The 72,089-nt window shown below is 40.9% G+C and overlaps 1 protein-coding gene and 2 non-coding genes across 3 annotated transcripts; 2 read left to right on the plus strand and 1 right to left on the minus strand.

The window, feature by feature from the left end:
* Nucleotides 1–15,509: 15,509 nt before the first annotated feature.
* On the minus strand, nt 15,510–51,093 carry SUCLA2 (succinate-CoA ligase ADP-forming subunit beta). The gene is made up of 11 exons (XM_049778800.1): nt 50,927–51,093; nt 46,904–47,084; nt 43,525–43,624; nt 43,011–43,173; nt 38,037–38,165; nt 28,208–28,346; nt 21,770–21,931; nt 21,520–21,662; nt 20,411–20,531; nt 17,896–17,984; nt 15,510–16,252 (listed from the first exon to the last, which is right to left on the minus strand). The coding sequence occupies exons 1-11, from the start codon at nt 51,014–51,016 to the stop codon at nt 16,178–16,180; spliced, it is 1,392 nt and encodes a 463-aa protein (XP_049634757.1). The 5' UTR covers nt 51,017–51,093; the 3' UTR covers nt 15,510–16,177.
* Nucleotides 16,490–16,596, plus strand: LOC126016885 (U6 spliceosomal RNA). Its single transcript, XR_007498570.1, has one exon. It is a non-coding gene; the product is annotated as a U6 spliceosomal RNA (small nuclear RNA).
* LOC126016492 (small nucleolar RNA SNORA51) lies at nt 19,787–19,919 on the plus strand. Its single transcript, XR_007498288.1, has one exon. It is a non-coding gene; the product is annotated as a small nucleolar RNA SNORA51 (small nucleolar RNA).
* Nucleotides 51,094–72,089: the final 20,996 nt, after the last annotated feature.

Consider the following 72,089-nt stretch of genomic DNA (forward strand, 5'->3'; position numbering starts at 1 on the left):
TATGGACAACTATGAAAGAGCCAGTATTATATTTAAAGCAGATAGGGTGAGATGAAGCTTAGGAGTCCTTACCAGTTAGTTTCATTATGAAACTAGATCATAGTCTAAAGCACCAGAAGGCTCTAATGATGCAATGACAGTAGAGGCAAAGTGGACTGCACTTTGGGTAACTGACAGGATCTTGTTCAAGTCAACCCTTCCAGTGTCATTGTTCGAGGAAGTCTACTTATTAAGCTTGCTGTAGACTGCCCTATTAGTGAAAATAGCTAGTGAAGGCAAGTAAAGGGAGGTGGTGTGGATGGAAAATGTTCCTTCCCCATGAAAAATTAAAGAAAAGCAATATTTAAAGTTGAAAAACTGAGGCCAGAACGATAGCACAGAGCAGGGCATTTGCCTTGCACAAGGCCAACTCAAGTTCTATGTCATAGAGCCCTTGGAGGAGTAATTTCTGAGCACAGAGCCAGGAGAGAAACCCTGAGTGCTGCCAAGTATGGCCCCAAAACAAAAAGAAAAACCACTACCAAGAAAAAAAAGTACTCCCAGATTCCAAGTCTTGAAAGCCAGAAAGAAATTTAATATTTGTAAAGCAACAATCTAATCTTAGCTCTTTGTGAATCAAAATCATGAATAATAAAAACTCACACTCGGCTGCGCTCAGAGGTTATTCACTCCTGGCAGGCTCGGGGGACCATATGGGATGCTGGAGATCGAACTGGATTCTGCCTGGGTTGGCCGCGTGCAAGGCAAACTCCCTACCGTGGTGCTATCTATCACTTCAACCCAAGTTTTTATCATTATATTAACCCTTCACTATCACCCATTCACTTTAAATTAAACTCTAAAAAACTGATTTGCGGGGCCAGATTCCTGGCATCCCTTATGGTCCCCTGTGTCTAGCAGGAGCGATTTCTAACTGCAGAGCCAAGAGTAACCCCTGATAACATCCGGGTGTGGCCCCCAAAACAAAAAAATTTAAAAAAATAAAAAATAAATTAAAAAAATAAAAATTGATTTGCTGGGGACAGATTTATAGCACAGTGGGTAGGGGTTTTTTGCTTTACACATGCCAATCAATCTGGGTTCAATCCCTGGCATCCCATATGGTCCTCAAGCCTGCTAGGAATAAGTCCTAAGTGCTGCTGGGTGTGGCCCCTTAAAAATTAATTTGCTGTGCTTGCTTTGGTACTACATATACTAAAAAAATTTGATTTGCCAACCTTTTACATTTCCTCACACTATATTGCAAATCTCTAAATCTTATTTCAGCTCTTTTACTACCACACATTAAAGTATGTAAATCTGAAGTGATTTTACCACAGGATTTCTCTTAATCTGTTTCAACAGAACAAAAAGACATAATTCTAATTATGGCCCTGATCCATTTATTAATATATATGCCCATGGTTTTTATATTTTACCTTTTGGTTTTCTGTGTGTGTGTGTGTGTGTGTGTGTGTGTGTGTGTGTGTGTGTGTGTGTGTGTGTGGTTTTTGGGTTACACCCGGCAGTGCTCAGGGGTTACTCCTGGCTCCATGCTCAGAAATTGCTCCTGGCAGGCATGGGGGACCATATGGGATGCCGGGATTCGAACCAATGACCTTCTGCATGAAAGGCAAATGCCTTACCTTCATGCTATCTCTCTGGCCCCAGGCCTTTTGGTTTTCTTTTGGAATCACACCGGCAGCACTTGGGGATAACTCCTGGCTCTGTGATCAGAAATCGCTCCTGGCAGGTTCAGGGGACCATATGGGAAGCCGGAATTTGAACCACCACCCGTCCTGGTTCAGCTGCATGCAAGGCAAACACCCTATTGCAGTGCTATCTCTGCAGCCCCTGCCCATGGTTTTTAAATTTTTTTAACAGAATTACCAGATTACGGGAGACAATTTGCCAACATATAAACAACTTCAGTGTCCTTCTGGGTTGTGTTGATTTCTCTTCTTTAGATTTGTCCCCAGCCCCACCTTGGCGTGTACAAATGGTCTAAATGTCACCTGCTACAAAGTACTATTGGGTTTGGTATCCATGAACCATTAATAAATTATTGGTAAAGTTGATGTAATTAATAGTCTCAATTGGTTATATTCTCTCTAGAACCAGGGTATGTTAAACTCTTGCAGGGTTCTCCGTACAACATTTTGTGGCCCTGCCCTAGAGGAACCTTTTATTGTTTTGTTTTGTTTTGTTTTAGTTGTTTGGGTCACACACCCCAATGTTCAAGGCTTACTACTGACTTTGCACTCAAGGATCACCCCGACTTTGCCTTCTGTGGCCCCTAGGTAAATTGATTTTGAGACCCCTGAAGGATTAAATGTTCCACATAATGACCAATATAATTTCTTTCCACATAATGCAGGAAGCTGGGTGGGGAAGCATCAAGTCTATATGAAGAATATCCAAGGTATACTGTGTATATTCAATGTGACTGAGGGATGAGATGGGAAGTTAAGCATATGTAGTAACAGGACAGTCATTAAACTTCCATCATCCACAATGATCTGACTTACTCTCATAACATACTATAATCATTCTTTTTCTTTTTCACTTCGCCACTATTTTTTTTTAAATTAGAATTCTAGATGCTGCCAGGGTTCAAAGGAGGGGTCAGATAAGAACCCCATCTTGATTGTGGAAGGGGCTCCCTATGTACTCCAGAACCTGGGATATAGTAGAATCCCACCAAAATTTCATGGAGACCTGGGGGAGCGGTGTCTGGCAGGCCGGGGGCTGGGTGTTTCCCTCCTTCGCTTGTGGCCTGGAGAGCGGCTGTCCCCACGCTGGCCTCTCCGGGAACCCCGCTCACTGCTATGCTGGTCCAGCGGGGAGGGCTGGGGTGAGGGCCGGTGGCGCTCTGCAGGTGAGTAGCTCAGGGACCTGGAATCTCGGAGGGAGTCTATTGGCTTCCGGGGGCTTCGGGACCTCCGCTCGCCTGGAGGTGGTTTCTTGGGGCTTGCAGGTTTGGGTAAGGCCTGAGGGCCAGCCTTTGCAGGGGAGGGGGAAGAAGTAGAAGAGGAGGAAGAGGAGGAGGAGGAGGAAGAGGAAGAGGAGGAAGAAGAGGAGGAGGAGGAAGAGGAGGAAGAGCTAGAACTGGAGCTGCTAGAGCGCCTCTTCCTTTTGGCTGGGGTTGGCTCCTGAGGATGCCCCTCCTGAACAGCTTCCTTTGGAGCTGGGACTGGGCTGGGGACCCTCTTCAGCACCGCCTCGGGCTGAGCAGGAAGGCTAGAGCCCTCCGAATCACTAGAACTGGAACCAGATGAGGACGAGGTTGATGAAGATGATGACGATGAAGAGGAAGAGCTGGAGGAGGAGGAGGAGAAGGAGGAGGAGGAACTCCGCCGCTCCTTTGATGGCTGCAAGGCAGCCAATGCAGAAGGCTGCTGGGCCCCAGTAGAGGCAAGTGGTTCCTCACCCTCAGGGTGGGATACCCCAGGGCCAGAGAGCATGCCATTGTGGTCACTGGAGGACATGGTCTTTGCCACCGTCCCAGAGGAGAGGGTCTGAGACCCTATTCCAGGGATGGTCTGGGTAAGTAAAGATCGGGACTGGTCAGAAAAAGCAGATGGCACAGGGAATCTAGATCGATCCTGAGCTGGAGATATGAGAACAGACTGTGAGGGGACCTGCCCCATTCTAGAAGCAGGAGGAGCCCGCTCAGATGCCATTCTCGACTGACTAGAGACAGATGGTGGGGTTCTGGACCTAGCTCGGTCAAGGAGTGGTGGTGAGGCTCTGCCACTAACTCGGTCATAGGCAGACAGGGAAACCCTGGGGCTAGTGAGGTTGGCACCAGATAGGGCTGGTGCTATTCTAGCACTGCTGAGGCTTGCAGGGGCCAAGGCCGATGGGGTTCTTGAGCTGGCGATGTTCACAGGAGCAGTAGCATGGGCAGATCTGGGGCCCACCAGGTTTGCAGGGGCTGGAGCCTGGGGTGTTCTGGAGCTAGACGGGTAGTTTGCAGTAGTTGGGGGGGGGGGTGCCAGACCCTGTGAGACTCAAAGCTGCCAAAGCAGCTGGGGTTCGGGCTCCTGGTAGATTCAGGAATTTTCGGGCATAGAAATGCTACACTAGGGCCAGAGAGATAGTACAGCAGTAGGCATTTGCCTTGCAAGCAGCAAACCCAGGACCAACAGTGGTTTGAATCCGGCATCTCATATGGTCCCCTGATCCTGCCAGGGGCAATTTCTGAGCACAGAACCAGGAGTAACCCCTGAGCACTGCTGGGTGTGATACCTCCCAAAAAAAGAAATGCTACACCACACCAATTACCAGAATGTCAGTCTCTTCATTACTATCTCTAGATCTCCTCTCCTCATCCACCCAAACTACACCTTAGTAAACTTGGTTCTGTAGGTTGACTCTCAGAGTTATCTCTGGCCATTATTCCCTTACCATGTTTCTTTATAATCCACATTTGAAAGATCATTCTGCATTTGTCTTTTTCCCTTTGAATCATTTCACTCAGCATAACTTCCAGTTTCATTATTTATTTTGTAGTAAACTGCATAATTTTTTATTTTCATAACTATTACAATATTTAATTACCATAGTTTACCTACTCATCTGTTCTTGGCCATTTGGATTATTATGTAAATAGTACTGCAATGAATATAAAATGACAAAGATCTTGTCTAATTAACTGTTTGAGGCTCTCGGTTCATATTCCAAGAAGTGGATCATATGAAAACTCAATTCTTGACTTTTTGATAAGTCTCCATATTGTTTCTTATAGAGGCCCCACCAGATGACATTTCCAACATTGGTCAGGGCTCCATTTTCCCTACACTCCACCAGAATGGCTTTTCTATTATTTTATGTTATGTCAATTTCAATGTTGCTTTGATACACATTTCCCTAGTAAATTGTCAAGAGCACTTTCTCATATATCTTTTGTTTTTGTTTTGTTTTGTTTTGGTTTGGTTTTTGGTTTTGGGGTCACACCCAGCTGCACTCAGGAGTTACTTCTGGCTCTGTGTGCAGACTCAGGGGACCATATGGGATGTCAACATTTGAACTGGGGTCCATCCTGTGTTGGCTGCGTGTAAGGCAAATGCCCCACAGCTGTGCTATTGCTCCGGCCCACCTTTTTTTTTTTTTAGTAATATCTTTAAGTACCATATTACAAACATGTTTGTAGTTGGGTTTCAGTTATAAACAAGAACACCCCAGGGGCTGGAACAATAGCAGAGAGGAGGGCATTTGCCTTGCACGCAGCAACCTGGGTTCAATTCCTGGCATTTCATATGGTCCCCCAAGCCTGCCAGGAGCGGTTTCTGAGCTCAGAGCCAGTAATGACCCTTGAGCACTGTTGGGTGTGGCCCCAAAACAAAACAAAAAGAACAGCCCACTTCACTAGTGCAACCTTCCCACCACTAATGCCTCTGATCTCCCTCCTTTCCCACCCTCTGCCTGTCTTTGAGACAGGCATTCTATTTCCTTCACTCATTACCATTATCATGACCATTGATAGTTTATTTCTCTAACTGAACTTACACTCTGTGGTAGGCTTCACATACCTCTTAACCTTGTACATTCAAGAACAGAAAAGGGGAGGCAAAGAGATAAAGAGGCCAAAGCACTTGGCTCACTTATCAACCCTAGTTCAAATTCCTGGCACCACATATGGCCGATTTACCAACCCATTCAAACAATGTCAAGGAGACACACCTAAGCAAACCCAGGGAAAACTTCAAAACAAAAACATAAAAATAAAGAATGGAGTTGTTGAGGTCTGAAAGATTGTATGAGGGTTAAGATAACATGCCTAACATGCAGCTGACACCAACTCTGGTCCTAACCCAGATACATGTAACATTTCAGCATCTCTAGGTACAGGTCTGGAGGTCCCAGAGCACCACTGGGATGGAGCAGGAAATACCCAGCACACCAGGACAGGAGCTGCATTATATTGACTGAGAATGCCTTAGTCAACTGAGGAATACTTGAAACACTACCCAAAAAAAGACTATAGACATTACTGTTGGATCCCTATTCTCCACACTTGTGAAGTTTTTGCTAATTTTTTCCCCAAAAAAATACTTCTGTCTTCCTACCCTCATCTACCAAATAAATACTGCTCTTCCTGAGGACTGGACTTTTTTTTTTTTAACAACTTGATTACATACATAATTGTGTTTGGGTTTCAGTCACGTAAAGAATAACACCCATCACCAGAGCAACATTCCCATCACCAATGTCCCAAATCTCCCTCCTCCCCACCCGACCCCCGCCTGTACTCTAAACACGCTCTCCATTTCCCTCATACATTCTCAATATTAGGACAGTTCAAAACGTAGTTATTTCTCTAACTAAACTCATCACTCTTTGTGGTGAGCTTCCTGAGGTGAGCTGAACTTCCAGGTCATTTCACTTTTGTGTCTGAAAATTATTATTGCAAGAATGTCTTTCATTTTTCTTAAAACCCATAGATGAGTGAGACCATTCCGTGTTTTTCTTTCTCTCTCTGACTTATTTCACTCAGCATAATAGATTCCATGTACATTCATGTATAGGAAAATTTCATGACTTCATCTCTCCTGACAGCTGTACAATATTCCATTGTGTATATGTACCACAGTTTCTTTAGCCATTCGTCTCTTGAAGGGCATCTGGGTTGTTTCCACAGTCTTGCTATGGTAAATAGTGCTGCAATGAATATAGGTGTAAGGAAGGGGTTTTTGTATTGTATTTTTGTGTTCCTAGGGTATATTCCTAGGAGTGGTATAGCTGGATTGTATGGGAGCTCGATTTCCAGTTTTTGGAGGACTCTTCATATTGCTTTCCATAAAGGTTGAACTAGACAGCATTCCCACCAGCAGTGGATAAGAGTTCCTTTCTCTCCACATCCCCGCCAACACAGTTTATTCTCATTCTTTGTGATGTGTGCCATTCTCTGTGATGTGAGGTGGTATCTCATCGTTGTTTTGATTTGCATCTCCCTGATCATAAGTGATGCAGAGCATTTTTTCAAGTGTCTTTTGGCCATTTGTATTTCTTCTTTGTCAAAGTGTCTGTTCATTTCTTCTCCCCATTTTTGATGGGATTAGATGATTTTTTCTTGTCAAGTTCTGTCAGTGCCTTGTATATTTTGGAGATTAGCCCCTTATCTGACAGGTATTGGGTGAATAGTTTCTCCCACACAGTGGGTGGCTCTTATATCCTGGGTACTATTTCCTTTGAGGTGCATAAGCTTCTCAGCTTAATATATTCCCATCTGTTAATCTCTGCTTTCACTTGCTTGGAGAGTGCAGTTTCATCCTTGAATATGCCTGTAGCCTCAATTTCCTGGAGTGTTTTTTTTCTATGTGTTATTCTATATATCTTATGGTTTTGAGTCTGATATCGAGGTCTTTAATACATTTGGATTTTACCTTCGTACATGATGTTAGCTGGGGGTCTAAGTTCAATTTTTTGCAAGTGGTTAGCCAGTTGTGCCAACACCACTTGTTGAAGAGGCTTTCCCTGCTGCATTAAGGATTTCCTGCTCCTTTATCAAATATTAGGTGATTGTATGTCTGGGGAACATTTTCTGAGTATTCAAATCTATTCCAATGATCTGAGGGCCTATCCTTATTCCAATACCATGCTGTTTTGATAACTATTGCTTTGTAGTACAGTTTGAAGTTGGGGAAAGTAATTCTCCCCATATTCTTTTTCCCAATGATTGCTTTAGCTATTCTAGGGTGTTTATTTTTCCAATCGAATTTCAAAAGTGCCTGATCCACTTCATTGAAGAATGTCATGGGTATCTTTAGAGGGACAGCATTAAATCTGTATAATACCTTGGGGTGTATTGCCATTTTGATGATGTTAATCCTGCCAATCCATGAGCAGGGTATGTGTTTCCATTTCCGCGTGTCCTCTGTTTTATTTCTTGGAGCAAAGTTTTATAGTTTTCTTTATATAGGTCCTTCACATTTTCAGTCAAGTTGATTCCAAGATATTTGAGTTTGTGTGGCACTATTGTTAATGGGGTTGTTTTCTTAATGTTCATTTCTTATTACTATTGATTTATAGAAAGGCCATTGATTTTTGTGTTAATTTTGTAGCCTGCCACCTTGCTTTATGAGTCTATTGTTTCTAGAAGCTTTTTGGTAGAGTCTAGGTTTTCTGAGTAGAGTATCATGTCATCTGCAAACAGTGAGAGCTTGACTTCTTCCTTTCCTATCTGGATTCCTTTGATATCTTTTTCTTGCCTAATCGCTATAGCAAGTACTTCCAGTGCTATGTTGAATAGGAGTGGTGAGAGAGGACAGCCTTGTCTTGTGCCAGAATTTAGAGAGAAGGCTTTTAGTTTTTCTCCATTGAGGATAATATTTCCCACTGGCTTGTGGTAGATGGCCTTAACTATATTGAGAAAGTTTCCTTTCATTCCCATCTTGCTGAGAGTTTTGATCAAGAATGGGTGTTGGGCCTTATCAAATGCTTTCTCTGCATCTATTGCTATGATCATGTGGTTTTTATTTTTCTTGTTGTTGATGTTGTGTATTATGTTGATAGATTTACGGATGTTAAAACATCCTTGCATTCCTGGGATGAAACCTACTTGATCATACTGGATGATCTTCTTAACGAGGCAATGAATACTATTTGCCACGATTTTGTTGAGGATCTTTGCATCTGCATTCATCAGCGATATTGGTATGTAATTTTCTTTTTTCGTAGCATCTCTTTCTGGTTTAGGTATCAGGGTGATGTTGGCTTCATAAAAGCTATTTGGAAGTGTTTCTGTTTGTTCAATTTCATGAAAGAGTCTTGCCAGGATTGGTAGTAGTTCCTCTTGGAAAGTTTGAAAGAATTCATTAGTGAATCCATCTGGGCCTGGGCTTTTGTTTTTGGGCAGACATTTGATTACCATTTTAATTTCATCAATGGTGATGGGTGTGTTTAGATATGCTACATCCTCTTCCTTCAACCGTGGAAGATTATAAGAGTCCAAGAATTTATCCATTTCTTCCAGGTTCTCATATTTAGTGGCGCAGAGTTTCTCAAAGTAGTTTCTGATTACCCTTTGAATCTCTGTCATATCAGTAATGATCTCTCCTTTTTCATTCCTAATACGAGTTATCAGGTTTCTCTCTCTCTCTCTCTCATTCTTTGTTCGGTTTGCCAGTGGTCTATCAATCTTTTTTATTTTTTCAACGAACCAACTTCTGCTTTCGTTGATCTTTCGGATTATTTTTTGGGTTTCCACTTCATTGATTTCTGCTCTCAGCTTTGTTATTTCTTTCTGTCTCCCTATTTTTGGGTCCTTTTGTTGAGCACTTTCTAGTTCTATTAGCTGTGTCATTAAGCTACTCAGGTAAGCTCCTTCTTCCTTCCTAATGTGTGCTTGCAAAGCTATAAATTTTCCTCTGAGTACTGCTTTTGCTGTGTCCCATAAGTTCTGATAGTTTGTGTCATTATTGTCATTTGTTTCCAGGAACCTTTTGATTTCCTCTTTGATTTCATCTCGCACCCACTGGATATTGAGTGTGAGGCTGTTTAACTTCCAGGTGTTAAAGTTGTTCTTCTGTGTGGCTTTGGAATTCAGAAATAATTTCAAAGCTTTGTGTTCAGCAAAGGTAGTCTGCAAAATTTCTATCCTCTTGATATTATGGAGGTATGTTTTATGTGCCAGCATGTAGTCTATCCTGGAGAATGTCCCATGTACATTGGAGAAGAATGTGTATCCAGGTTTCTGGGGTTGGAGTGTCCTATATAGATCTATCTACTAGGCCTCTTTCTTCTATTTCTCTTCTTAGGTCTAGTATATTCTTGTTGGGTTTCAGTCTGGTTGACTTATCCAGTGTTGACAAAGCCATGTTGAGCTCCCCCATAATTATTGTGTTGTTATTGATATTATTTTTCAGATTTGTCAACAGTTGTATTAAATATTTTGCTGGCCCCTCATTCGGTGCATATATGTTTAGGAGAGTTTCTTCCTGCTCTACATACCCCTTGATTAATATAAAATGTCCATCTTTGTCCCTTACAACCTTCCTGAGTATAAAGTTTGCATTATCTGATATTAGTATGGCCACTCCAGCTTTTTTATGGGTGTTGTTTGCTTGGATAATTTTTCTCCAGCCTTTTATTTTGAGTCTATGTTTGTTCTGACTATTCAGGTGCATTTCTTGTAGGCAGCAGAAGGTTGGATTGAGTTTTTTGATCCATTTAGCCACTCTGTGTCTTTTAAGTGGTGCATTTAGTACATTGACGTTGAGAAAGAATTGTCCTGGGATTTAATGCCATCTTTATATCGAAATTTGGTGTGTCTTTTGGGTAGTCTTGTCTTAAATTAGGTCTTTCAGTTTTTCTCTTAAGACTGGTTTTGAGTCTGTAAAGTTTCTGAGCCTTTTTTTGTCTGTGAAACCATGTATTCTTCCGTCAAACCGGAAAGTGATTTTTGATGGGTACAGTATTCTAGGTGAAGCATTCATTTCATTCAATCTTGTCACAATATCCCACCACTGCTTTCTGGCATTGAGTGTTTCTGGTGACAGGTCTGCTGTAAATCTCAAGGATGCTTGCTTGAATGTAATTTCCCCTTTTGATCTTGCTGTTTTCAGAATTCTGTCTCTATCTGTGGGATTTGTCATTGTGACTAGGATGTGTCTTGGGGTGGTTTTTCTGGGGTCTCTTTTGGTTGGTACTCTTTGAGCATGCAGGATTTGATCACATATATTCTTTAGCTCTGGAAGTTTCTCTTTAATGATGTTCTTGACCGTTGATTCTTCCTGGAAATTTTCTTCCTGGGTCTCTGGGACTCCAGTGATTCTTAAGTTGTTTCTGTTGAGCTTATCATAGACTTCTATTTTCATCTGTTCCCATTCTTGACTAATTTTTCCATTGTCTGTTCATTTGCTTTAAGTTTTTTTTTTCCAATCTCTCCTGCTGTATGGAATTGTTATGTATCTCATCTTTCACAGCACCAAGTCTATTCTCAGCTTCTGATACCTTGTCCCAGAGCTTATCCATTTTGTCATTCACTTTGTTTACTGAGTTTTTCAGGCCTGTTAGTTGACATGTTATTTCAGTTTGGAGTTTTGTGATTTCTGTCTTCATATTTTCTTGGTTCTTATTAGTGTTCTGTTCAACTCTATCCAATGTTTCTTTTAGTTCGTTGAGCATCTTCCATATTGCTAGTCTAAAGTCCTTATCTGAGAGGTTGATTAGTTGGTTAGTCATTATCTGGTCATCAGAATTGTCATCTTCATTCTCTATGTCTGATGCTGGCCTGCGTTGTTTCCCCATTGTCACACTTGTATTGTGGATTTTTCTATGTGTTGTGGTGGTATTCATTGGCTATATGATGCAGGCAGCACACTCCTCTGGCTCTGCCCTTTCTGGATGGTCCGACTTGCCCCCAAGGGAGGGGAGTCCTTCATGGATAAAGCCTCACACAGGATCAAATCTTAGGCCCGAGCACGCATCAGAGAAAACAGTCCGGAGAGAAATGCTTGCTTCTGTGATCCAGCAGAGTTCTTAGTGTTATTTTTTCTTCTTGTTACGATGGTGTTCTTTTCGTAGAAAGAGCGCACGGCCGTGTAGCGAAGCAGAGCCAAAGTGCTCTACTGGATCCTCTTTTCAGCCCACTCCCAAGAGGTTCACACAACAGGATAGTAGACAGACACACACGGGCAGCACTCACAGTTTTTCACAGTCAGGCCCCACCGGGCAGGTATAGTTTTCACTCACTCGCTGGGCAGTTTCAGAATGCAGTATTTTTGGGGTTCGCTTCCCATGACTCTGAGGAGAGCTTCAAGAATTCAGGAAAGACAGAGAAGCACAGGACAGGGCTTCCTTCAGGTCCTCAGTTTCCTCAGAAGAATCACAGCAGGGCGGAGACTCTGCAGGTAGAGCAATCAGCACTCTGCCTGGCAACCCCCACAGCCAGCCACATCTTACTCACTCGCTCACTGGGTAGCTTCAGAATGTAGTTTTTTGGGGGTTTGCTTCCCAGGGCTCTTAGGAGAGCTTCAAGAATTCAGGAAAGACAGAGAAGCACAGGACAGGGCTCCCTTCAGTTCCTCAGTTTCCTCAGAAGGAGACTGGACTTTTTAACCAAGAAGTGTTACAGAGTGAGTGGGCTAAGAACAGAAATGATCTGAGATTAGAAAAGGCTTCCTGATTCCTTTTGATAATGTTCCTTAGAAGATTAACTTGTCACAGGGACAAATTAGCAATCTGGTAGACAGTCCCACCTTAAAGGAAGCCAAGGTCTTTGACTGACAGCCATGTGTATGTGCCATGATGAAAGTTAGCCCTATCACTCCAAATGTCTGATTTTCAATTTTTATGCAAGAATAACTATTTATACAAGAATAAGTAAAACATTAGCATTATATAATAGCCATATGTTATTACTCAGAGACATTCCCAAAATATCAAACATTATTTTCGTGACTAGATTCCAATTAAATATGAATGCAAATATTTTCTACATTAATTACTGGCTGGAATTCCATGTGGTATTTTAAAACTGAAAACTAGAATTGTGTATTTTAATTGTAACTATCACAACTGGTGGGAGTTAGGGGGCCACACCCAGCAGCACTAAGGGGTTGCTCCTGGCTATGCCCAGAAATTGCTCCTGACAGACTCAGGGGACCATATTGGATGCCAGGGATTGAACCTGGGTCCAAGTCAGGTGGGCCACATGCAAGACAATTGCCCTACTGTCTATGCCACTGATAATAATTTCTATATCTCCATTAAAAGGAATTCAGTAGGCCCATCAAATGAATTTTCTGGGGCTCAGAGAGATAGCACAGCAGTGTTTGCCTTGCAAGCAGTTGATCCAGGACCAAAGGTGGTTGGTTTGAATCCCGGTGTCCCCCGTGCCTGCCAGGAGCTATTTCTGAGCAGACAGCCAGGAGTAACCCCTGAGCAATGCCGGGTGTGACTCAAAAAAAAAAAAAAAATGAATTTTCTGAATTTTCCTGACACGGATAACTTGATAACCCCACAGAATTTCATCAAAAGACCTGCTGTGGAAGTTTTATCCCTGTGTGGAGAGTTGAAAGATTCCAAAGAGATATTTCTGAAATCCATGTGATGGTACTGACTTTATATTCCCTTCATATTATTTAGCCTTAATATTAGTTCTCTCTTCTAATACTCTAAAATATAACCTTGATTAAAACTCCTCTACCTGGATAATTTTTTAGCACCAAATCAAAGACAGTATTTTTTTCTCTCTTCAAAGTGCCCTTGCAGCCTTGGCTTCTGGGATACAAGGGCATAGCCAAAATACAGATTCTGGGCTATTGGCTTTTCCCAGAATTAGAATTACATCTTAGTGAATTTAGTTCTTTCTTTCACTTGATATCTAAAATAATAGAGGCCATCCCAGTGAAGATGGAATTCCTAGATTTTTTTCTAATCCTCACTGATCCCTTATTTTGCATCTGAAGCTAGTTTGCAAGGAACTGCCTTGAGTTGTGACCTTCTCCTTTGTAACTCAAAACTCTGCTTATACCCATAGCCTGATGTATTGATTTTATTGTTAAACTCTGCTTTGTAATTCTAAACATCCTTCTCAATTGACTGGCTTTTACCCTTACATACTCCTAGCTTAGAGATTAAATTCATAACATGCTTGCCAGAATGTGTTTCCCCATACATTCACTGTGTGGTCTCATTTCTTCATATTATTTCATCGCCAGTCCATGTTTCCCAATCTTCTTAAGTGGATTCATTGAAATCCTGCTAGCACTGCAGGACAGAATAGCCTACAGCACCCTACCACTATGCTATCACTCTGGCCCCAATAATTATCACAACTTTAAATAAATTAATGACACCAATTCTTCTAATGTATAGGTAAAGAAAACCATAAATTTCCTTTGTCTCTTCTCTCTCCACTAAATAATGCTAATAAGGATGACAAAAAAAAAAAGTTAAGGAAATTGAGCCTGAGTGATAGTACAGCAATAGGGTGTTAGCCTTACATGCAGTAGACCAGGATGAACTGAAGTTCAATTCCTGGCATCCCACATGGTCCCCAGAGCCTGCCAGGGTCGATTTCAAAGAACAGAGATAGGAGTAACTCCTGAGCACTGGCAGGTGTGACCCAAAAAAACCAATAAAAGAAAAAGAGCTAAGGAAATTGAGGTACATTGAAATTTAGAAACCTGTCTAACAGTTTTCAGAGTGGATCAAGACTCAAACTTGACGATCTACTTTCAAATTTAGTCACCATGGGGCCAGAGAGATAGCATGGAGGTAGGGTGTTTGCTTTGCATGCAGAAGAATAGTGGTTCAAATTCTGGCATCCCATATGGTCCCCCGAGCCTGCCAGGAGTGATTTCTGAGCATAGAGCCAGGAGTAACCCCTGAGCACTGCCAGGTGTGATCCCCCCCCCCCCCAAAAAAAAAAATTTAGTCACCATGCTGTATTTCCTCATAGAATATATACCTGACCATATATATTTTTTTGTTTTTGTTTTTTTGGGTCACACCCGGCGGTGCTCAGGGTTTACTCCTGGCTGTCTGCTCAGAAATAGCTCCTGGCAGGCACGGGGGATCATATGGGACACCGGGATTCCAACCAACCACCTTTGGTCCTGGATGGCTGCTTGCAAGGCAAACGCCGCTGTGCTATCTCTCCGGGCCCGCCTGTCCATATTTTAAAAACATTAAAATAGGTAGAAGTCCTCAAATTCACATATGGTTACATAGTTTTAGTTTAAAATTATTTCCTTATTGGTATTTAAGCTATATATGGTATTGGTATATATATATATATATATATACACACACACACACACACCAATACCATATATTGGTATTTAAGTATATATGTTATGAACACTATTAATAGCTGATTACCAATGCTGGTCTATGAACAAAAAGTTTTTCTTTTGCATATAAGTATAAAATATGTGTAACCAGTGAAAGACATGTAACTCAGAATGGTCTCAAAAAAATATTTTAAATATATATGTGTAATTATACATACATGTACACATATATTCAAACAAAAAAGGACTTTTTTTAGACAATTATGGCACATAATTGGCTGGCACATACATAAACATAATTCAAGTGAAATACTTCAGTTTTTTTTTTAAGAAGGAAAAAAATGAATAACTTTACTAAAGAGGAATAGCTGGGCAATGACAATTATATTTAAAAAGACTACAGTCATGACAAGGTTTGGTTTACTTAGCTTTGCAGTTAAGTTCTTAATATTTAATGCCATGCCCCTAATCTATTAGTAACTTCTGTAGAGGTATCTAAAATAATGGTGAAAATATCACCTTCCCTGTATTTACTAGAAAATTTAAAAACAACTAATCCAGATCACATTGGGAGATTTTTATTAACTTAAAAATAACATTATTTTGGGCCCAAAGAGATAGCACAGCGGCGTTTGCCTTGCAAGCAGCCAATCCAGGACCAAAGGTGGTTGGTTCGAATCCGGTGTCCCATATGGTCCCCCGTGCCTGCCAGGAGCTATTTCTGAGCAGACAGCCAGGAGTAAACCCTGAGCACCGCCGGGTGTGGCCCCAAAACCAAAAAAAACAAACAAACAAAAAATAACATTATTTTGTCTGTTAAGTTACTGTAAATACAACTTTATTTGATACAAATCTACAGGTTCTTCTTAGTACCACAGGATCATGATATTTAAATTTATCAGTGTTTTGCCATAATTAAAACCATGTTCAAATAATTAACAAATAAATTCACTAGAATACTTAAAAGAATAATCTGGGGAGTGTTTGAAAGCTCTTTGTAAATAGTGATTAATATAATTAGATGTTTGATGTTTAGAATAAAACACTATTTATATAAAACACTAGTACATTGCTCTACTAATGAAGTTAGTTATTATTAAAACTAAAGAATAAAGCTTCATTTTATATTTTTTATTATTTTATTCATAGGACTCATAAATGAAGAATGCTGTATCCAACAATAACAAACTGCATATTGCAAGTGACATTCTGTGGAAGTGAAAAAAGAAAGCTGGAACAAAAGAAAATAGTTATCTACCATTCATATTTTTTTATATAAAGTCTGTTATGAACAGTAGAATTAAATGCAGATGAAATGCTTTAAAAAGGTTTTGTGCATACGAGCAATTACAGTCTCCACATATTAAGGGGAAAGGAACAATAATAATACAGAACACAGTATTTGAACAATTACAGCATACTTAACTCCTTGAACCATATATCAATTTCTCTAATCAGATTGGCAGCTGAAATTTCACATCCACCTGGGCTTGCTTGGCTAGGGTCACTATCTCAGAGAGCTTCACAACCTAAAAGAAAAGACAAAAATCTTTTTATTTTCACAAAAAAAACACAGAATTGTCAGCATAAAATTAATGCATGTCTAATCTCTTTTCATTTCAAATAAATAAACAGGGAGATAAATCCTTGAGAAGACTTGGTGGAAGAATCCTGGCACTTTGGGTAAGTAGGGATACACAGTTATAGTCATAATACAAGTAAAAATATTGTATTAATGTAAAAAAATTAATTTAAAAAGTTTTTAAGTGCTCGCTTCGGTAGCACATATACTAAAATTGGAACGATACAGAGAAGATTAGCATAGCCCCTGTGCAAGGATGACACGCAAATTCGTGAAGCATTCCATATTTTTAGACTTTTACCCCAGTTTATTACTTTTCTCTTCTTCAAACAAAACCATGCAACTTGAACTAGCTAGTCCTGCCTCCCAATTAGAGGGGGAAATAAGGGAGGCACCAAGACCAAACAGGTGCAAGACTACTATGTAGTAGGATAGGTACATAGGGGACCACATATTTTAGCAGCCCTGGGGGTGAGGGAAGAGGATATGGGAGATAGGACAAAAACGGAGGTGTAGGGAGGACAATTTGGTGATGGGAATCCCCCCTGATTTTATGTAAATATTTACCTAAAATATTATTGTCAACAATATGTAAGCCACTATGATCAAAATAAAAATTATATTAAAAAAAGTTTTTAAATAAATATATTTTGATTATGCTGGCATTATAAATCACTACACATCATAAGTATTTACTAAAGACTAATCAGTTCTGCCTCTCTCCATAATATAAGTCAATACTTTCTAATTATATATAAATTTAAAATATACTTACATAATTGTAACTTAAAAATAGTAACAGTATTCACTAAAATTGCTACTCGTGTGTGTGTGTGTGTGTGTGTGTGTGTGTATGTGTGTGTGTGTGTGTGTGTCTATGTATATAGATTTGGGGAACCCACACATATATCCAGAAGTGCTCTGGGCTTACTCCTGGTTCTGTGCTAAAGAGTGGGTTCCAGATACTATATGGGGTACTGGGGATTGAAGCCAAATTGGTTGTGTGCAAGGCAAGTGTTCTATCCACTGTACTATCTCTTACTGAAAAACACTTTGTACTATGGGGTATCTAATAAGACAGTACAAACATATATTCCATACCTTGATTATTTCTACATATGCATTCATATATAAATTTTAATATACATTTGATTTAAATATGATACTACATATATGCAACACTAACAAATGATAATATATATAAAATGATATCATTTGAGATTTACTTGAAAATAGTCTTAGATGAGACTAGGGAAATATCTCAATGTGATATAGCACTTGTGTATTCAAAGTCTTGAATTTGTTCATAATGCCATGTATAAGCCAAGTCGGCCCGAGCTCTCCCACAGGTGAACCCAGAGGATCCAAAGCACTGTCCCAGGCTAAACTCTGTTAGGAGTGACCACAGGCCCAAGTACTGCTGGGTATGGTCCCTACAAAATATATATCAAAACAATCATAGGTGATGTGACAAAAGAAATAATTTGGCTGAAACACTTATTAACAATATTAGTTGGCTTATTTTATAATCTATATATTTATAAATCTTTTAAAACTTCGCAAAGTTTTCCTTAGATTAAGTCTGTTTACCATTTTAGCAGCCTCATCCAAGTCATCACAAGCAAGAATTTTAAGTCCACTATCTGCTATCAGTGCCTTAGCATCATCAACTTGTGTACCTGGAGGTGGTTAATGAAAAAAGAAATATAAAGATTTATTAAATATTTGTACAAAGGCGGGGCCGGGTAAGTGGCGCTGGAGGTAAGGTGTCTGCCTTGCAAGCGCTAGCATAGGACGGACCGCGGTTCGATCCCCCGGCGTCCCATATGGTCCCCCCTAAGCCAGGAGCGATTTCTGAGCGCATAGCCAGGAGTAACCCCTGAGCGTCAAACGGGTGTGGCCCAAAAACCAAAAAAAAAAAAAAAAAAAAATTTGTACAAAGGCATTTAAAATGTTTCACAATCCATTACAAATATGAAATCCCAGCATTTAGTTTCACAGTTTAATGCACTAAATCAAAGAAAACTCTGAGCTTATACAAGTATATTTATGTATACATTAAATAACTTAATATAAGTATTATTATAAATATATAAATACAAGTATATTAAAGTATATAAATAACAACATAAGAATTTTGCCTTGCTGTCTGCCTGTGCTTCTGAATCCCTGAAGATTTCCTCAGAGGCCTAGGGAGCGCACCCCCAAAAAACTGTGTTTTGAAGCCGCCCAGTAAGTACATTCTGGCTGCAGGGGTCGCTGTCCAATAAACTAAGGTCTCTGGCCTGTGGAGGCTCCGCCCTGCTGTGCCTCTGTTCACTCTGAGGACTTCAAGCAGAGATCAACAGATGGGATTACATTAAACTGAGAAGCTTCTGCACCTCAAAAGAAATAGTGCCCAGGATACAAGAGTCACCCACCAAGTGGGAGAAACTATTCACCCAACACCCTTCAGATAAGGGGCTAATATCCAAAATATATAGGGCACTGACAGAACTTTACAAGAAAAAAACATCTAATCCCATCAAAAAAATGGGGAGAAGAAATGAACAGACACTTTGATAAAAAAGAAATACAAATGGCCAAAAGGCACATGAAAAAATGCTCCACATCACTAATCATCAGGGAGATGCAAATCAAAACAACGATGAGATACCACCTCACACCACAGAGATTGGTGCACATCACAAACAATGAGAACAGTAAGTGTTGGCGGGGATATGGAGAGAAAGGAACTCTTATCCACTGCTGGTGGATATGCCAACCTCTATGGAAAGTGATATGGAGATTCCTCCAAAATCTGGAAATTGAGCTCCCATTCGACCCAGCTATTCCACTCCTAAGGATATACCCTAAGAACACAAGAATACAATACAAAAACCCCTTCCTCACACCTATATTTATTGCAGCACTATTCACAATAGCCAGGCTCTGGAAACAACCAAGAGGCCCTTCAACAGACGAATGGCTAAAGAAACTATGGTACATATACACAATGGAATATTATGCAGCCGTCAGGAAAGATGAAGTCATGAAATTTTCCTATACCTGGATGTACATGGAATCTACCATGCTGAGTGAAATAAGTCAGAGGGAGAGAAAGATGCAGAATAGTCTCACTCATCTATGGGTTTTAAGAAAAATAAAAGTCATTTTTGTAACAATCCTCAGAGACAATGAAAGGAGGGCTGGAACACCAGCTCACTTCATGAAGCTCACCACAAAGAGTGGTGAATATGCTATAGAAATAACTACACAGAGAACTACCATAATCATGTGAATGAATGAGGGAATGGTAAAGCCTGTCTGGAGTACAGGTGGGGGTGGGGTGGGATGGAGGGAGATTTGGGACATAAGTGGTGGGAATGTTGCACTGGTGAAGGGGGGGGGTTCTTTACATGACTGAAACCTAATCACAATCATTTATGTAATCAAGCTGTTTAAATAAAGGAAAAAATGAAGAAGAAAAAAAAAAAGATAAGGCCTCCCATTGCTTACCACAGGCTGTGTTCTTTACACTGACTGTATAGAAAGAGGAGGTACAGTAAATGCTTCCCATATACACCTCAAACCAGGTCCTTTGCCTGGTCTGTATTGTGAATGGGGGGACAAAAAAAAAAAAAAAGAATTTTGCCTTATAATATCCATGATAATTCGGGCAAGGCAGAATTCAAGACAAATAACAAGTAAAAATAAGTATCAAAAAACACCAAGTGCACCTATGAACAATTTTAATCAGTGTTAGAAATACTTTTTAAAATCCACATTTTTAACATTTATCCTTTAATATACTTTCATTAACAAATACAGTTATGGGCGAGAAATATAGTACAAAGGCCATTACATATGGTCATTCCTGACTTGAATCCCCAGCACTATACTTGGTGCCATGACCACCAAAGGTTAATTCCATTGCACAAAGCCTGGAATTGTTTCTATGCACCTCTGATATGGCCCCAAAATTCTAAACTAAAGTAAAAAAAAAAAATTTTTAATGACAGTTATTTGAAAACTCTATTTTAAATGAAGTAAACTCCTAGAACTTATAAACTTATAAAGAACAAGAATTTATGAAATACTGATGCAAAATACCATTTACACTCACCTTGTAACCGTACCACAATAGGTATCTTAATGTCCAGATCCTTTACTGCCATAACTATACCCTGTGCAATAACATCACACCGCATGATTCCTCCAAAAATGTTGACCAAAATAGCCAGTACCTAATAAAATAAATGTTTTTGGTAGATTAAAATATTATGAGTATTTTGTCATCCCTCATGATGACATGATGAAATGATTTCCCCATATCAAGTTAAAGCATAACGTCAAGGATCTACCTTAAAGGTAGAATACATGTCTTTGGCATATTGAGATCTGAGTTTGATCCCGGGCATCAGGAAAGGAGAAAAAGAGTATATTACAAATGGTCAAGATTTAGATCTTTCTTTTTTGATTTTGTTTTTGGGGCACACCCGCTGGCACTCAGGGATTACTCCTGGCTATGCACTCAGAAATCGCTCCTGGTTGGCTCAGGGAACCATATGGGATGCCAGGATCCGAATCACTGTCAGTCCTGGATCAGCTGCTTGCAAGGCAAATGCCCTACCGCTGTGCTATCTCTCCAGCCCCATAAATCTTTCCTAAATTTAATTATTTCTTCACTTATTTCTATCATTTCAAACATCGTTTTTCATAAGCCAAGCTTCAAAATTATTCAGATTCAGAATCAGGAAGATTGCACAAAGTAAGAGTACATGCCTTACACATGCCCATCCCAGTAGCACATAATGCCAGAGCACAAAATAAAACAGAATATTGCCCTAGGAATCCCAAGCACCACTGGGTGAAGTCCAGTCCAGGCACCGTGGAACCCAAGCAAACCTGCACCCTCAGGTTTTGGAATCAACCAAACAGCCAGTTGGACAAGAAAAAAAATCTAATTAATTAGCAGACCAGGGGCTAGAGCTATAGCACATCAGATAGGGTGTTTGCCTTGCACAGGGTTTGATTGGGTTGTATCCCTGTTATCCCATAAGGTCCACCAAGCCTGCCAAGACTATTTCTGAGCACAGAGCCCAGAGTAACCCCTGAGCACTGTCAGGTGTAGCCCCAAAAACAAAAACAACAACAAAAGCAGCAGATCATATTTACTAATTAATCAAGTTACTTATTGCCATTCCAATTCTAAAACATAAGCCTTCAACTTACCTTTTTATCTGAAGTGATGAGTTTAAATGCTTCTGTTACCTGATGAACTGTGGCACCACCACCAACATCAAGAAAGTTGGCAGGAGTACCTCCATGAAGTTTTATTATATCCATTGTGGCCATAGCCAAACCAGCACCATTTACTATCAAGAAGGAAAAATTATTTTTATAAGCAACCAGCAAAAAGAATATAAATTAATCTTAGTCAATGCCATCTTAGCCAACTAGTCAAACATGAAACATGCAGTACCTAGACAACCTATATTTCCATCTAGGCCAATGTAATTGAGATCTGCCTTAGCTGCATCTTTGTCCCTTTCATCTTCCTGGGTCCAGTCCTGCAGATCAAAAATTTTCTTCTGGCGATAAGCTGAATTAGAATCAAAATTGATCTTTGCGTCCATACATAGCACTTTGAAAAAAAGGAAAAGTGATTTTAATTTCAAGAGACAAAATAAATCATCTTTAATCACATTCTTTAAGGGAGATATAGATTTTACTACTGATATTTCCATTTATGTTCACACTTCAATCTGTTTTTATAAAATACTATTTGGGGGGCCTGAGAGATAGCACAGTGGTAGGGCATTTGCCTCGTGCGCAGCTGACTGAAACGAATCCGGGTTCAATTCCTGGTATCCTATTTTGGTCCCCCGAGCCTGCCAGTGGTGATTTCCTTTTTTTTTTTTTTTTTTTTTTTTTTTTGGTGGGGGTGGGGGGCAGCACTCAGGGGCTACTCCTGGCTCTATGCTCAGAAATCGCTCCTGGCAGGCTAGGGGACCATATGGGATGCCAGGATTCGAACCATCAACCTTCTGCATGAAAGGTAAATGCTTTACCTCTATGCTATCTCTCCACCCCTGCCAGTGGCGATTTCTAAGCACAGAGCCAGGAATAACCTCTGAGAGTCACCGGTTATGAACCAAAAACCAAAAAAAAAAAAAAAATCCATTTCAGTATTACATCATCAAAGTCACTGGCTCTACATCCATCCTAAACAATATAAAAGAGACCTACCCTCAACCCCCATTCCAAAAAAAACCCTCCAAAACTTTTTCAGGTTTTCATTAACAAGAATTCCTGTCTATGTTCCTAACTAATTTCTTCTTAGGTCCTTGATTCCGTAATTTATTCTTACTAAAGCGTCTCACATATTCTAAAAATCAGTATGAGTGGCATAATCTGGTGACAGAAACAGAACACATTAGTCAGAGCTGAGACAAGCACCTTTATTTTGGGGGGAGAAGGGGCAGTGAGGGAAGAATCTAACAAGCAGTATTCAGGAGATAACAAGGGTTTCTCTGGCAATTCTCAGTCAACCAGGCCTGTTATTCAGTGTGAGGGTCTGAGGATGCAGTGCCAGGGATTCCTGGGCCCACCCCAGTAATGCTTAGGGAATGTGGTACTGAGGATATAACAGAGGTCTGCTGCACTTAAACCTGTTCTTTTATTTGGTAGAGGGGAACCCACACCCGGCAGTGCTCAGGATTTACTCCGGGCTCTGCACTCTTGGCTGGCTCGGAGGACCATATGGGATGCCGAAGATCATCAAACCTGGGTCGGCCACATGCAAGGCAAACTCCTTCCCCATTGTGCTACTGCTCCAGCCCCCAATGCCTGTTTTCTTTACCCCTGTACAATCTCTTAACTTACTTCCTGACAGATAATTAGCATATTGGGCAGTTAATGGGGTAAATCTCTGAACTAGACACAAATATTTACAAGATATTCAAAGGAACATGTGGAATTAGAATGACAGCCTCAAAAATCTGAGCACAATTACCCAAACAGAAAGCTAGTATCTCCTCCAAAACAGGCTTGATGGGTAAGTTCCATGGGTCAAGAAAATACTAAGGGCTGGAGCAATACAATTCAATGGATAGGGTGTTTGCCTTGCAATTGGCCAGCCTGGTTCAATCCCTGGGCTCCCATATGGTCCCCCAAAGCCCTTCAGGGGTCCCCCCAAGCCCTCCAGGAGTAATTTCAGAGTGCAGAACCAGGAATAACCAATGAGCACCACTAGGTGTAGCCCCAAAACTAAAAAAAAAAAAAAAAAAATACTTTGAAAAGTAAGGGAGATGAGAAACTTTTCCACTTACCTACTCTAGATGTTTTCTTTCCTATTCAAAAGATTCATTTAAAACATTCTGTAATCTCAGCCTCTTTACTCCTTCTCAGAGGAAAAACAGTACATTACATCTAATAAATCTAGATATTACTAAACTAGACATGTATGGTTCAGTTCAATCTTTTCCTCTCTTGGGAGACTTCCAGAGAGAGTAAGCATTTCCAACTGCTATTCCTGGGGTATATTCGAGCACTGAATGATCTGTCCTGTTAGAGTCTAGTGCGTTCACTGTGTACAGTAGTTTATTATCATCTTATGCCTAAAGTGCCATGGCAGCACCAGGCATAGGAGTGTCAATATCCTTCCAACATTATCCATAAGTCTTTCTCCTCCCTTCTTCCCCTACTTCTCAATTCTATTGTCATTATCGAGTATTTTCCATTGGGCACTGTCTAGCATCTGTATTGATACATTTGAAACTTAATACTCAATCTACTTAAGTTTGTAACTACATTGTCTATATCTGTCTAAAGCCTCTATTCAAAAGATAGAAAAGAGAATGTGAGGGGCCGGAGCAATAGTACACCCGTTGCCTTGCACACTGCTCATCCAGGACAGAACTGGGTTCAATTTCCGCATCTCTGAGCCTGCCAGGAGCTATTTCTGAGTGCAGAGACAGGAGTAAACCCTGAGCACTGCCAGATGTAGCCCAAAAACACACACACAAAAAAGAGAATTTGAGGGTGTGACATGCTCAATAAAGTATATGCCTCACATGTATAAAGCACTGGGCTCAATACCTAGCATGGTCCTCCACACACACATGCACACAACTTTTTAAAAATTGTATGAAAAATGAAGACATTTTGAGAACCCAAGCTTGAACTCACCATCAAATAAAATCTGTTTTTTTTTCTGGTCCCCGTTGTTTTCGTTACCTTGTCTTTGGACTACAGCTATAGCTTTCTATAGCTTTCAATCTCCTCTTACACTAATATTGACAATATTTCCTACCAAAAATACTATTATCACAACAGTGTCATATTTAACATGTTTTACAACTGATACTTGGACTCACAACCCTTCTTCATCACTATGTGTACCTGCAAAAGTCATTTAACCTCTTAATAACTCAAGTTTTCTCACCTACAACATAAGGAAAGTAGTTGTACCTACCTAACAGAATTGCTATAAATATTAAATAAATTAAAGGAGTCCATAAATGTAAAGTGCTTCCAACAGTGTCTGGAACATCTGCTGTTTTTGCTAGGTAAGCAGAAGAAGAAAAATAACACACATATTTTAGGTCCCGGATATATAATTACAGGACTTAATTTCTGGGTGTGCTCCTCAAAGCAAACAACAACAAAAAAAAACATTTTAATTTGGGGTGGAAGCTGAACCATATTCAGCAGTGCTCAGGGGTTATTCCCAGATCTGTACCCAGGAGTTTGTCCTGGTGGAGTCTGGAGAACTCTGTAGTGCCACAAACTGACCCAGGCTTCTTGCATGAGCTCCAGCCTAATGCATGTACTCTCTCTCCAACCTCAAAAATATATATACTCTGGAGAAAAAAATTACTCTAATAAACCAAAATATCAAGTATCTCTTCTGCATAGTCAAATTTTGAAATTATGAATACTGAAAGCTCTGAAAATAAACTAAAGCAAAGTGGAAATGCTGAAATGTTGAAATTTTTAAAGTGAGAAAAATTAATGGAATAGAAGTAAAACATATGAATGAGAAACAAAATCATTATCTATATACCAGCAATTAAAGATCCATATATAAACTAAATATGAAAATAGCAGAAAAGATCTCATACAAAATATATCACTATACATAAATGAAAAATATATAATACCTATATAAAGAAAGTAAATTTATACATATGCACTTCATTAACATACCAAAATTAATTCTGAAATATAGCAAAATAATTTAAAAGATTGCCTAGCAATAGAAGTCAGTAATCTGGGCTGGAGAGATAGCACAGCTGTAGGGCATTTTGCCTTGCATCAAGCCGATCCAGGACAGATGGTGGTTAGAATTCTGGCATCCCCACATGGTCCCCCATGCCTGCCAGAAGCGATTTCTGAGTAGAGCCAGGAGTAACCCCTGAATGCCATCGGGTGTGACCAAAAAAAAAAAAGGGGGGAAGAGAGGGGGCCAGAGAGATGGCACAGCAGTAGGGCATTTGCCTTGTATGATGAAGACCCAGGAGGTACCCGGTTTGATTCCTGGTACCCACATGGTCCCCCATGCCTGCCAGAAGCGATTTCTGAGTAGAGCCAGGAGTAACCCCTGAATGCCATCGGGTGTGACCAAAAAAAAAAAAGGGGGGAAGAGAGGGGGCCAGAGAGATGGCACAGCAGTAGGGCATTTGCCTTGTATGATGAAGACCCAGGAGGTACCCGGTTTGATTCCTGGTACCCATATGGTCCCCCAGCCTTCCAGGGGTGATTTCTTTTTTTTTTTTTTTTTTTTTTTTTTGGTTTTTGGGCCACACCCGGCAGTGCTCAGGGGTTACTCCTGGCTGTCTGCTCAGAAATAGCTCCTGGCAGGCACGGGGGACCATATGGGACACCAGGATTCGAACCAACCACCTTTGGTCCTAGATGGGCTGCTTGCAAGGCAAACGCCGCTGTGCTATCTCTCCGGGCCCCCAGGGGTGATTTCTGAGTGCAGAGCCAGGAATGGCTCCTGAGCATCACTGGGTATGGTCCAAAAATCAATCAAATAACTAATCACTCAATAAATAAATAAAGCTTAAAAAAAAAGAAGTAATCAGCCATCCAATTATCTATTGCAGAAACAAGGGCACAAGGAATGGATGACCTTCTCCACACATGAAAAAGAGCATGTGCACATTTGCATATAGAAATATCAAGTCTTCTAGGGTGAGGCTTAATTGCTTTTATGCAATTTTTCACTTCATTTCATAAAAAATCAAGTCATGGGCCACAGAGATAGCATGGAGGTAGGGCATTTGCCTTGCATGCAGAAGGATGGTGGTTCAAATCCTGGCATCTCATATGGTCCCCTGAGCCTGCCAGGAGTGATTTCTGAGTACAAAGCCAGAAGTAACCCCTGAGTGTTGCCGGGTGTGACCCAAAAAACCAAACAAACAAAATAAGATCAAGGCATGAAGAAACACAAGTCTAGAAGAGTAAATAGATAAGAACTGCCTCCCTAAAAAAGTAAATACTTCACCTATTGTCCAAGTTCAGAAGTATTAATGGCCCAAAAATGGAAAAAAATCATTCATAGAATTAGATGAAAAATAATGAGGGGATATAAAAAATTAATAAGGACAGGATCAATCAATAAAGACAATTGGGACACTTGCCTTACACATGGTCAAACCAGGTTCAGTCCCTACCATCTCTCATGATTCTTTGAGCCCATAAGGAGTAAACCCTAGACACAGAGCTAGGAAAAAGCCCTGTACTGTTGGGTGTGGTCCAAAAACAAAACAAAACAAAAATCAGTAGGAAAGGATGTTAAATTTAATGATTTAAAAATTGACTAGATAAAAATTAAAACTGAAATAAAATTTTGGTTACAGATGACAAAAAAGTAGAAACAAAAACTTATAATGCTGATGATTATCTACTATTTCCATAAACAAGTCCAAGAATAAATATAAGAAATAATATATAATAAGAAATATAATAAAGCCAAGATATAATAAATATGTAATAAGAAATAAAATGTGGGGCTGGAGAGATAGCATGGAGGTAAGGCGTTTGCCTTTCATGCAGGAGGTGATCGGTTCAAATCCCAGTGTCCCCCGTGCCTGCCAGGAGCAATTTCTGAGCATGGAGCCAGGAGTAACCCCTGAGCACTGCCGGGTGTGACCCAAAAACCACAAAAAAAAAAAAAAAAAAAAAAAAAAAGAAAATGTAATAAATCATCTAGGTATGAGAGACAGAGAAGTTTGTTTTGCATACAGGTGACTCGGGCCCAATCCCTAGTTCCCCATATGATTCTCAAGTCCCTTACGTGGTGCACAAGTGAGTATGGCCCAAACTACTCACCCCAAATGCAAAAGAAAAGCTGTCAAACAGATAAACCAGTTCTATGTCTCTAATGGCTAAAAATATTAGAAATAATGTCCCCATACTGGTACAATAAAGATTTGTTTTGTCTCGTAAGTCTGAAAGTGGTACAGACTAACAAAGCTAATTCTCTAAAACTACAGCTATTTTACATTTCACAATGGACTCTTAACACACAACAAATCTTTCTGCAGTAAAAAAAAATTCTACATATTGTCTAATATGACAACTACATGTTGCTAAGAGTGTCTGAGTCACTGAGAAATTAAAGACTTTAACCTTTTATCACTTTAATTAGTTTTAATTCCCATCACATGGCTGGTGGCCACCACACTAAACTTTAATCCCTCTTGTGGACACTTTATAGACAGATTTAAGGTTTCTGTTTTAATGGGCCTCTTATTTTTTCCATATTCATTTAATTATAAAATAAGCTTTTTTTAAATAAGCTTCTACAAGGAATTCACTTCCTTATGAATGTAACATTTTAAAATGACAATACATGGAAACAAACAATATACAAATACACCGTTGGTGTTTGAAAAATAAGATACATTACCAGTTCCATCTGAATCCTCTACCATTGGATTTATTTCTACCATGGTTGCATCATATTTTAGAAAGAGGTTGTACAGCTTGATCATGTTTTCTGCTGCAGAATCCACAGTGTTAGCTGGAAAGCCCATCTTCTCTGCAAGCTGAAAGCAATTTGTTTCTTTACTACAAGGTATGTTTCAGGTATCCAATTAATACTAAATTATGTTGAAACCCATGTAGTTTATTATATTCAAGTGTTAAGTGTGATTATTTATAGTCAAATAGTCACTGAAATAGCAACTACTATTACTAAATAGTAATACTATAACTATATAATTATTAAATTATTTTTTTTATTTTTTGTTTTGTTTTTGGGCACAGGGGTTACTCCTGGCCATGCACTCAGAAATCACTCCTGGCTTGGGGGACCACATGAGATGCTAGGGAATCAAACCAAGGTCCTTCCTAGGTCAGCTGCAAGCTGAAACCCTACCGCTGCACCACCACTCCGGCCCCTTAAATTACTATTAATTAAACAAAACTTTATTCAGAATCTTCACAGGCAGGTAATATGTTCATTTTAGAAATAAGAGACAGATGGCCCAGAGAGCTAGCATAACAGTAGGGCGTTTGCCTTGCAAGCGGCCAACCCAGGATGGATTCCCAGCCTCTCATATAATCTCCTGAGCCTGCAAGGGGCGATTTCTGAACACAGAGCCAGGAGTAACCCCGAAAGGCCTCCAGGTGTGACACAAAAACAAAAACAAACAAACAAAAAGGAAATAAGAAAGAGATATAGAAGTCAAGTGATTTCGCATCTATAAGATCAGCTCATAAAATACAGGTACTTAGACACCTGCCCAGTGGTTCCCGAGTGTGAGAAACTGTGAGTGTTGCCTGTACGTGTTTTTGCACTGTCCTGTCTCCTGAACCTCTTGGGAGTGGGCCAAAAGGGCCCAGAAAAATAGCTCGCCCAGAGGCTCATCCAAGGGCCAGAACGCCAAGAAACTATGTCCAACCATGAAAACCGGCTATCCGCAGTATTCTGCAGAAAGGCAGGTCCCCTGTTTGTGATGTCAGGCTGGGAAAATCTACGCCTGCCCAGTGGTTCCCGACTGTGAGAAACTGAGTGTTGCCTGTACGTGTTTTTTTCACTGTTCTGTCTCCTGAACCTCTTGGGAGTGGGCCAAAAAGGGCCCAGAAAAATAGCCCTCCCAGAGGCTCCAGAAGGGCACGGCCACTCCGCTTCGCGGCCTTGCACGCTTTCTAATGAAAGAACACCACTGCAACAAAAATAAAAAAAATCACACTAGGAACTGCACTGGATCTCTGAACCCCAGCATCTCTCTCCAGACTGTCTTCTCTGCTGCATGCTCAGGCCTAAGATTTGAACCTGTGTGAGGCTTCATCCAAGGAGGGCTCCCCTTCCTTGGAGTCAAGACGACCCACCCAGAAAGGGTGGAATCAGAAGAGCGTGGCTGCGCACATCATTTAACCAATGAATACCACCACAACACGTAGAAAAACCCACAATACAAGTGTGACAATGAAGAAACAACTCAGGCCAGCATCAGACATAAAGAATGAAGATGGCAATTCTGATGACCGGAAAACGGCCAACCAACTAGTCAATCTCTCAGATAAGAAGTTTAGAAAAGAAATATGGAAGATGCTCAAAGAATTCAAAAAACCCATATATCGAGTTGAACAGAACACTAATAAGAACAAAGAAAATATGAACACAAAAATCACAAAACTCCAAACTGAAATAACAGGTCAAATAACAGGCCTGAAAAACTCAGTAAACGAGTTGAATGACAAAATGGATGAGCTCTCCAACAGGGTAACAGAAGCTGAGGCTAGAATTAGTACTATGGAAGATGAGATAAATAACAACTCCATACAGTGGGAGAGATTGAAAAAAAAATTAAAGCAAACGAACAGACAATGGAAAAATTAGTCAAAGAATGGGAACAGATGAAAATAGAAGTCTCTGATAAGCTCAATAGGAACAATTTAAGAATCATTGGAGTCCCAGAGACCAGGAAGAAAATTTCCAGGAAAAATCAACGGTCAAGAGCATCATTAAAAAGAAACTTCCGGGGGCCGGGCGGTGGCGCTAAAGGTAAGGTGCCTGCCTTGCCTGCGCTAGCCTTGGACGGACCGTGGTTCAATCCCCCGGTGTCCCATATGGTCCCCCAAGCCAGGAGCAACTTCTGAGCACATAGCCAGGAGTAACCCCTGAGCGTTACCGGGTGTGGCCCAAAAACCAAAAACCAAAAAAAAAAAAAAAAAAAAAGAAACTTCCAGAGCTAAAGAATATATGCGATAAAATCCTGCATGCCCGAAAATTACCAACCAAGAGACCCCAGAAAAAAGAGACCCCAAGACACATCCTAGTCACAATGACGAATCCCACAGATAGAGACAGAATTCTGAAAGCAGCAAGATCAAAAAGGGAAATTATATGCAAGGGCACATCCTTGAGATTTACAGCAGACCTGTCACCAGAAACACTCAAGGCCAGAAAACAGTGATGGGACACAGTGACAAAACTCAATGAAATAAATGCTTCACCTAGAATAATGCACCCAGCAAAACTCACTTTCCGGTTTGATGGAAGAATACATGGTTTCACAGAAAAACAACAGCTCAGAAACTTCATAGACTCAAAACCAGTCTTAAGAGAAAAACTGCGGGGCCGGGCGGTGGCGCTAAAGGTAAGGTGTCTGCCTTGCCAGCGCTAGCCTAGGACGGACCGCGGTTCGATCCTCCGGTGTCCCATATGGTCCCCCAAGCCAGGAGCGACTTCTGAGCGCATAGCCAGGAGTAACCCCTGAGTATCAAACGGGTGTGGCCCAAAAACCAAAAAAAAAAAAAAAAAAAGAGAAAAACTGAAAGACCTACTTTAAGACAAGACTGACCAAATGATACACCAAACTTCGATATAAAGATGGCACTAAATCCTAGGACAATTCTTTCTCTCAATGTCAATGGACTAAATGCACCAGTTAAGATCAAAATGGATCAAAAAACTCGATCCAACCTTCTGCTGCCTACAAGAAACGCATCTGAATAGTCAGAACAAACATAGACTCAAAATAAAAGGCTGGAGGAAAAGTATTCAAGCAAACAACACCCATAAAAAAGCTGGAGTGGCCATACTAATATCAGATGATGCAAACTTTATACTCAGGAAAGTTGTAAGGGACGAAGATGGACATTTTGTATTAATCAAGGGATATGTACAGCAGGAAGAAATCACTCTCCTAAACATATATGCACCGAATGAGGGTCGAGCTAAATATTTAATATAACTGTTGACAAATCTGAAAAATATCAATAACAATACAATAACTGTGGGGGACCTCAACATGGCTTTGTCAACACTGGATAGGTCAACCAGACTGAAACCCAACAAGAATATACTAGACCTAAGAAGAGAAATAGAAGAAAGAGGCCTAGTAGATATATATAGGACACTCCAACCCCAGAAACCTGGATACACATTCTTCTCCAATGTACATGGGACATTCTCCAGGATAGACTACATGCTGGCACATAAAACATACCTCCATAATATCAAGAGGATAGAAATTTTTCACGCTACCTTCACTGACCACAAGGCTCTGAAATTATATGTGAATTTCAAAGGGACTCAGAAGAAAAACTTTAACACCTGGAAGTTAAACAGCCTCATACTGAATAACCAGTGGGTGCGAGATGAAATCAAAGAGGAAATCAAAACTTTCCTGGAAAGAAATGATAATAAAGACACAAACTATCAGGACCTATGGGACACAGCAAAAGCAGTACTCAGAGGAAAACTTATAGCTTTGCAAGCACACATCAGGAAGGAAGAAGGGGGCTACCTGAATAGCTTAATGATGCAACTGATAGAATTAGAAAACGCTCAACAAAAGAACCCAAAAATAGGGAGACAGAAGGAAATAACTGAGAGCAGAAATCAATGAAGTAGAAACACAAAAAACAATCCGAAAGATCAAAGAAAGCAGAAGTGGTTCTTCAAAAAAATAATCAAGATTGATAGACCATTAGCAAAACTAACAAAGAGAGAAAAACTTGATAACTCGTATTAGAAATGAAAAAGGGGAGATCACTACCGATATTGCAGAGATTCAAAGGGTAATCAGAAACTACTTTGAGAAACTCTATGCCACTAACAATGTGAACCTGGAAAAAATGGATAAATTCTTGGACTCTTATATCCTCCCATGGTTCAATAAAGAGGATGTAGCATATCTAAACAACCCCATCACTATTGATGAAATTAAATCAGTAATCAAATGTCTGCCCAAAAACAAAAGCCCAGGCCCATATGGATTCACTAATGAATTCTTTCAAACCTTCCAAGAGGAACTACTACCAATCCTGGCAAGACTCTTTCATGAAATCAAAAAAATGGGAACACTTCCAAATAGCTTTTATGAAGCCAACATCACCTTGATACCTAAATCAAACGGAGATGCTACCAAAAAAGAAAATTACAGACCAATATCACTGATGAATACAGATGCAAAGATCCTCAACAAAATCCTGGCAAATAGGATTAAATGCCTCATTAAGATCATTCATGGGGCCGGGAAGGTGGCGCTAGAGGTAAGGTGTCTGGCTTGCAAGCGCTAGCGTAGGACGACCACGGTTTGATCCCCCGGTGTCCATATGGTCCCCCCAAGCCAGGGGCGATTTCTGAGCACATAGCCAAGAGTAACCCCTGAGCGTCAAACGAGTGTGGCCCAAAAACCAAAAACCAAAAAAAAAAAAAAAAGAAGATCATTCATTATGATCAAGTAGGTTTCATCCAGGAATACAAGGACGGTTCAGCTTATGTGTGATGTCAACAAGAAAGCTAAGTCCATGAGCCATTTGTGATCACTCAACTCAGAAACAGCATTCCCATCCTTCTCCATGAAGACTTTCACTTCTTCTCTCAACTCGAAAAATCTTTTCAGGACATTTCCCCAGCTGAGCCAACGTACCTCGGTGAAATAGAGCACATTTCCATATTCTGACTCCATTTCCTCTTAAAAAGCACAGAACCTCCTGTGCTTTAAGCCCCTGGATCTGATTTGGTTGATGCATTTCACAACAACAGACATCACATTGTCACACGGCGGGCATTTATTCCAAAGGGCCTGCTGATGGATAATGCAGTGAAGAACAATGGCCTTCTCTACACCCTCCTCTTCAAGTTTTTTTTGAACAAGTGCCACCAGTTCATTTTTCTTCCCTGTCATTGATGGCGCTCCATCGGTTATTATTCCAACAAACCTCTTCAATGGCAAACCTGCATTCTCAATGGCATCATACAGATGTCGAAATATCTCATTAGCAGTGGTCTGGCCGTGCATTGGAATTATTGTGAGCAGCTCCTCTGTCAATTCAAAATTGCAATCAACACCACGGACATAAAATTGTGAGCTGCGCAGTGTCTGTTATATCTGTGCCCTCGTCAAGAGCAACTGAGTATGCATCAAAACATTTGGCTTTCTCACACAGTTGATGATGTCACTTGACATATCAGAAATGCACTCTGCCACAATGTTGGAAGAAAGGCTGATTTTGCTAACCTGACCTTTCTTTTCCAAACAGATAATACTTGCAGCCTATACCATGCATTTTTTAACAAACTCTCCTTCTGTGAATGGTTTCCCTGCCTTAGCAATCATCTCACTAGCCATGTAACTAGCTTCGACTGATGCAACATTCTCTTTGGTTGCTTTCTTGAAGAAATCTTGTTGCGGGCCCGGAGAGATAGCACAGCGGCGTTTGCCTTGCAAGCAGCCGTACCAGGACCAAAGGTGGTTGGTTCGAATCCCGGTGTGCCATATGTCCCCCGTGCCTGCCAGGAGCTATTTCTGAGCAGACAGCCAGGAGTAACCCCTGAGCACCGCTGGGTGTGGCCCAAAAACCAAAAAAAAAAAAAAAAGAAAAAAAAAGAAATCTTGTTGCCTCATTAGACGTGCTTTAAGACTGGCAACCCGCTTGGCTCTCTCATTTCCTTGATATTTTGCACATTCCTCAGCATGTTTCATTGAATAATGGTGTTTCAAGTTGTATTCCTTGTGCACTGCAACTTTCTCTGAGCCAATAAGACATGTGGGGATGCCCCTGTGCTCAACAAAGAAATACTGCGTCTCCCACTTTTCCTGAAATTGTCTGTGCTCGTCATCAATCTTTCTCTTCACTGCAGGCTTTGATGAAGTCATGATGAAGGTATGACAAAATCTAATTCTGTAATAAACTTCTCTCCCTTCTCTCCATTAGGCCTCCGATAATGCAAGGGACAGTGGGCAGGAGCAGCGGAAATGACGTATGTGCTAGGCACAAAGTATTCGCGATTATTCGCTTACCAAGTATTTGCAATAAAAAATCGCATTAGTAAGAAAAATATCGCAAAAAATTGCATTAAACATTTGCATACCCCAAAAGGAACTGCTCAAGTTATACGAATGTTTAATGCGATTTTTATTGCGATTATTCAGTAAGCGAATAATTGCGAATAATGCAATATTTGAAGGCTGGCTGCAGGCCACAAAATGTTGTACGGAGGGCCGCAAACGGCCCACGGGTCGCAAGTTTGAGACCCCTGCTCTAGAGGTACCCATGACATTCTTCAAAGAAGTGGATCAAGCACTTTTGAAATTCATTTGGAACCATCAACACCCTCAAATAGCCAAATCAATTATTGGGAAAAAGAATATGGGAGGCATTACTTTCTCAAACTTTAAACTGTATTACAAAGCAATAATTATCAAAACAACATGGTATTGGAATAAAGACAGACCCTCAGATCAGTGTAATAGACTTGAGTACTCAGAGAATGTTCCCCAGACATACAAGCATCTAATTTTTGATAAATGAGTAAGAAGTCCTAAATGGAGCAAAGAAAGCCTCTTCAACAAGTGGTGTTGACACAACTGGCTAGCCACTTGCAAAAAAGCAAACTTAGACCCCCAGCTAACATGTGCGAAGGTAAAATCCAAATGGATTAAAGACCTTGATATCAAAACTGAAACCATAAGGTATATAGAACAACACGTAGGTATAATACTCCATGACATTCAGACTAAAGGCATCTTCAAGGAGGAAACTGCACTCTCCAAGCAAGTGAAAGTAGGAATATATTAAGATGAGAAGCTTCTGCGCCTCAAAGGAAATAGTGCCTAGGATACAAGAGCCACCCACTGAGTGGGAGAAACTATTCACCCAATATCCATCAGATAAGGGGCTAATATCCAAAATATACAGAGCACTGACAGACCTCTACAAGAAAACATCTAATCCCATCAAAATATGAGAAGAAATGGACAGACACTTTGATAAAGAAGAAATACAAATGGCGGGGCCGGGCGGTGGCGCTGGAGGTAAGGTGCCTGCCTTACCTGCGCTAGCCTAGGACGGACCGCGGTTCGATCCCCCGGCGTCCCATATGGTCCCCCAAGAAGCCAGGAGCAACTTCTGAGCGCATAGCCAGGAGTAACCCCTGAGCATCACAGGGTGTGGCCCAAAAACCAAAAAAAAAAAAAAAAGAAATACAAATGGCCAAAAGACACATGAAAAAATGCTCCACATCACTAATCATCAGGGAGATGCAAATCAAAACAACTATGAGGTACCACCTCACATCACAGAGATTGGCACACATCACAAAGAATGAGAACAAGCAGTGTTGGCGGGGATGTGGTGAGACAGGAACTCTTTTTTTTTTTGTTTGTTTGTTTTATTTTATTTTTTTTGTTTTGTTTTGTTTTGTTTTTTGGGCCACACCCGTTTGACGCTCAGGGGTTACTCCTGGCTATGTGCTCAGAAATTGCCCCTGGCTTGGGGGGACCATATGGGATGCCAGGGATCGAACCGAGGTCTGTTCCTTGGCTAGCGCTTGTAAGGCAGACACCTTACCTCTAGCGCCACCTTCCCAGCCCCGAGACAGGAACTCTTATCCACTGCTGGTGGAAATGCCGACTAGTTCAACCTTTCTGGAGAGCGATATGGAAATTCCTCCAAAAACAGGAAATTGAGCTCCCATACCAGTGGTCCTCAAACTATGGCCCATGGGCCACATATTTTATTTGTATCTGTTTTGTTTCTTCATTGCAAAATAAGATATATGCAGTGTGCATAAGAATTCGTACATAAGTTTTGTTTTTACTATAGTCAGACCCTCCAATGGTCTGAGGGACAGTGAACTGGCCCCCTGTTTAAAAAGTTTGAGAACCAGGGGCTGGCGAGTTGGCGCTAGAGGTAAGGTGTCTGCCTTGCAAGCGCTAGCCAAGGAAGAACCGCGACTGCGGTTCGATCCCCCGGCGTCCCTTATGGTCCCCCCAAGCTAGGGGCAATTTCTGAGCATCAAGTGGGTGTGTCCGAAAAAAAAAAAATTGGGGGGTCCGTAAAGATGGCACAGCGGTGTTTGCCTTGCAAGCAGCCGATCCAGGACCAAAGGTGGTTGGTTCGAATCCCGGTGTCCCATATGGTCCCCAGTGCCTGCCAGGAGCTATTTCTGAGCAGACATCCAGGAATAACCCCTGAGCATCGCTGGGTGTGACCCAAAAACCAAAAAAAAAAAAAAAAAGTTTGAGAACCCCTGTCCCATATAATCCAGCTATACCACTCCTAGGAATATACCCTAGGAACACAAAAATAGAATACAAAAAACCCTTCCTTACACCTATATTTATTGCAGCACTATTTCCCATAGCAAGACTCTAGAAACAACCAAGATGCCCTTCAACAGATGAATGGCTAAAGAAACTGTGGTACATATACATAATGGAATATTATGCAGCCGTCAGGAGAGATGAAGTCATAAATTTTCCTATACATGGATGTACATGGAATCTATTATGTTGAGTGAAATAAGTCAGAGAAAGAGAAAGACGAAGAATGGTCTCACTCTTCTATGGGTTTTAAGAAAAATGAAAGACATTTCTCAACAATTTGCAGAGAAAAAAGAGGAGAGGGCTGGACGTTACAGCTGACCTCGTGAAACTCACCACAAGAGTGATGAGTTTAGTTAGAGAAACAACTACATTGCGAACTATCCTAATAATGAGAATATATGAGGGAAATAGAAAGCCTGTCTAGAGTACAGGTGGGGGCGAGGAGGGGAGGAATGATATTTGGGTCATTGGTGATAGGAATGTTACACTGGTGATGGGGGATGTCATCTTATATGACTGAAACTCAACCACAATCATGCTTGTAACCAAGGTGTTTAAATAAAAATATTTTTTTAAAAAAATACAGGTACTTAAACTTCTAACCTAGCAGAGGAGTTTAGAGCCTTAAGCAGATCCCTAACTAGATAAAACACTGAAGTTAGCGGCCAGAGCCATAGCACAACAGATAGGTCATTTGTAGGATGTAGAGAGTAAAAGAAAAACTACAGGGTAGGGGCCAAAGCAATAGCACAGCTATTTGGTTTGATCCCCCAACATCTGATATGGTCCACAAGGAGTGACTCTTAGTGCAGAGCTAGGAATAAGCCCGGAGCAACACATGCTTGAAGTTTCAAAGTCAAACAAGGTATTAACATCTTTTTTTTTTTTTTTTTTTTTTTGGTTTTTGGGTCACACCCGGCGGTGCTCAGGGGTTACTCCTGGCTGTCTGCTCAGAAATAGCTCCTGGCAGGCACGGGGGACCATATGGGACACCGGGATTCGAACCAACCACCTTTGGTCCTGGATCGGCTGCTTGCAAGGCAAACGCCGCTGTGCTATCTCTCCGGGCCCTGGTATTAACATCTTAAGACCAAAATAAAGCTTGTTCTGTCAATCATTTTATTTGTACAAGTCAATCAAAAGCTAAACATTTTTCAGAATACAACATACCCGAACAGCTTGCTCCTTTTTGATTCCTTCTACAATATCAATGGGTTCCTTAACTATAGCCTCTGGAGTCTCAGCAGCAACATCCTCAATGTTGACCCCACCTTGAGAACTTCCTATTAGTACAGGACCCTGTAAAGGAAGGAAAACAGTCAAAATATTTAAGTTATATTTGAGCTCACAATAAAATTCCAAAAATCTATTTGTAAATATAATAAAGCAGGTATACTAATCACTTTCCATGTCTATTTTAAAATTTCCTTGAAAATGTATCCTTGCTTTATCTGCATTGTGCCCCTTATAAATAATCAGTTGAAGTTAAAGGAAGAAAAAAGGAAAAGGGGGGCCCGGAGAGATAGCACAGCGGCATTTGCCTTGCAAGCAGCCCATCCAGGACCAAAGGTGGTTGGTTCGAATCCCGGTGTCCCATGTGGTCCCCATGCCTGCCAGGAGCTATTTCTGAGCAGACAGCCAGGATTAACCCCTGAGCACCGCCGGGTATGGCCCAAAAACCAAAAAAAAAAAAAAAAAAAAAAAAGGAAAAGGGGGGCCAGAGAGATAGCATGGAGGTAAGGCATTTATCTTTCATACAGAAAGACGGTGGTTCAAATCCCGGCATCCCATATGGTCCCCTGTGCCTACCAGGGGTGATTTCTGAGCATAGAGTCAGGAGTAACCCCTGAGCGCTGCCAGGTATGACCCAAAAATAAAAAATAAAATAAAATAAATTAAAAAAATAAAAAGGAAGGGGGTGTAGAGCAATAGTACAGAAGGTAAGACATTTGCCTTGCACACCAACTCAAGTTTGTTTCCCAGCACCCCATATGGTAACCTGAGCACTGCCAGGAGTGATTTATGAGTACAGAGACATGAGTAATTTCCTGAGCAGAGAGCTAAGAGTAAATCCTGAGCACCACCAGATGTGGGCCTCCCCCACCAATAAAAACCTTGAAAATCATCATGAATAACATAAGATAAAGCATATACTATATAGCATTATATATTATATACATATATAAAATATACTAAATAAATTTATTAAATTTGTTTTGTTTAAATCAACATCTGGATGTGTTCAGGGCTTACTACTGTCTCTGTTCTCAGGGATCACTCACTCCTGGTTAGCCTGGGGGGACCAAATGGGGTGCTGGGTGTTGAAAGAGTTGTTTGTATGCAAGATAAGCACCCTACCTGCTATACTAACCCTTCAATCTGTACAATCCTAAATTATTAACTTTTAGGACCTCAGTTAAAAAAAAAAAAACTTGAAGTAAAATAACAGATTTTTTAATTTATGCATTAAAATTATGCATAAAAATCTTAGCATGCAAAAACTATAATAGGAACTAAATAAAGAAACTGTGGTATATTCCACTCAAAACAGTGTTCAGGGTGCTTAATTGTCCAGAGTAGTAAAGCAGGTAGGGTGCTTGCCTTGCACAGGCTGACCCAAGTTCAGCCCCAGCACCCCATATAGTCCCCCCATGTCTGCCAGGAATGATCCCTGGGTGCAGAGCCAGAGGTAAACCCTTAGCATAACCAGGAATTGTCGCCCATCCCCAATTTAACAAAAGATAAGAGAAAGTCACTTGTGATAGAAGATCTTAAGAAATAGAAAAATTCTCCATGTCGGTGGTCAGAGTGATAGTACAGTAGTAGGGTGTTTGCCTTGCACGTGGCCAACCCGGGATGGACCTATGTTCTATCTCCGGCATTGACCCATGTTCTATCTCCGGCATCCCATATGGTCTCCCGAGCCTGCCAGGAGCGATTTCTGAGCACAGAGCCATGAGTAATCTCTGAGCACCACCAGGTGTGGCCCAAAAATTAAAAATAAATAAATAATAAATAAGTAAACCTCATATTAATGAACTGGAAGAATCACTATTGTCAAAATGACCATCTAAATCTTTTTTTCTTTTGGCTTTTGGGCCACACCAGTGACACTCAGGGGTTACTCCGGGATATGCGCTCAGAAATCACTCCTGGCTTGGGGGACCATATGGGATGCCAGGGGAATCGAATCAAGGTCTGTCCTAGGTGAGCACTCGCAAGGCAAATGCCCTACTGCTTGCACCACCGATCCAGCCCCGTACCTAAATTATTATACAGATTCACTGCAATCCAAAACCAATCACATTCTTCAAGGACTTAGAATAATTAATAATAAAGGTGTATAAAATCATAAAACATCCCAAATAGCTTAAGCCTGAGAAGTAAGAAATTGGGAGATATCTTATTACCAAAGAACACTGAAAAGATCAATAAAATCTGCATATCCTTCACTTAACTAACTAAAACAGGAAAAATCAGTTAGGGAACCTGTTAATTCAAAGAAAATGGGGTGCAGACAATCTTTTATTTTCTGAAAAAGGAATAGTAAGCAAAATACACTTGGAACTTCTGTTATATCAAAAAAAAATAAATGAAAATGTAATTTTCAAAATGTAAATTTTACCAATATATGTAGCATATAAAGATTATTGCCATACAATTTTTGAAGTAACAAGATTAAATTCCACCACATAAAAGCGTCCAAAAGAGGTAGACATCATCCACAAATAAAACAATGTGGGTTTTTTAGCTTAAATATTCTGAGTGGGGTTTACTACCATCTAGTGTTTTACAATAAGAAATACATTCTTGGGGCCGGGCGGTGGCGCTAATGGTAAGGTGCCTGCCTTGCCTGCTCTAGCCTCGGACGGACCGCGGTTCGATCCCCCGGCATCCCATATGGTCCCCCAAGCCAGGAGCGACTTCTGAGTGCATAGCCAGGAGTAACCCCTGAGCATCACCGGGTGTGGCCCAAAAACCAAAAAAAAAAAAAAAAAAAAAAAAAAGAAATACATTCTTGGGGCCGGGAAGGTGGCGCTAGAGGTAAGGTGTCTGCCTTGCAAGCGCTAGCGTAGGATGGACCGCAGTTCGATCCCCCTGGCGTCCCATATAGTCCCCCCAAGCCAGGAGTGATTTCTGAGCGCATAGCCAGGAGTAACCCCTGAGCGTCAAATGGGTGTGGCCCAAAAACCAAAAAAAAAAAAAAAAAAAAGAAATACATTCTTGGACTGGAGCTCAGCACTGTATGGTTCCTAAATTAGGCATAGTCATTACCTCCGACCTGGGTTCAATTCCCAGTATATGGACCCCACCAAATTAGAATCAACCAGGGGGACCTGGCACCATGGGGCCAAGCAGCCAGTAGTTCTGCCCTTACAGTGAGCCTCCATCCAGTCCCTTTGGCCAAGAATTGCTAGTGAGGCCTTTCTTTGCACCTCACTGAGCACTGTTTGGAAGGCCCCCTGAAAATAAAATTTAAAAAAATAATAATAATTTCTAATCAAAAAGTTTATAAAATTAGTTTAAAACATCACTTAAACATGACTGGAAGATTTATATAATGGTAGGAAAAGAAACCCAATATATATAAAATGGATTTTATTCTATTTTGTTTTTAATTTTAAGCTATTTTAAGTAAAATAAAAAACTATTTCATAAGCCTTAAAATTTGGCAACAGTACTAATTGCAAAATTATTAATGTTCTACATCAAATCCTTATCAGGGCTTACAAAAATATAATCTTATTAATACATATTCAGCTTATAAAATTTAACCAACCCACTGAAGCCAGGTAATTACAGTATAAAATGATCATCAATTCTAGGGAACCAGAGCAATAATACGGCGGGTAAGACATTTGCCTTGTACACAGTGGACCAGACTCGGCATCCCATATGGTCCCCCAAGCCTACCAGAGCAGGGATTTCTGTGCACAGAGTCAAAAGTCACACTGAGGCAGCCAATTGTGCCCCCCACCAAAAAAATTCATCAATTCTTTCTTCAAATACCAAATCTGTGAAAATTCTTTTCAACTATATCTATTTTCACTAATAAGAGTCAGATCCCTAAGAATCAAATTATTTTTAGTGAATCTATCACTTTTCACCTAAATAAATACAAATAAATCTAGTGAAATAAACCTAGAACTCTAAAAATACCAATAATTAAAAAAAAAAAACAGATGAGGCAAAAAATACACATTCCTTAGAAGTTTCCATCACTTTCTCTTTAATTAGAATATATTCTCTGCTGGAAATTATTGTTTCAGCCTATTTAATTACAGATAAATTAGAGTGGGCTTAAGTTGATCTTTGCAAATTAACAATTTGGAAATCCTATAGAATTGAGCCCGGAGAGATAGCACAGTGGCGTTTGCCTTGCAAGCAGCTGATCCAGGACCAAAGGTGGTTGGTTCAAATCCCGGTGTCCCATATGGTCCCCCGTGCCTGCCAAGAGCTATTTCTGAGCAGACAGCCAGGAGTAACCCCTGAGCACTGCCGGGTGTGACCCAAAAACCAAAAAAAAAAAAAAAATTTAATTAAGTAAGACTTAGCCAATTCCTTTTTTTACCATATCAAATATTGTGGGGAGGGTTGTTTGTTTTTTGGGGTCACGCCTGGTGATGCAATTTAGAATCGACCCAAAAATACTGTACTTCTGGATTATGCATTTTATGCTATCTTTCCCACAGTGGGCTGGAGAGATAGTACAGGGGTTAATTGCCAAGTTATATGAGCAAACCACAGGTTCATGCTCCCACACCCCAGATGGTCCTCCAAGCCCTGCCAGGAGTAAGATCCCGAGCCAGGAGTTAAGTCCTGAGCACAGCTGAGCATAGCCCCAAAACAAAAACAAAATAAATAAATCTATCCCGTAAAAGTTAAATTAAAAATAACCTTTGAGGGGCCGGCGAGGTGGCGCCAGAGGTAAGGTGTCTGCCTTGCAAGCGCTAGCCAAGGAAGGACCGAGGTTTGATACCCCGGCATCCCATATGGTCCCCCCAAGCCAGGGGCAATTTCTGAATGCTTAGCCAGGAGTAACCCCTAAGCACCAAACAGGTGTGGCCTGAACCCCCCCCAAAAAAAAAAAAAACCTTTGAAACTAAATTAATGAATTCAACTGAACTGTCTACAATAACTCACCTGAAACGTCCTTTCCATTGTTATTGCAAAGTAGTATTCTTTTCTGGGATATCTCCGCTCACAAACCAATACTTGATTGCATATTCTGCCTTTTTCTCCTGTTTGCTTGGTAAATAACTTTTTTCCGATCATTTGTGAGGAAACAGCCTTTGCTTCTTCTGGACTAAAGTAAGAAAAAGAGCTCAAATTCTTTTCTTCTCCAAGTTAGAAAAATAATAGGCAAAATCTTGTATCACATAATATTTAACCTGTTATTTTCCTCAATTCAACAAGTAATTTTGGAAGGATTCTTGGGGGACCACACCCAAATGTGCTCACAAGTTACTTCTGGCTCTGTGATCAAAGGTCACTCCTGGTGCGCTCAGGAATTTATAAGGGTGGAGGGAATGGAACCTGGGTCAACCTTGTGCAAGGCTAACATCCTATCTTTTTGTCTGTTTTGGACAAAAGGGACATTTCTCATAATGTATTTTTTTAATAATAAAATATTTTTCTTTTAAAGAATATGACTTACGAAAATACTATCTTCACTCCTCCTTTAAGGCCACTTTCAAATGTTCCTTTTCCTCTGCCACCAGCTAAAACCTGTGCCTTGATCACAACATCTTTAGTACCTAAATGAAAAATATTTGTATTAGACAAGATACATAGAGCAGAATGCAAGACAAATATTTTTTATTAAGCATGTATATTAAGCTGTGGTATTTTACATAATATTCTTTTTTATCCATAACATCAAAAAATAAAGCATTATGTGTATTTTCTAGATTTAAAACACCAAAACATTCACCATCTAAAGAAGTAATCCATACATCAAGCCATTCATTAAAATATACAAAAAATAATTTTACCTTTCCTTCCTTCACAAATTAAGCATCCAGTGCCTTTAGAACACTACTGGAAAGTTACTTTGGAAACATTTACTACCTTTTGAAGGTATGAGAAATACAAAATTGAAACTCAAATGCCTTTCTGTGGTTCCCTACTCTAGCTATCTACATATGAAATTGCTACCTGTGAAAATCTGAGTTATAAATGCTACTTTGAGAAGAAATGTACCATGACTTACAGCACTATACCAATTTACATTGTCCCATCACAGAAAATCCTATTAATTTATGTTCTTGAGCTGTTCTGTTGTGTAGACTGCTACCAGAAAGTGTGATGCTTTATGTAAACACAACATTCTCTCCATTTTAAACTCTGGCCCCAGACACTACTTTATTCCACCTAGATTATCCAAAATAATAGCCCCAAAGCAGCAAATTAAGCATCTTATTCCTCTACTTAAAACCTTATACTGAGGCTGGTCCAATGGCAGTGGTTTACCAGAACTTATTAACTTATTAACATTATTATCACAAAATTTGGTATATAACCACCCCACTGCTCAATCTGACTGGCTTAAAAAAAAAAAAAAAAAGAAAACCTTATACTGAATGACCACTTCAGAGTAAAAGCCAAAAATCTTACCATGTGTTCACCTTTTATATATCCTATGCCCTCCTTATTACTCACCATTCCATTTATTTGTCTCCACTGTCCCTGGTTATCTTTTAACCTCCAAGCTGTGGCTCTAATGCTCCCTCTGGATTGCTCTCATGCAGCCATCCACTTAAGTAAGTTTATACTTCATTAAACCTCCCAGCTTCAAGTTTATACTTAAATCTCACATTGTCCCTGAGGCTTACCCTAATCATTCTCTTAGTATAAACTGCCTTCCTCAGTCCAATTCCCATATCCTGCTCCATCTGTTTTTCTTTTCTTTCGTTGTTAGCTTCTCCATTAGAACACAGGCTCCAGGGGCCGGGCAGTGGCGCTAAAGGTAAGGTGCCTGCCTTGCCTGTGCTAGCCTTGGATGGACCGTGGTTCGATCCCCCGGTGTCCCATATGGTCCCCCAAGCCAGGAGCAACTTCTGAGCACATAGCCAGGAGTAACCCCTGAGCGTTACCGGGTGTGGCCCAAAAACCAAAAACCAAAAAAAAAAAAAAAAAAAAAAAAAAAGAACACAGGCTCCAGAAGGGTAAATAAAACCTTTATGTTAGATGATGTATGTTTTGATGGTTACCCAATGAGGGTTACATCCTGGGAGGTTCCTAGCATTTTTTTCTAACTGTTGAAAAAAACATTTTTAAAAATTGAACAATTCTTTTTTTGTTTTGTTTTGGGATCACACCCAGAAGTGCTCAGGGTTATTCCTGGCTCTGCACTCAGAAATCACTCCTGGCAGTGCGCAGGGGGCAATATGAATGCCAGAATTCAAACCCAAGTCTACTGAAAACAAGGCAGGTGCCTCACCCATTGTACTATCATTAGCCCTAAGACAATTCAGTATCTAATCCTCAAGCAGAACTGATTAGACACTATTAAATACAAGATCCATTTTAATTTGCCACAGTCCCCACCATTTCCAAATATAAAAACAAGTATTAGATTGGAGTCTTGCATGCAGCCAACCCAGTTTTGATCCTCAGCATCCCTATGGAGCCCATCACTCCTGGATCAGCTGCATGCAAGGCAAACACCCTACCACTGTGCTATCTCTCCAGCCCAAAAAAGCTTCTTATTAAGAAGACAACAGACAGCCCCAGGACTATGGCAAATAAGAAAGATCATGTCTAAACTAATAGGAGTAGCAACCAGTAGTTTTATTTATGTATGGCAGTGTGCTGTTAGTTTTCCAGTACTTTACAAACATTTTGTAAATTTAGCACAATTTATATCCAAATTGTGCCACATTAATATGAAAATGGCCAGCAATTAAAGCTGGTGGCTAACTTAAAACATCATATTCACTGGCATAGTTGCTTACTAAGGCAGTTCTACTCTTTCAAGAATATTTTACAGGGGCCGGAGAGATAGCATGGAGGTAAGGCGTTTGCCTCTCATGCAGGAGGTCATCGGTTCGAATCCCGGCGTCCCATATATGGTCCTCCCGTGCCTGCCAGGAGCAATTTCTGAGCCTGGAGCCAGGAATAACCCCTGAGCACTGCCGGGTGTGACCCAAAAACCACAAAAAAAAAAAAAAAAAAAAAAAAAGAATATTTTACAAAGCATCAGATTCTTCCTTCAACAATTAATATACTTTCTTTAGGAATATAAACTCTTCAAGGGTAGCAATCATTCTAGCCACTAATCTTACTCCCAAACTGTCATCATTACTTACAATTTTCTTTGACTAGCACATATCTTGTTAGCCTAAAGACACTGCTCACTGGTCAAGTGCAGGCCTCACATGTGAGACACTTCCCCTCTATTACATTCCAACTGAAAATAGCACTTCAGCTTTCTAAAACAAATACACAGGAGCAATTTCTGAGAGCACAGAGCCAGGAGTAACCCCTGAGTGCTGCTGGGTGTGACCCAAAAACAAACAGAAAAACAAACAAAATGTCAAGTCATAAAGATGTTTTCTCTTTATTTAAATAAAATCTATTAAAGAAATACAAGGGGCCAGAGAGACAGCATGGAGGTAAGGCATTTGCCTTTCATGCAGAAGGTCATCGGTTCGAATCCTGGCATCCCATATGGTCCCCCGAGCCTGCCAGGAGTGATTTCTGAGCATAGAGCCAGGAGTAACCACTAAGCGCTGCAGGGTGTGATCCAAAAACCAAAACAAAATACAAGGGACCCAAAGAGATAGAATTGAGGCAAGGCATTTGCCTTGCATGCAGAAGGTCGGTGGTTCGAATCCCGGCATATCATATGATCCCTCGAGCCTGACAGGGGCGATTTCTGAGCGTAGAGTAAGGAGAAACCCCTGAGCGCCGCCAGGTGTGACCCAAAAACCAAAAAAAAAAAAAAAATCAAGTTATTATAAAGCCAAAAGCAAATATCACATGTTATCAGAGTTCCCATGTCAAAGTGCCTTAAGTTTTTCTTAACTTAGTACCTAATTTTTTGGCAATTGCATAAGCTTCATCTGGTGATTTAGCCACCTGTCCTTTGGGAACAGAGACACCAGCTTCTTGCAACAATTCCATACTCATGTATTCATGTAGCGAGAGATTCCTTTGCTGTTGCTGCTGTATTTGGAATCCATGGTTGTTTAACAAGGCAGGGCTTCCCAGAACCTAAGAGAAATTGGAGATATATTTACACATGACAGTGATCTTGCAGCTATTCTTGTCTAAAACATCTCAAACTATTATTTCTATAGAATTCTTAGATCTTAAGAACATAATAAAGGACCAGAGCAATAGCAATTCGAATAGACCCAGGTTCAATCCCTGGCAACCCATATGGTCCCCCGAGTATGCCAGGAGAGATTTCTGAGCACAGAGCCAGGCGTTACCCCTGAGCACCACCAGGTGTGGCCCCAAAACAAAAAACAAATACAAAAAAAAAAAAAAAAAAAGCACAGAATATAACAAAATGCTAAATTAAAAGATCAAAATGCAAGGCTGGAGCAATAGTACAGTGAGTGTCATGGTCAAATTGTCATGGTCAGAATTGGGTAATTCTGCTCATTAAGATTCCATATGGTCCCCCATGCCAGCCAAGTGTGATCCCTAAGCAGAGAGCCAGGAGTAAGCCCTGAGCACTGTCAGGTATAGCCCAAATAAACAAAAAATGAACAAAACATAGTATCCAATAATACCTAAATACAACATAAAACTACAAGCTAATTATCAGCTAAGTAACAAATATGGCCCAATAGTTTTCATTATTTCCTCATCATCTCTAGTTCTTATCTTTCATTTTCGTTGTTTATTGTTTTGTTTAGGAGCTACTCTTGGCTTGATACTCAAGGACCAATCCTCAGAGTGCTCAGTGGCCATGTGATGCCAGAGATTAAACATAGCCTTCCTGCATGCAAAGGATGTGCTCCAGCCTTAGAGTCATCCCATCAACCCTAGGCCCTATCTTTCCATTGAACTTTTTACCACCATAACTCTAATAACCCATGAAGCATTTCTATCATGCTAAATTCTGAAACTCTAAAATTAGTCTCTTCTTTTCCAACAGGAAAACTCCTTTCAAACTTTCCTCTCTTCACCATTCTTCCAGCACCTAACAAATAGTCTAACATTACTGATGAGATAGCTGAACAATTTGGTACTTTATTTTAGTCATACACTCAAGACTAAACTCTGGCTTCTTCTATAGTGACCTTCTTCTATATGTGCTTTCCCAATAATCTACACCAGAATTAAGCCCCAGTTGCTGATAACATTAGCAGCTACCAACCCAAGTTCACACTCCTTCCCATTATCAGTTTCCAATGACTGGTCAATGGGGATGGGGAAAGATATAAAGATATGAAAATTCACCCCACGTTCAGATCCACACTAGATTCAATTCAAATCCCTTCTAGTTCCAGACCTCCCACTGGAGTGGCAGGAATCCCTAATGCAACACTACTACACTTGGACTTCTACTCAATTCTCATTTTTCTCAACTCTCCCACAAGTGAAACAGAGATCACCTGAACTTTAGATACCACCTGGAATGCATTCCTTCTAAACAGTTTCCTTAACCAGTATCTTCTTTACAGATTGGTTCAGGTGTTTGTTCTTCAAAACCAGACTGAAAAATCTTCCAAGAAATCGCTTGCAACTCAAACTAAGTAGAACAAAGGTTCCCAAACCTACTTAGCCTATCACCCACTTCTCAGAGAAACATTCAAACATTCACATACACCCTAGGGAATCTATTCACTTTAAGCATACAGTGTGTCCCCAGCTGTTCCTGATGTTACTTAACACTGCTCCTAAACTGTTCAGTACCACCTCAACCAGGGGTGGCATTGTCCATGCTGATAAACATTGATATAGAATATTCATTCAATTAAATATCTATCAATTAGTTTATCAATGAATATTTATTTATTTATTTTAATTAAAAATGTAGATATTGGGGGTGGGAGCGATAGCACAGTTGTAGGACATTTGCTTTGCACGTGGCCAATCTGGGACACACCCAGGTTCGATTCCCGAGCCTGCCAGGAGCGATTTCTGAGTGCAGAGCCAGGAGTAATCCTTGAGCACCACTGGGTGTGGCTGAAACCCCCCCCCCCAATGTAGATATTGGAAATAAAGCAACAAAATAAACCAACAAAATCCTTAAAGCTATCCTCAAATTCTAGAATGCAAAATGTGTGTGAATTTGAAGGGAACACAGTCAAAAGTAAAAATTTATGCCAGATGGTAAAAAGAAAACTAAGAAATAAAATGTTTCTTGGCAAAACTGAGTTAGAATTATTCTTTCAAAAACAAACAGAAAACAGAAATAAAAGTCATAAAAGTCCTTTTGCCAACTAATAAACCAGAAAGGGAAAGGAATATGAAGTTGGCCTTTAAGCTTCCTGTGGTAAAGTCATAAAAATAAAAATAAAAAAACTGATGATGTACATCAACAATATCGCATCTACCAGTTCCAAAGCACCACTAATTTACAGCCTTCTCTTAAAACCATCAAAATATATAAAGAAATACTGCCTTTCCTTTATCCAAATCTCTCAGTTCTGACAACTACAGATGGTAATATGTAGAACAAATCAAGCCAATGAAACAAGAACTACAGTAATTAATTTATGGCATGCATGAGTCATTCAGAACTTAACCCAAACTACAGAATTGACAGAGAAAAGGAGGCTCTTCCTTGGATGTCAACACTAAGAAGAAGCTAATCCCTATGTTCTGGAAAAAGTGGTAGAGCAATTTGAAGCACATACATGTTGGAGACAGTTGTGGAATATATTTAAGTTAGGGAATATGGCTACAACAGTGTTGGTAGGTAATATAGCTACGGAACTGACATAAACAATTACTGCAACTCATCACCACCAAAGCACCCAAGCCCCCTTCACCACTGCTTTGGGTCACTTCTGGTCTGGCCTCTTCATCTCCCCCCAAAATCCGCCCCAATGCTGAGTACTTTCTCAGTTTTGTAAACCAGGGCCAAAGATTTGTCACTGCTGATACTATCTATTCCCCTTTTTTGGTCTCTGTATATCACAGAAGAGTGGAACCATTCCCTATTCGTCCCCTCTTCCCAATATTCTTGGCTGAACATGATACACTCTGATCCCAGGGTGTGCGTGTCCTCCACTTTTCTTAAGCCGCATTGTGGTCCACAGGGACCACCACCACTTGATTCATACACCCTGACAATTTGTGCAATTCTGAACCTCAGCTTTGTGTTGTTTCACGAATGCTTTAATTCACAGGGGTTGGAGTAAAGCTAGAGAGCGGCCAATACGCAAAACTGATTCCTAGCATGCAGCACTCCCAACTGCACGACTCCTCCAGTCTCTGCAAGAAATGAAGCGATCCGACTGTCTCACTTTCCCCAGGCGGGAAACTGAGCACCATCGGTGTGTCACCATTAGGAACAAACAGCGTTACACAACTCCCGGGGGGGGAGGGGGGGGTAGTAGGTGGGAACCCGTCCCGTCCAGCAAGGCCTGTCTCAGCCAGCACCGCTGGTGCAGTGAACTCGCCCCAACAACCCGACAGCTCCCGAAGGACCCAAAGTACATCTGAAGGGCATTCCTCCCCACTCCCCAAAGGAGGCCAGAGGACGCTTCGGGACACCAGGCCCCACAGGCGGGCAAGGCACAGAAACGTCCTCGGGGTCCCCCCACATCTGTCCTCAGAGCCCCCAACCCCAGCCACACCTCGGAGATTCGGGAGCCTGGGCAGTCAGGTAGAGCCTGGACTCCAGGCCGAGCAGCCGGAACAAACAGCGGCCGATACTGGCTTGCTCACACACTTGCAAGGGACACTCCCGGTCCGCTGGCCGCCTGCAAGCCCATTGCACAGCCCCGGGTCTCCGGGGTCACGGGGTCACGCGAAGCAGCTCGCAGCTGTCTTCTCACGTCTCGACTCCCGAAGCCAAGTCTCCTCACCTGCCCTTTCTCCCGCCGACCTACCCACCTAGGCCAAAGAGGGCCGGGCCGCAGACAACCTACCTGCGCAGCTGCCCGTAAGGCTGCCTGGGGCCGATGGCTCCTCAAGGTGGTCCCGGCCAGCAGCCGGCTGTAGAATATGGAGGCCGCCATGTTTTCGCGTCCGACCCCGGTTTCCCCCCGAGCACCGCGCGCAGGCGCAGGAGAACTCACCGCGCCGGCCGGCCAGGCCTGGCCCCACCCGAAGGGGCGTGGCCTCGCGTTCACACTTGCTGACGCTCCAGTTCTCCTCGTCCCCTGCGGGGCAAAGGCTGGGATGGCCCAGCTGACTGGGAACTTGGGTTTGGCAGGTGCTGGCTGAGCAGCAGACTTTGACCTTTAAAACTGGGAACTGTGACCTCGCTACTCGATCTGTCTGCGCCCTGAAAGGAACCTGAGCCCCTATTAGCGACTGGCCCTGAGGAAGGAAGGAAGGAAGGAGTGAGATCTTCACCTAAGTCTCACTTTCCTCATCTGCATGGCCTTCCTTCAAAAAACGTGTTCTGGGTGTAGATATCTGATGCCAAAATTCTGCCTGAATCGCTTGAGGCAGCTATTTCACCTTCAAAGAAGATAAGGTCTGCCCAGAGCTATCAATCCAGATGGCTCACTAAAATCTCCTAGGGAGCCTTTAAATCCCCTAGGAAGCCTTTTAACTTGGGAGCCTTTGTCTATGACTATGACTATGTCTACGTCTGTGACTCCAGCCCCTCTGAGTTTCTTGTGCTATGCATTGTGTCCCATAAAAACTGCAATTTCTGGGCTGGAGAGATAGCTTTCATGCAGAAAGTCATTGGTTCAAATCCCGGCATCCCATATGGTCCCCCGTGCCTGCCAGGAGCGATTTCTGAGTGTGGAGCCAGGACTAATCCCTGAGCGTTGCCGGGTGTGACCCAAAAACAAAAAAAAAAAAAAAAAAAGTGCAATTTCACCACCAAAAATTTCTGGAGATCTAGAACAAAAACATTAGAGCGACACCCCAAATCCCTTGAGCAAGGACTGTCTGTCACAGAAAGTGTGGAAATCGGGCCGGAGAGATAGCATGAAGGTAAGGCGTTTGCCTTTCATGCAGAAGGTCATCGGTTCGAATCCCGACGTCCCATATGGTCCCCCGTGCCTGCCAGGAGCAATTTCTGAGCACGGAGCCAGGAGTAACCCCTGAGCACTGTCGGGTATGACCCAAAAACCACAAAAAAAGAAAAAAGGAAAAAAAAGGAAGTGTGGAAATCTCTGACAGGCTGGCACACATCTGCAGATGGATCTGAATCATATTTCCCGGCCTTGTATTCATCCCGGTAGAGATAAGGGAGCCTACACAGCTCCCAACATCCCTGGGAAAAGTAAAGACAAGAACCAAGCAGCAGGAACAAAGGACAACAGATATGTCATGAGCAATGACCTGAAGTGAGTGGGAAGAGGGAAAATTAGTAGATGAGATAAAGAGGATCTGAACTAACAGAATAAGTTTTTGAGATTTGATATTTAACAGGAGTTTATAGATTTCAGGCACAGAAATAGAAAGTCTTATTTTTTATGCTCATAACTATATGGAATGAACTTGGTATCACTGTACCTCTGTCTCTTAATCTTACTTAAGAGACACTTAGAATCACCTGGAGAGCTTTTACAGAGTGCTTTAGTAAGTCAACTAATATGACATACCACATCAATGAAAGAAGATAATTATATAAACATATCAATAAATGCACAAAAAATCATTTCACAAGATTCAATACCGGTTTAACAACAAAATAGGATTAGAAAGATCTTTTTTTTTTTTTTTGGTTTTAGGGTCACACCAGGCAGTGCTCAGGGGTTACTCCTGGCTCTATGCTCAGAAATCGCTCCTGGCAGGCTCGGGGGACCATATGGGATGCCGGGATTCGAACCACCTTCTGCATGCAAGACAAATGTCTTACCTCCATGCTATCTCTCCAGCCCCAAACATTTTTGTTTGTTTGTTTGGGGGGCCATACCCAATGATGCTCAGGAGCTACTCCTGGCTATGCACTCAGAAATTGCTCCTGTCTTGAGGGACCATATGGGACACCAGGAAATCGAACTATGGTCCATCCTAGGCTAGCACATGCAGGACAGATGCCTATGGTCTGTGCCACCACTCTGGCCCCCCATTAGAAAGATCTTACCTGTAAGAAAAAATTTCCCAGGGCCGGTGAGGTGGCACTAGAGGTAAGGTGTCTGCCTTGCAAGCCCTAGCCAAGGAAAGATCTCGACTTCTTTTCGATCCCCCAGTGTCCCATATGGTCCCCTCAAGCCAGGGGCAATTTCTGAGTGCTTAGCCAGGAGTAACCCCTGAGCATCAAACGGGTGTGGCCCGAAAAACCAAAAAAAAAAAAAAAAAAAAAAAAGACAAGATTTCCCAGAAATAAAAATTCTAAGGAATTAACAAAAAGTACAAAAAAAGAAAAAAGAAAGAAAGAAAAAAAAAGAAAAAGTAATTATGGGTGGTCTTAAAAGAGTCTCTAAGACAGGGGTGACAACACTCAGTTCTCGAGCTGTATGCAGCTCCCGGCCAAAATGAATGCGGCTCTTTGCCTCTTCTGTGTTTAATATATTATTGTTAAAATTATATGCTTTTGTGAGTGTGAGTGTTTGTCTGTTTTGGCAGGTCACTGCGTGGTGTGACTCTCTGACTCTCATAGTTTAAAATTTTGGCTCTTTGTGTCGAACTTGTTCGCCAACCCTGCTCTAAGATATCAGACCAGAGTGATAGCACAGCATTAGGGTGTTGACCTTGCACACTGCCAACCGGGACAGACCCAGGTGGTTCAATCCTCGGCATCCCATCTGATCCCCTGAGCCTGTCAGGAGCGATTTCTGAGCAAAGAGATAGGAGTAATCCGTGAGCACTGCTGAGTGTAGTCCAAAAACAAAAACAAAAACAAAAAAATTTTTTTCACACTTACTTCTATTTATTATAGATACAATTTAGAAACACTCAAGTATCCAACAACAGATGTGTAGATAAAGAAACTTATATAATACACGATGGAATACAACATTATGTATTTGGTGTAAGACACAAAGGAATAATAAGTTAAAATATTACAGGTCTTGGATGAAACTTGCCACTTGGATGAAACTAGAAGACGTCAACTGAACGGTGTAAGTCAAAAAATAAACAATCAGATGATCTCACTCATTTGTGGAGAATAATGAAACGGGAGCCAAAGTAGTTGTACATTGGGTGCAATTTGATCCCCAGTATTGAATATGGTTCCCCAATTGTGCTCACAAAATCAGGAATAAGTGCTGAGCATTGCTGGGTGTGGGAACAATAAAAAAAAACAAAATAGGGCCCAAGAGATAGCATGAAGGTAGGGCATTTGCCTTACATGCAGAAAGACGGTGGTTTGAATCCCTGCATCCCACATGGTCCCCTGAGCCTTCCAGGAGCAATTTCTGAGCATTGAGCCAGGAGTAACCCTGAGCAATGTCGGGTGTGTCCCAAAAAAAAAAAAAAAACAACAACAACAAAAAGAAAAAGTAAACAAAGGAAATTACTCCCAAAAAAGAAGGGGGTATGGAGAGACAGTACAGCAAGTTTTGGGGAGATAGTAGAATATGTTATGTCAGTTTTCCAGCAGAGGTAAAGTATATTGAGCATGGAACCCTTTCTAATTTGTATAAGGGAATTGTACTTGAGATGGTGCTAGAAGTTAATTTAAATTTAAATTTAAGAAAGCTATCAATTTAAAATAATGGGAATCAAGTTTTTTCTCTATCAAAGGAAAGTTAAAGGTTAGAAAGTAGAATTTTCTTTTATTTGGAGTTAACTATTGGTGCCTATTCATGGTCTTTAATATAGAGAGATAGATGTGAAAATAACTATAGATATCAATATAGGAGTCTACATGAAAGAAGACATATAGTATGTAGAGGATGGCTCATTTTAAACAATAATTCATCTAGTTATGGAGAAAGTCAAATCTATAGTCTGCAAGTCTCCTTTAAATGGGAACTTATTGGAAGAGCTGATGCCATTGATTTAAGAAAGTTAATTGGCCTTGGGGTCTGACCGGTGGCACAAGCAGTAAGGTGTCTGCCTTGCCCGAGCTAGCCTAGGTCTGACCAAGGTTTGATCCCCCAGCATCCCATATAGTCCCCCAAGCCAGGAGCGATTTCTGAGTGCATAGCCAGAAGTAACCCCTGAGCATCTCCAGGAGTGGCCCAAAGATCAAAAAAATAAAAAGTGAATTGGCCTGGGGCCAGAGAGTTAGCACAGTGGTAGGGCATTTGCCCTGCATGCAGAAGAAAGGTGGTTCGAATCCTGGCATCTCATATGGTCCCCCAAGCCTGCCAGGAGCGGAGATTTCTGAGCATAGAGCCAGGTGTAACCCCTGAGTGCTGCCAGGTGTGACCCAAAAACCAAAAAAAAAAAAAAAGTGAATTGGTCTGAGAGTTGAGGCTTGAAGGGTGTGGCAACTTCTCCCTGGGGGAAGCTACATTGTTACATTCTTTTGACTTAGATTGGGCTGAGATAAAAATCTTTAAAATATTGGGTCGAGGGGCCCGGAGAGATAGCACAGCAGCGTTTGCCTTGCAAGCAGCCGATCCAGGACCGAAGGTGGTTGGTTCGAATCCCGGTGTCCCGTATGGTCCCCCGTGCCTGCCAGGAGCTATTTCTGAGCAGACAGCCAGGAGTAACCCCTGAGCACCGCTGGGTGTGGCCCAAAAACCAAAAAAAAAAAAAAAAATATTGGGTCGAAAACCACCACACAGCAGGTAAGGCTAGGGTGTTTGCCTTGCACTTGGCCCACTCAGGTTCCATTCTTGGCATCAATACGATCCCCGGAACCTGCCAGTAGTAATTACTAAACTCAGAGCAAGGAGTGATGCCTGAGCACTGTTAAATGTGGCCAAAACAAGCAAACAATAAAAAAGAATATCCACAGGGGTCAGAGAGATAGTACTGGAGGTAAATTGCCTAAAGCAACTGACAAAGTTGCTACACATAATATATAACCTGACCAGGACCAGGAGCCATCCTGAGCACAGAGCCAAGAGTAATCCTTGTATACAGCCAAGTGTGAAAAGATATGGTACTGATATGGACCCCCCCTCATAGTCCTAGCTGGAGACTACTGGTCAGTGGATACTGTATAAGCTGGCCTGCTCAACCTCTAATCACTTTTCTCTTCATTACTATACTGAAAACATACACAATAAAGTTTCTTAGAGAAACCAATGTCAGTCTAAAATAATGCCAACATATAGTAAAAGCAAAGAATGATATAATATATACATAAAGTTATGGAGGGAGACTGGTGATGTTTTTTTGCTGACCAGATATGCTTTGACTCTGATGACTGCTGCAAAACAAATACTAGTAGTGTTTTATTCTTATTTTGCAGAAAAAGTAAAACTCCTTCTTGGATTTCTTTCACTTAGCAAAATAGGGTTACTCCTGACACATACATCCAATTCAATGCACCAACTGTGACAGTTATATTCCCAAGGATAAGGCTATGTTCTTTCAGAACATAGAAACCACAGCTGTGAGAGATATTTCCAAATTGAGAATCGTTGATATGTTAAGCACCTGTATGTGAAGTTGAACTGTGTAAGCTCTGCAGTTCACAGCAAAGTAGTAAAAAATCGTTCTTCTATTGCCCCCAAATACCAAACACCTCTATGTAGGTTCAGACTGAGAAGTTGCTCCAAGATCTCCAACAAAACTTGTGTGAATCATGGGCCAGAGAGATAGCATGGATTTAGGGCATTTGCCTTGCATGCAGAAGAATCCCGGCATCCCTTTTGGTCCCCCCAACCCTGCCAGTAGTGATTTCTGAGCATAGAGCCAGGAGTAACCATTAGAGCTGCTAGGTGTGAATCAAAATCCGGAAAATAAATAAACAAACTTGTGTGAATCAGCTGAGGACTAAGGATTGAAGAAAAACTCCTCTGGGGGAAATAAAATGAAAATTATACTACAAAGAAATCATAAGTTAAATATATAGTTGTTTTTTTTTTAATACACCACGTTTGGAGCTATTTGTTATGTATTATGTAGCAGGAGCTAATATTTAGGTTAATTATACAGAAAAGGAAGGAAGGAAAGGAAGGGAAACAAAATTGAAAGTATGCTAATTATCTCCAAAGCACTGTTTGTTTCTACGAGGTTAATACTTCTCTAAATGGATAGGAGATTTTGAAAAAAGCATATACAACATTGTTTATGTTCTTTGGGGAGGGACACACCAGGTGGCATCAGAAATTACTACCAACTTTGGGCTCAGATCTCTCCTGGCAGGCTCAGGGGACCACATGGGACACTGAGATTTGAGCCAGGATCCATCCCTGGTCAGTCACATGCAAGGCAAGTCCCCTACCACTGTGCTATCACACCAGCCCATGTACAACATTGTTGATTCATACAGCAAGCACTCAGCAAGTATTTACTAAGTGACTAGACTTGCACATATCAGATACTTTATTATGTTTAGATTCAGCGTATTGAACAAGAATAAAATATCCTCTGTCATCAAAGAGCTTTTAGCTGGGAGAAAGGAACACAAGGTAATAAACAAAAATGATGTTTTATTATTATGGTTATTGTAATGGCCCCAAACGCCATATTTCCGGAAACCCAGGGACAGCTGATCTAGAGCACGGATCGCTGCAGAAAATAATCCAAACAAAGCTGAGAGTGAAATATGAGTGGCAGAGTAGCAATCTGTCTCCTCAAGCTAAACGGGAGACCTGCTTGCCAGACTGCAGTTTTTTGTGTTTTTTTTTTTTTGTTTTGTTTTGTTTTGTTTTTGTTTTTGGGCCACACCCGATAACGCTCAGGGGTTACTCCTGGCTATGTGCTCAGAAGTTGCTCCTGGCTTGGGGGACCATATGGGACACAGGGGGATCGAACCTCGGTCCGTCCAAGGCTAGCGCAGGCAAGGCAGGCACCTTACCTTTAGCGCCACCGCCCGGCCCCCGGACTGCAGTTTTTATTACTCCCAACAGGGGAGTAAGGACAGAAGGCTTATCCTGAGCCAGTCCAGCCCAGGTTTGTTTGATGTGTGCTAAATAGGAAAGTCTCTGCTTTGGGTAAAACAAAGCTGTGAAAACCAGATAAAAAGAAACCAGGGATAATCTTCGTTTTAGGTGGAACAAAGTTGAAGTTGAAAACCAATAAATTATTATTATTTGGGAGGCTCCCCAAGCAATACTTAGGAGATCTGTCAGTCTTCCTGGTGTTGCTTGGCAAACAGGATTTAGAGGTTCAGTGGTCCAGGTTGGAGGAGCTCTGGACCTCCAGGACTATACCTAGAAGTGCTCAGGAGGTCATGCAGTACTGAAGATTGAACTCAGATTTCCACAAATACAAGTCATGAGTCTCTGACCACTGAACTCTCTCTCCTTCCCCAATCATTTTTTTAATTTATTTTGTTGTTGTTGTTGTTGGTTCTAGGTATCTTTTTTAAAAAATAATATCTTTATTTAAGCACCATGATTACAAACATGTTTGTAGTTGGGTTTCAGTTTTTAAAAAGGACACCCTTGGGGCCGGAGAGGTGGCGCATCGGTAAGGCATGCATCTGACCTTGGACGGACCTCAGTTCGATCCCCTAGCACCCCATATGGTCCCCCAAGCCAGGAGCGATTTCTGAGGATTACTCAGGAGTAACCCCTGAGTGCTACTGGGTGTGGCTCAAAATATATTTAAAAAAAAAAAAGCACCTCTCTCTCTTGACCAGTGCAATATTACCACCATCAATGTCTCCCACTTCCTCCTCCCCCACTCCCCCATCCCCTGTCTGTATTCGAGACAGACGACAGACATTCTATTTCTCTCACTCACTCCCATTGTCATGATGGTTGTCAGTGTAGTTATTTCTCTATCTGAACTCACCCCTCTTTGTGGTAAGCTTCATATCGTGGGCCGGTCCTTCCAGCCCTCATCTCTATTGTCTTTTGTATTATTACAATAATGTCTTTTTGTTTTTGCTTTGTTTTGTTTTGGGAGCACACTCGGTTGTCCGTCCTGTGTTGTTCAGGTGCAAGACAAATGCCCGACCTCAATGTACCGCTCTACCGATGTACTGCTCCTCAGTATACTGCCACTCAGTATATATATTTTAATCTCTCTCTCTCTCTCTCTCTCTCTCTCTCTCTCTCTCTCTCTCTCTCTCTCTCTCTCTCTCTCTCTCTCTCTCTCCCTCCCCATTTCTTTTTTTTTTGGGGGGGGTTGGGAGGAGGGCACATTCAGTAGTACTCAGAACTTATTCCTGGCTTTGTTCAGTGATCACTCCTGGCAGGCCTTGGAAACTTTAGGGGTGTTAGATTGAACACAGATTAGAGCAAGTGATTTACCCATCATACTAGGTCTCCAGCTCCCAACTTTTTGTTTGATTGGTTGTTTTTTGGGCCACATCCGGAAACGCTCAAGGGTTATCCCTGGTTCTGTGCTCAGAAATCGTTCCTGGCAGGCTGGGGAACCATATGGTATGCTGGAGGATCAAACCTGGGTCGGTCCATCCCAGGTTGCAGCATGCAAGGCAAACACCTGCCTCTGTGCTATCACTCCCATCACCCAACATATTTTCTGTATTAAATGCTAGTGCCCAACCACCATTCTTCTCTTCTCAAAAGCCAGAAAATCATTCTATTTTTTGTTTCTATGTACTTGATTATTGTTGATACTATATATACTATATGTACATACTAAAAGTAAGTGGATTTATTCCGTATTTGTTTTTTTCTCACTGACTTAATCTACTTAGAAACATGACAGTATGTATGCTCATCTATATTGTTTGTTGCATGTGTCAAATTTTCATTCCTTTTTAAGATTGGTATGCTATTGTATATATGTTCCATACTTTGTTTATTTACATCCACCTCATGGAGACTTAAATTGTTTCCACCTTTTGATTACTATGAATAATAGATGCTATAAATGTGGTCAACTCTATTCAATTTTCTGCTTTCTGTTCTTTATGTATTTATATCCAGAAGTGAAATTGCTATATCACATGAAAATTCTCTATTTAGGTTATTTTATTTGGTTTTTAAATTTTATTTTATTGAAACCACTGTGATCTACAAAATCCTTCATAGTTGAATTTCAGACATACAGTGAGTCAGGGCCATTCCCACCACTAGTGTCAACCTCCCTTCACTAATGAACCCAGAGTGTATCCTAAACCACTACCTTTTGCCCCCTGGCATGCTAGTATAACAGACCCATTTAAATTTAGAACATTAAAGTTTAGGTCTCTTAATTCTATTGTTATTAACTTTGGCTTGCATATTTAGTGGGTCCTTATTTTTTCTCCATCAATGCATCTGAGACTAGTTGGTCCCTGGCCCCCAGCCTTTCTTTTTTTGGGGGGTGTCACACCCAGCAGCATTCAGGGGTTACTCCTGGCTCTACGCTCAGAAATCGCTCCTGGCAGGCGCAGGGGATCATATGGGATGCCGGGATTCGAACCACCGACCTCCTGCATGAAAGGCAGACACCTTACCTCCATGCTATCTCTCCAGCCCCCAGCCTTTCTTTTTTCCTTTCTTCTTAGTTTTATAAAAAGTGCAGAAATATGTGATAAAAGAAAGTAATCCATGTCTCAACATTCTAGAAAAAAGGTAGGAGCCCCTAGTTAAAAGATAAGAAATTTTAAAAAGTTAAAGAAAAATAAAAGAGGGGCTGGAGAGACAGTACAGCGGAAGGGCATTTGCTTTGCATGCAGAAGAACAGTGGTTCAAATCCCGGCATCCCATATGGTTCCCCGAGCCTGCCAGGAGCAATTTCTGAGCGCAGAGCCAGGAGTAACCCCTGAGCGCTGCTGGGTGTGACCCAAAAACCAGAAAGAGAAAAAAATATTTTTAAATATTAAATATTAAATATATTAAATAATATAATATATAATATATAATAATATAATAATAAAATATTAAATGGGTGTGGCAGTGTGTGTGTATGGCAATGTGTGTGTGTGTTTTGCATAGGCACAGCAAAAGTTGGAGAAAATATAAAGGAAAACCCTGCACATGAAGCATCCTGCCATAAAACCAACTACATGCTCCGGGCATACTAAGTTGTCCAACACCAAAGTTTTTCTTTGTGGTCCTAGTAAAGTAAAAGGTCTTCTCTTGGGGCCAGAGAGATAGCATGGAGGCCTGGAGAGATAGCATGGAGGTAAGGTGTTTGCCTTGCATGCAGAAGGATGGTGGTTCGAATCCCGGTATCCCATATGGTCCCCTATGCCTGCCAGGAGCAATTTCTAAGCAGAGAGTAGGAGTAACCCCTGAGCACTGCCAGGTATGACCCAAAAACAACAACAACAACAAAAGTTCTTCTCAATTATGGTTATCACTGTCAGGTTTCTGTAATTAGAAATTCTGGTTTTTGGACAGATCCTATGTCGAAGTCAGGGTGTCACAGAGTGTCTTCAGGTTTCATCTCACCATTAGGTGGCAGTGCAGTGAACCCTGTCCTGAAAGCAAATTATTGCTGTTTCCAAGTCATTGGAATGTCATATAAACTTCTGGAGCAATTTGTGCCAGGGCAGCATTAGGGCCTTCCCTGGTAGAAGTCCTATTCCTGTGTTGGTGCAGAAAACTGTGCCAGTTCCATAAATGGGATCCAAGATTCAGGGGTGAATGGCCTTTGTCCAATCGTCTGAAGCCTATGCCAAGTCACTATAACAAATGTTCAGGGTAAAAAGCCCCACTGAAATATAAGATGTATGTGTTCCTATTTATATTAGAAATGAACTCGTTTCCACATGTAAGATTTACCCATTTTAATGTGCCTATGCAAAAAGGAACAATGCCACATGATACTACTGTTGCATAGGGGTATAAAAGTAACAAGCTAAACAATCCTATAACCTGGTTATACTATAAACTCAGTACCCAAGTAAAACTTATCCACTAGCATTTCCTACTAAACAGATCCAAAAAAAAGGAATCAGAAAACTACCTCTACATAAGGAAATAGACAATATGAATGATACCTATTAAGGAAATAAATCTAAAAAAATATACAAAGAAAATATACATATACCCTTTAAGTCTTCTAAAATAGTCTGGGGGAGGGTGTAAAATCCAGAGCACAGCTTCAGCCTGCAACATGATCTTATGGAGTCTGAAAAATGGCTTCCAGCAGTCACAAATCAGGAAATGTTGAGTTGGAAAATTCTCAAAATGTGAATCTGTAGTTCACTTTTAAGGGAAGTGGAAGAAAGGGGGCCACTGAGAGCAAATCAGCAGCAGCGGTGGCTCAATTTAGTGTTTTAAGGAAAAAACCTGGAATGACTACATTAACATTTGTTATTGAAAGTATGTAAATATAAAGACCAATACAATATCAAATTTCCAAATTCAAAGGAGGGTCATGAAGTAAGGTAGTAACGGCATTGTCCAACATCGCTTGTAATGCTGGGACACTTATTGAATAAAAATAAAAAATAAATAAGGCAAAAAAATGAATATGAAAGACTAGGAAGGGAGAAGATACTTCAAATGGGTGGAGAACATCCCAGCATGCTTGAGTTCTCTAGTTTGATCACCAGCATTGATAGGTATGTGGCCTAAGTAAGAACCATCAGGCCTACAATGCTAGACAAGTATTGCCCAAAGGAACATATTTCTTCATTAAGTGAGTTAGGCAAAGTTGAAGGCAGAAGGGGCTGGCGTGGTGGTGCTAGAGGTAAGGTGTCTGCCTTGCCAGCGCTAGCCTAGGACGGACTGTGGTTCAATCCCCCAGCATCCCATATGGTCCCCCCAAGCCAGGAGCGACTTCTGAGCGCATAGCCAGAAGTAACCCCTGAGTGTCAATGGGTGTGGCCCAAAAAACAAAACAAACAAAAAAAAGTTGAAGGCAGAATAGATTTATTTTATCTTCCCAGAGCTAAAATCCCAGAGCTATATCCCAGAGGGATATAAGTGGAAGCCTCAAGCCCCAATCTCCAGGGTTTGGAAAACGTGGCTCTAGAAGCAATACTGACACAGGAAATAATCAAAGAAATAAACAAGGTTAGGGAGATAGAATAGGTTCAGGAACTTCCACGACAAGCTATCTGTAAGTAGGTAAAGGGTACCAGAGGAAGACAGGCTAGCTGTGGGACTGAAACTGGAAGGAGACTCTCTGACCCAAGGTCTTTATTGGGAAGAGTAGAACTACCCCCATGGGTGGAGAATAGATAAGGTTAGGTTCCAAATTCAGAGGTACTTTCCACCCAGGAGGGATAAGCACATGCAAAGAAGAATTATACTGAATAAAGTATAAACCGGTATATACTCCACTCCAATAGAAGGGCTCTTAGTGAGTTAGGGACTTCAGATTTCTTGCCTACCTGTCTGGGCCCATGCTGAGTCCACCTGGATCTTAGGAATCAGCCTTCTAAACAGGTGGCATGAACCACCCATATTAGACTTATACAGATAGACATCTGAAAGCTTACAGAAGTGTGTGTGTGTGTGTGTGTGTGTGTGTGTGTGTGTAGGTTCCCAGGATCAAATTCAGGCCCTCACATATGTAATGACCTGTGCTTTCTCCCATTGAGCTCTAAGCCCAGTTAAGGTGGCTATTTAAACAAAGATTTACTTAGAGGGTTTAGAGAGACCAAAGTATTAGACTGAACTATCTGGAAACAGGTAGAACATTTGCCATATTTCCAACTTGTGGCAGATTTCCACATATATCAAAACAAAATGGACTTTTTACAGAAAAATATCAAGGGAAGGAATTTTCCTACATGAGTTAATGTGAATTAGCTCATATTTACATGAGCTAGTATGCAATATGAGTTAAATATGATTCTGCTTCAAAATGGACCAGACCTTACTACATAAAACCACAAGGTGGGTTCTTGAGTTATCTTAGATGTTAAACACAGACAGGCTGGAAAGAAAGAAGCCTAAGATGGGAATTCGAACCAGAGGCTTGGGTATGAGGGAAGATCCAAGTTCATCCAAATGTATATATTTCCCCCAGCAGAGAAACAGGAAGGAATAAATCCAGCCAGTATACACTCTTTTTTTATTTTTGATGGGATGTGGAGTACAGTCAGACCCAACAGTGCTCAGGGTTTACTCCTGGCTCCGCACTCAGAAATTACTCCTTGAGAGCTTTGGAAAACCATATGGGAGCCAGGGATCAAAGCTAGGTTGGTCATGTGCAAAGCAAAACCCTACCCACAATGCTATTTCTTCCAGTCCTACTTATTCATTTTTAAATCAACTTCCTGATAGAGATAAAGGAAAGAGAAACTGGACCCTTTACCTTAAAAGTTTCATTCTGGGCCGGGCGGTGGCGCTGAAGGTAAGGTGCCTGCCTTGCCTGCGCTAGCCTTGGACGGACCGCGGTTCGATCCCCCGGTGTCCCATATGGTCCCCCAAGCCAGGAGCAACTTCTGAGCACATAGCCAGGAGTAACCCCTGAGCGTTACCGGGTGTGGCCCAAAAACCCAAAAAAAAAAAAAAAAAAAAAGTTTCATTCTATCTAACAACCTAACTAATATGTACTTTATTTAAATTTAGAAAAGTACAAGAGGGGGCCAGAGAGATAGCATGAAGGTAAGGTGTTGGCCTTGCATGCAGAAAGACGGTGGTTCGAATCCCGGCATACCTTATGGTCCCCTGAGCCTGCCAGGGCAATTTCTGAGCATTAGGCCAGAAGTAGTGTGACCCAAAAACACCCAAAAAAAAACAAAAACAAAAAAGTACAAGAGGTCCCAAATCATAATTCATTGCTTGAGCCATTCTTAGCTTTAGTGTAAATTGTGATGCAACATCAAATAACTTCTGCTAAAAAGTTGACCCAGTAGTAATAAGTAGATGGAAAAGGTATGGACTATAAACTAGATAGACTGACAATAATTAATAACTAACAATATATCTAATAAGAATATATTGAGCCAGACAAAATACCCAGCTGTGAGGAAGTTCAGCACCCTCCAGTCTGAGTGCAATATTTCTGTGGATGGGAAAGGGAACTGTGTTCTACTTAAGTCCTGGAATTAGGCCAGGGAGGGGCCCTACTCTGGGTACCTACTCTTTAGCTGGTAATTTGGATAAACTAGCAAGTATATGTGGCAATAAAGAACACTGCCTGGTTCTGATGCTGAAGTAGCTACTGGTTCAACTTGTTCAGCAAGTTGGGAAATCCTACAAAAGGGGATTTTGATATGTGGATCCTCTAATTATAGTAAATAACATCTATGTGGGTTGACTTACACTTGTATTATAAACATTAACTTGGTACTGTTTTCCTTTGATATTTCACATGATTCATGCCACCTTGAAGATTTGGGGGAAAATTGTGTATTCTAGGCTATTGAAATTTACTAAAATTATACTGGTATACTTCTAGAGAGGAGAGAAGCTATCAGGTCAGAAAGCATGATCAGGTCAGAAGGCATGCATCGGGCACTTGTATGTCATGTCAGTAACCTAAGCATTGTGTCCACAGAGATCTGTGAAAGGGACACAGAGAGATGACTTTGTAGGTATTTGAGACAGTTACGAAGTCAAAAAGAAAGTTCCCTTTTAGCCTGTGAAAAGCCCTATGACAGGGACCGGCGAGGTGGCATTAGAGGTAAGGTGTCTGCCTTGCAAGCGCTAGCCAAGGAAGGACCACAGTTCAATCCCCCGGCGTCCCATATGGTCCCCCAAAGCCAGGAGCAATTTCTGAGCGCTTAGCCAGGAGTAATCCCTGAGCATCAAATGAGTCTGGCCCGAAAAACCAAAAAAAAAAAAAAAAAAAAAAGCCCTATGACAACAGCCCAACTTCTGTCCAGACCCCTGCTGCAAGGATATGAAAAGGCTAGAGAGACCACAGTAGCTGTAAAAACTATGGTAAACATCCATTTAGATAAAAAAAAAAAAAAAAAATTTACAAGGATTTGAGACAGACTGGGAGGGTGGAGAAGAAGAGATACTTCAAATGGGTGGAGCACTTCCCTGCATGCTTGAGTCCCCAAATTTGATCCCCAGCATTGATAGGTATGTGGCCATCAAGCTTGCAATGCTAAGCAGGTATTGCCCAGAGGGAAAAAATGTTTATTAATTGAGTGAGGGCAAAGGTGAAGTCAGAATAGATTTATTTTTCTCTTCCCAAATCTAAAATACTAAAGGATCTCTTAGTAGGTTAGTATGGACTTGAGATTTTCTTGCCTACCTGTCTAGGTACCATGCTGAGTCTACATGGATTCAGAGAGTCAGCCTTCCAAAAGGGTTACACTATGGCATGAACCACCCATATCAAACTCATACAGCCAGACATCTTAAATAAAACTAAAAAGTAGAGCCAGAGAAAGAGTGCAGCACGAGTGGGTAAATCACTTGCCCTCTATGCAGCCAAACTGGGTTCAATCCCTGGCACTGCCAGTAGTGATTCCTGAATCAGGAATAACCCCTGCGCACTGCTAGGTGTGGAGGCAGCTGGGTGTGTTCAGTCCCCAGCACTGCATAATGAAAGAGAGAGAGAGAAAGAGAGAGAGAGAGAGAACAGAAATTGAGATGCTTATCTTTATGGAGCCAGCAAAGGTTCAGTCTCCAACACTATAAAGTCGCCCAAGCAATATGCAGTAACTGTGCTCTCCCCAAATCAAAAATAGCATCAACAAATATTCGTTGAATCAGTAATATTTTCTTCTTGGAGATAATAATACCCTGAGTTCAACAATGTGCATTTTTGTTGTTGTTCAGCTGGGATGTTTAAAATTACCATATCCTTGTCAATGACACATATTTAGTTATTTTAACTATTGTTTTAATAGTTTTCTCTATTGATTAAAACCCCATCTGTTCCATCAGCTTTAAAGTTGGAACCCTAGGGTGGAGTTGGGAAATATCTGATCAGATGTTGGCTTCTTCCAGACAGACCTCAGCTTAAACTATGAAAGATAAAGTTTCTTTCTTTTCCCTCCTTCCCTCCTTCTCTCCCTTCTTCTTCCTCCCCCCCCAGTCCTTCATCCTTCTCCCTCCCCCCCTCCCTTCCTCCCTCCCTCCTCCCTACTTTGCTTCCTTCCTTCCTTCTTATGTTTTTTGGGGTGTGGGGCACAATGGCCTATGCTCACAGGTTACTCCTGGCTCTGGGTTTAGGGATCACTCCTGGCTGGCTCAGAGGACCATAACATACCTGGGTTTGAACAGGTGTTGGCCTCATGTAAGGCAAACACCTTACCTGCTGTACTATCTCTCCTCCAAAAGATAGTTTCTATTCTTTCTTTCCCTTAGGTAGGAGTCATAGTTTATTTTAGTTAACAAATTTTCCTGGACCTCAGTACTGTTGTATATGTAAATATTTTTGGGATTATTATGTTACTGACCCTACCCTGATCCAGTGATTGTGCCCTACCCTAGGGTGTGACCTGGCATTCTGCCCCCACCCTAGGGTGGTACCTGATTCTGCTTCCACCATTGGGTGGTATCTGATCCCACCATTGGGTGGTACCTGATTCTGGGGGATAAAAACAAGGCTCTGTGGAAGGATTATTGTTTATGAACATTGCCCCTGATTTGGAAGGGCTTGGAGGGAGGCCCTGTGGGCATTTCCCTGCATCTTGTATGTGTGTCCTTGAGGAGCTGAATTTATAAGGAATTTCTTTTGATATGCCCCTGTTTTCCACAATGGTACAAGGCAATTTGCCTCCTGGGATTGTGTTGAAACCTCTACTTAGGTTATTATCAATGAGGTTTCTGAATCTGCAATCTTTTGCCCAATTGCGACTCCTTTTGCATTTTGGGCAAAGACCTGGTTTACAGAAAGTGTCCTGTCCCTGAGGGGAGTAAGGCATCATTCCCTTGGTAACTAGGAAGATTTGTACTGAGTCTAAGAGGGGTGGGGGTTGGGGTTCCCCATAGACATTCTGAAAGGTATAAAGGAAATCATTCACATTTACCTTTTCATTTAATGTATTCAATACTAATCTACAGGCCGAATTTGCATTATGATAAGCCAAAGATTTTACTAGGAAGTTTCTCATCTCCTCATCTTCGACTTGTAACTTCAGAGCATCTTTAATCTTACCTACAAACTCTGCATAAGAGCCTTGGGTAATTTTTAAAAAAGTTTCCTCTACCAATGCTGTTAGAATCAATTTTTTCCAATGATGACATGCAATATCCCTAATTAAATTAAAGATTTCTTTAGGTAAAGCTGCTTGTGTCTGAATATTTGCAAATTGATTTTCTGCCATCAATAATTCATACAATAGAATAACACCTGCCACTTGCTTTTTCGTACCATCCAGGCTATATAATTTGGCTTTTACACCTTTGAATAGTACATTTCCCATTCAGTTCACTGTTTAGACAACAGGCATATTTCAGCGATTCTTTTAAAATCATACAAAGTCCAAGATGAGTTATGACTCCAAAGTCTTAGTAACTCCACAGTATATGGCAATTTTGGCCCATACTCTTTACATGCTTTTTTAAACCGATCTTACTCTTCTATATGATAGGGTACATGGTTAGAAATATTTACCCCGTGTAAAGGGGATGAGGCCGGATTAGCAAAATTACTCTGAATAGAGCTCTGAGGCCATGCGTGTGGTTCATCATCTGAATCTACACTGTTGTGCAATTCAATTTTGTGAATAAAACGAGGCCTCACTTCTGGAGTTAGCACTGGAGGTTGATCATTGTCTGAGTCACTATTGTCATGCGATTCACTAGAATCAGGCTTAACTTTCCGAGTTGTTTTTCTTCCAGCAAAAATTTCTATATTGTTGATGGTGGAGCTGGATTCGTGTCAGCCTGCACCTTGGTCTGAATTTTTGTCAGAAAGATTTCCTTATTATCCATACTGGTTTTAGCCTCACCATTTCTACACTTTCTATTTCCTAAATACCAGCCAATAACTATGCTCACAGTAACAACGTGAGTCAACACAGAAATTCCACAAACTATGATGGCTAGAGACAGTGCAATTTTTTTTTTTTTTTGTGGTTTTTGGGTCACACCCGACAGTGCTCAGGGGTTACTCCTGGCTCCATGCTCAGAAATTGCTCCTGGCAGGCACAGGGGACCATATGGGACGCTGGGATTCGAACCGATGACCTCTTGCATGAAAGGCAAACGCTTTACCTCCATGCTATCTCTCCAGCCCCGACAGTGCAATTTTTATTTGAAATATAGACCACAACCATCTAACTGCAGTGATTGTCCTTAGATCAAAACCAATTAGTTTTAAACAAAATGGAATAATCCACTTGTATACTAGAGAACCAATGTGTAAGCAAAAAGGTGGCAGAATCCACATAACTAACCACAGAAACCATTTAATGGTCAGCAGAGGAAATTTCCAATGAAGTATTTCACTTACAGTTATTGAGGGTCCAGGTTCAGCCTGTTCAGGCACCATTATGTTGCAAGTCAGCCCCTGAAGAGGTTGACTGATGGAGGGATGGAGGATGAGGTCTTTCCCCTCCAGCTCGGAGCACACGTCTGCCACCCTGTCCAGCCGATGGTTCTGAGGTGAAAAAAACTCAATTACAAAAAAATAGAAAAAGAGGTTTACCACCAACGGATTTGCTATCTTTGACTCTTATCACACTAAATTACTTAAACTTACCTCAAGGGGAAAGTTACACTGCAGCGGAAAGACATTTTAAAGAAGATATTCAGAGACAAGAAACAACCCATAAACCTATTTGGATCAAGGAGGATAAAAATGGATAGCTGAATATCTTCTCCTAAGAGAAAGGGGTTATGCCTATGTTTCTACAAATGACAACCCTCCCAAGAAATTTTGGGTTCCATTATGCCTTGTTAGAAATTGGACTAGCGGGCCCGGAGAGATAGCACAGCGGTGTTTGCCTTGCAAGCAGCCAATCCAGGACCAAAGGTGGTTGGTTCGAATCCCGGTGTCCCATATGGTCCCCCGTGCCTGCCAGGAGCTATTTCTGAGCAGACAGTCAGGAGTAACCCCTGAGCACTGCCGTGTGTGGCCCAAAAACCAAAAAAAAAAAAAAAAAGAAATTGGACTAGCACAAATGATCAGGTTCAGACTATAAACTCCCCTTCAGAGCAAAAACAGAATACTCCAGACACTAACAGCAGTAATATTGCTGAGGTCTCTGGGGGCAGGGAACAAGGATTTAGCTGTCACACACCATACATTGAGTGAGACTGATGGTAGTGATAAACCCTTACACTCCGAGATGCAAAAGGAAAGACAGGAACCTGTCTTAACTGGGCTCCAAAATATAGGAAACTCTTGCTACATGAACTCAATATTGCAATGCTTGTATAATATTTCAGACTTGACTCAGTATTTTCATCAAGATCATTATAAAAATGATATTAACAAGAAAAATCCAATGGGGCATGAAGGTAAATTAGCTGAAGAATTTGGTCAGCTCATCAAAACCATGGGAAATGGATTTCATAGATATATTAACCCTGAAAGCTTCAAAGTAACAATTGGTTTACTTAATGACCAGTTTGCTGGACATAATCAGCAGGGTCCACATGAACTACTGATGTTTCTAATAGAGGGACTATATCAGGACTTGCTTACTGTAAATCTAATGACAGACAAAACTATACATTTTATGGAAAATGAAAATTATGAACAATTTAGTCCAGAACACCAAAAGGCTCACAAATCTATTATTTATGATCTCTTTCAAGGACAATTTAAATCTATACTACAGTGTCTCACATGCCACCAAAAGTCTGAGGTTTATGAGACATTTGTTCATTTGTCTCTGGCTGTTACATCTACAGATAAATGTACATTACAGGAATGCCTCTATAAATTTTTTAAAGAAGAAGAGTTAAGGGATGACAACAAAGTTCTGTGCAACAGCTGCAAAAGTAGAAGGGATTTTTCAAAGAAAACGTACTTATGGAAACTGCCACCAGTACTTATAATACACTTGAAATGTTTTACTTTTGATGGCAAACAAATAAAAAAATTGCACACTTATGTAGATTTTCCTTTAGAAGACCTCAATTTAGTAGAATTCACTTCAGAGAATAAAAGCAAGATTTTTTTTAATAAAAGCAAGATTAAGAAATACAACTTGGGGCCGGGTAGGTGGCGCTGGAGGTAAGGTGTCTGCCTTGCAAGCGCTAGCCAAGGAAGGACCCCGGTTCGATCCCCCGGCATCCCATATGGTCCCCCCAAGCCAGGGGCGATTTCTGAGCACATAGCCAGGAGTAACCCCTGAGCATCAAACGGGTGTGGCCCAAAAACCAAAAAAAAAAAAAAAAAAAAGAAATACAACTTATGATCAGTGTCAAACCATTATGGTAAAGTTCACTATGGACACTATACTTCATACTGTAAAATTGCTGCAAAACAACACTGGATCAATTTTGATGACAAGAAGATCAAAAAATTCCCTAATACATTGGTGAAATCCAGAGCAGCATACACCCTGTTTTATACTTCTTAAAGATATACAATGAACACCAGATAATCATTTCACTTCCTTATTAATTATTATTAATAATTAATATTAATTATTAATGCTCTAGGATTCTTTCCACAGGCATAATGAATGAATATGGATTGAAAATCATGGACCTCCAATGTGTTTCCTTGTATGATAGATTTATGTCTTAATTTTATTATTGCTCTAGGTCTCAGTTAATCATGAAATCTTACAATTTAATTTAGTCAAGATTCACCTGAAAGAAAAATTTCTCATCATATTAATGTTGTTTTTCTTTCTAGGTATACTCATTTAACGACTTTCACTCTTTTTATTTTACCATCATTGCTTTATTTCCCTCAATTTAGGTTTTAAGACTCTGACATAATGATAATTTTTAGGTGGACTTTCTTCACAGTGCTTCTTGCCTATGATTGATAATCATAGAGTTACTGTTATACAATAACTTTGTATATATACTGTTATACACTTATAGTAGAGTTTTCCATGTTTGTATTATGCATGAAATTCTCTTTCAGATCTGCTTTGCTCTGCCATAAAAAAATTTTTTTTTTGAATTTGAAATGATTTATCTAAACAGTTGCCAGCTATTACATTTTAAGGCGCTTTTAGTTGATTCAGCTGAATTCTCTTTTTTTATTTTGTTCTATTTTGGATCCTTTCCAACAAATATTTTTTGGTATGAGTGAGTGTTATGGCCATATTTTTTGTGAAGTCTGTATGTGTATGTCTTGTTCAGTGTCTGTCTGTTTTGCATATTTTGTATATAGTCCCCTTTTTCCTAACTTTATCTTCCCCAATTTAGTCTTCCT

This window comes from Suncus etruscus, chromosome 8 (genome assembly GCF_024139225.1).
Source record: "Suncus etruscus isolate mSunEtr1 chromosome 8, mSunEtr1.pri.cur, whole genome shotgun sequence".
Classification (NCBI taxonomy): Eukaryota; Metazoa; Chordata; class Mammalia; order Eulipotyphla; family Soricidae; genus Suncus; species Suncus etruscus.

Excerpts from the sequence above, each read along its gene's own strand:
- SUCLA2 (XM_049778800.1), bottom strand. The coding sequence starts at position 51,016 with ATGGCGGCCTCCATATTCTACAGCCGGCTGCTGGCCGGGACCACCTTG. Across the intron at positions 28,347-38,036 it reads AAAAGGAGCAAGCTGTTCGG|CTTGCAGAGAAGATGGGCTT; the intron begins GTATGTTGTATT and ends AATTGCTTTCAG. Across the intron at positions 20,532-21,519 it reads TCATCACTTCAGATAAAAAG|GTACTGGCTATTTTGGTCAA; the intron begins GTAAGTTGAAGG and ends TTATTTTATTAG.